This window comes from Hemitrygon akajei, chromosome 2 (assembly GCF_048418815.1).
Source record: "Hemitrygon akajei chromosome 2, sHemAka1.3, whole genome shotgun sequence".
Classification (NCBI taxonomy): Eukaryota; Metazoa; Chordata; class Chondrichthyes; order Myliobatiformes; family Dasyatidae; genus Hemitrygon; species Hemitrygon akajei.
Genome location: NC_133125.1, coordinates 173,152,420 through 173,224,508, shown reverse-complemented (window position 1 = coordinate 173,224,508; position 72,089 = coordinate 173,152,420). Strand labels below are relative to the sequence as shown.

At 43.0% G+C, this 72,089-nt stretch overlaps 2 protein-coding genes across 2 annotated transcripts; both read left to right on the top strand.

The window, feature by feature from the left end:
* The first annotated feature begins 30,758 nt into the window (after positions 1-30,758).
* On the top strand, positions 30,759-42,417 carry LOC140721433 (SLAM family member 9-like). The gene is made up of 5 exons (XM_073036258.1): positions 30,759-30,828; positions 35,308-35,637; positions 36,627-36,914; positions 38,797-38,917; positions 42,312-42,417. The coding sequence occupies exons 1-5, from the start codon at positions 30,759-30,761 to the stop codon at positions 42,415-42,417; spliced, it is 915 nt and encodes a 304-aa protein (XP_072892359.1).
* Positions 42,418-55,157: 12,740 nt separating this feature from the next.
* On the top strand, positions 55,158-65,310 carry LOC140718643 (SLAM family member 9-like). Its single transcript, XM_073032650.1, has 4 exons — positions 55,158-55,299; positions 62,935-63,264; positions 64,255-64,542; positions 65,072-65,310. Exons 1-4 carry the CDS (start codon positions 55,230-55,232, stop codon positions 65,098-65,100), a joined length of 717 nt encoding a protein of 238 aa, XP_072888751.1. The 5' UTR covers positions 55,158-55,229; the 3' UTR covers positions 65,101-65,310.
* Positions 65,311-72,089: the final 6,779 nt, after the last annotated feature.

Sequence of the window (72,089 nt, the reverse complement as noted above, 5' to 3'; positions counted from 1 at the left end):
GCGGAGATGAGAAGGAATTTTCTTTAGCCAGAGGGTGGTTAACCTGTGGAATTCATTGCTACAAACAGTTGTGGAGGACAAATCATTGTGTAGATTGAAAGCAGAGGTTGAGGTTTTCTTGATTAGTAAGGGTATCAAAGGTTTGGGGGAGAATGCAGGAGAATGGGGTTGAAAGGGGGTAATAAATCAGCCAGGATGCAATGGCAGAGCAGACTCTATGGGCTGAACAGCCCAATTCTGGTGAATATTCACAAGACTCCTCATAATATTCACATACAGTTGGGTCAAAATATTTTGCTTGGTTGGTAAACACTTGAGTTCACAAACCTAAGACTCTCAAAATTAGTGTTGTGTGGTTGACTCTAGGTACACAAATCCCAATTATTGATTGCATCACAGAACATATCTAATGCCTGTTTTGATGTAAGCCAATTTACACGGCCCTGATGTCTGTAATTTGGCAGTTGCACATGGGAATGAATCATGGTTGTCAGTATTAATGGCAATGCTTCTGTATCATAAACTTCATACTTGGCTAGCAGCTGCCTTGCCTTAACAGATCCCACTGTCAACACCCTGAACAGAAACCTGTCCCAAGAAGTTCGAACTGGGGGGTTCTGGTTACTAGGACTTCAAAGGCCCTTCACTATGGATCACTGTGTATACACAGCCTTGCATGAAGCATGGCTTTTCTGTCAGAATCCACTTTCCTGCTTCAATTGTCTTCCTCCTCGGTCATTAGATATGAAGCATGCCTATAACAATCATGTAGCTTGCATCAGTATGTGGCATTTGACAGGAAACTGACACAATAGATGAGAAAATGGTGAAAGTTTGATACAGGAAAATGGCACTGAAGTAAAGAAAAGCACCCCCTCTACATCTGGTGTTGTTCCCACGTGTCTCTTTCCCCTTGTCCCACGGGTGTGAGGTTGCCACACAATGAAACTATGGACACTAACATATTAAAACTAATGACTCTAATGGTTTGTCCTTCTGTTTCAGTTCTGGCAGAGACAGATGGGAATCTGGCTACTCATCGTGTGGTGAATGGGACACTGGGGCAGTCAATCACTTTGCCAGGATATGTGCCAGGAGAAAGCATTTCAATCACTACTTGGGATTACATATATCCATCTAATCAAAAAATAGTTCCATTATGTGAGAAATATCTAAACAATCCAATAAAATGTTACAGAGAGAGGATCACATTAAACCCGGAGGACTATAGCCTGGAAATACAGAACGTAACAGACAGTGATAAAGGTTTCTATGTAATTAATGCAAGGGTGGGTGGGGCTCTCCATGAAGAAGTGATGAAACTGGAAGTTCATGGTAATGTACTTCTAAATTTAATATAAATTCTGACCTAACTTTTTTTAAGCAGACAAAGATGAAAGTGGAGATGTTTGTGGTCTGAGCTGAAGCCTGTGGGACACACAAGTCAGAGGAAATACTAAAACACTGCTCAGATGCAGCACTTGCTTTTGTGAAGGACCTGGTCTGAAGCACCATCTGTTTAAATACTGATGGCAGAAAAATGGATGGGTCCTTTCATGGAGGGAACCCTAAGAACCTGACTTAGTGCAGATAATCTCTTACGGCAGGGATTCTCAACCTTTTTTTTATGCTATGGACAAATCCACGAAAGAGAGGTCCAAATTTCAGCACCACGTGTGTATTCATTCTTTTTTCCCAGAATCTAGGTTTGCTAGAGCTGTTGGGGAGGGTTTAAACTAGTTTGGCAGGGAGGTGGGAATCAGAATGTGAGTGCAGAGATTAGGGTAGAAGGACAAGGGCATGATGCTATGTGTTCTGAGTTGGTGAGGAAGGACAGGCAGAGGACAAAACATAAAGGTAGCCAGTTAGAGGGGTTGAAATATGTCTATTTCAACGCTAGGAGCATTAGGAATAAAGGGGATGAACTTAGGGCATGGATCAGTATGTGGAACTATGATGTTGTGACCGCTACTGAACCTTGGCTGGACGAAGGACAGGATTGGCTGATGCAGGTACTGGGGTTTAGGTGTTTTAAAAGGAGTAGGTTGAGAGGTAGAAAAGGCAGGGGGGGAGTAGCATCACAGCTATAGAAAGGGAGGACGCTGCATAAAGTGTGTCCACTGAGATGGTGTGGGTGGAACTCAGAAATAGGAAGGGATCAACCACTGTGCTGGGAGTAGTCTATAGGCCCCCAAATAGCCCTCGGGACACCAAGGAGCTAATAAGCAGGCAGATTTTAGAATGGTGCAGAAACTACAGGGTAGTAGTTATGAGTGATTTCAACTTCCCTCGTATTGACTGGCACCTCCCGACTGCAACGGGGATAGAGGGGGCTGAATTTGTCAGGTGTGTTTAAGAAGGATTCCTGACACAGTATGTGGACCGGCCGATGAGAGGAGAGGCTATACTGGATCTATTTCTGGGTAATGAACCTGGTCAGGTGGCAGACCTGTTGGTGGGGGAACATTTTGGTGAGAGTGACCACAACTCCCTTAGATTCAGCAAAGCTATGGAAAGGGATAAAATCAGATGAAATGGTAAAGTGCTTAACTGGGGAAGGGCTAACTATGAAGGGATGAGGCAGGAACTAGCGAGAGTAAACTGGAAAAAGGTGTTCAAAGGGGAACGCACAGAAATAATGTGGAGGAAGTTCAAGGACCACTTGTGCTTGGCTCAGGATAGGTTTGTCCCACTGAGACAAGGAAAAAGAGGTAGGAAAAAAGGAACTGTGGCAGACGAAACACGTGAGGCAACTTGGCAAGAGTAAGAAGGAAGCATATGTTAGATATAAGAAGCAGGAAGCAGGAGGGGCTTATGAGAAATATAGGGTAGCCAGGAAGGAGCTTAAGAAAGGACTTAAGAGAGCTCGAAGGAGACATGAGAAGGCCTTGGCATGTAGGATTAAGGAGAACCCCAAGGCGTCCTATGCGTATGTGCAGAATAGGAGGATGACGAGAACGAAGGTGGGACCACTAAAGGATAAAGAGGGGAACATGTGCCTGGAGGCAGAGGAGGTTGGGGAGGTCCTAAATGAATACTTTGCTTCAGTATTCACAAGTGTTGAGGGTGAGGTCGAAATAGAACAGTTGTGTGTGCTGGACAATGTGGAGATTAAGGAAGAAGAAGTGTTTGATCTTCTTAAAAACATCAAGATTGATAAGTCCCCAGGGCCGGATGTGATATACCCCAAGTTGCTGTGGGAAGTGAGAGAAGAGATTACTGGAGCAGTAGCTATAATCTTTGAATCCTCTTTGGCTGCAGGGGAGGTGCCAGAGGACTGGAGAATGACAAATATAGTTCCCTTGTTTAAAAAAGGTAATAGGGAGAATCCTGGGAACTATAGACAGGTAAGACTTACGTCAGTGGTCTGCAAACTATTGGACAGGATTCTTAAGGATAGGATCTACGAGCATTTGGAGAAGTACAGTCTATTCGAGGAAAGTCAACATGGCTTTGTGAAGGGAAGGTCGTGCCTCACAAGCCTAAGTGAGTTTTTGGAAGAGGTAACAAAAGAAATTGATGAGGGTAGGGCGGTAGATATGGTCTACGTGGATTTTATCAAGGCATTTGACAAGGTCCCCCACGAGAGATTCATCCAGAAAGTCATGAGGCATGGGATCAGTGGAACCTTGGCTGTCTGGATAAAAATTTGGCTTACAAGAAGAAAGCAGAGGGTAGTAGTGGAAGGAAAGTATTCTGCCTGGAGGTCAGTGAATAGTGGAGTGCCGCAAGGATCTGTCCTGGGACCCCTGCTCTTTGTGAGTTTTATAAATGACCTGGATGAAGAGACAGAAGGATGGGTGAGTAAGTTTGCAGCTGACACAAAGATTGGAGGAGTTGTGGATGGAGCTGTAGGTTGTCAAAGGTTACAAGAGGATATAGACAGGATTCAGAGTTGGGCAGAAAAGTGGCAGATGGAGTTCAATCTGGACAAGTGTGAGGTGATGCATTTTGGAAGGACAAACCAGAAGGCTGAGTACAGGATTAATGGTCAGTTACTTGAGGGTGTGGATGAACAGAGGGACCTTCGGGTTCAAATCCATACACCCCTCAAGGTCACTGCACAGGTTGATAAGATAGTTAAGAAGGCCTATGGGATGCCTGGCTTCATTAATAGGGGGACTGAGTTCAAAAGTAGAGAGGTCATGTTGCAACCCTACAAATCTCTGGTGAGACCACAATTGTGTTCAGTTCTGGTCACCTCATTATAGGAAGGATGTGGAAGCTATGGAGAAGATGCTGAGGAGATTTACCAGGATGTTGCCTGGATTGGAAAACAATTCTTATGAGGTAAGGTTAGCAGAGCTGGGACTTTTCTCTTTGGAGAATAGAAGGATGAGAGGGAACTTGATAGAAGTCTGCAAGATTATGAGAGGCATAGATAGGGTGGATAGCCAGTACCTGTTTCCCAGGGCACGAATAGCAAACACCAGAGGGCATATGTACAAAGTTATGGGAGGGAAGTTTAGGGGAGACATCAGGGTAACTTTTTGCATGCAGGGTTGTGGGTGCCTGGAATGACTTGCCAGGGATGGTGGTGGAGGTTGAAACATTAGAAGTATTTAAGAGCCTCTTAGACAGGCACATGGATGAAAGAGAAATAGAGGATTACGGGGGTGTGGGTTTAGTACTTTTTTTAAAGGAATATATGGGTCGGTACAACATCGAGGGCTGAAGGGCCTGTACTGTGCTGTAATATTCTAGTGTGTAGTGTCTAATCCACAATGTTCACTGGTGGTAGGTGGGGGAGGAAATATGTCAGCAGCATTAACCTCTCCTTCTGGAAACAGAATTGAACAGTGCAGAAGAGACGTGAAGGTGAAGGACAGGAGACAAAGGTGCTGGTCTATTCAGCTTGCTTTCTGACAATCCAGGTAGAACATAGATTACACGTGTAAGGAATGTTCCTGGCATTCACAAAGCTGTTTACACAAGTTCTGTTTTGGTTTTCTTGTCTAAAACTTGGCATACATAATCACAGGGATTCTAACCAAATTCTGGCAGTCTGGTTCTTGGGATGGACGGGATTTGAGTAGACCTGCATTCTTTCGAGCTTAGAAGAATGTGATGTAATTTCACTGAACTTAGGAACAAATCTAAGAGGTCTTACTGTTGTGGATACATAGTGCTATCTTCCCAGCGTAATAATGCTCGATTCAGAGTAAATGTTAGGTTATTTCGGAATGGTAAGCTTGAGGTTGATGAATATTTGGTATGTTCTACTCTAGAAGACAGAGGAGCCTGAATTATTTAGGTCATTCAATATGAAAGTAGATATATGTTTTGTATATTACAAGAATTTAGGATATTGTAAAAGTGTGACTGATGAATAGCAGAGCAGGTTTCTCCGAGCCCTGTATCAGAAGAGCTCATGAGAGGCTCATGGCTATTACATATTTGTTGACAAACCATTTTCTTTATTTGTGTTTTTCGTACAAATAGAAAGCGTGTCAAAACCTGTAATAAATACCATCCAATTCATCTCAGATGAAGTATGTAACATCAGTTTGCACTGTTCACCGGAGCGTGGCTCGGAGCCAGTTTACACTTGGTGGACAGGACATGATGAGGTCACGACCGATGAGATACATGTACTGACTGATGGAGGGAGAAGTCTGGAATTATTCTTAAGGCTGAATGATAACAACACAGTGTACAACTGCACAGTGAGGAACCCTGTCAGTAAGGCATCTTCAAGTGTGGATGTCGGAAGGCTCTGCCTAGTCACAGAAGGTGGGTCCGTTACCTTTACAAACCCCGTAATTTTTTCTTAAAGATTAACCACGATTTATTCCCTTTCTTTTCTAATCTCAATGCACTTACAATAGATCAGATCAGGTCTGAGACAGATCTATGATTTTTAGGAACATGCATTCTGAGCAGAATGCTCCAGACATATCCTTGGTGCCCTATTGGTTCTGGCCCCTCTATGGGTTCCTCAGAGCTTGACTGCAAAGAGTGAGAATCACTCAAGTCCTACACCACTGATACCACTCTAAAACTGAGACTTATGTTTGAGCTCATCTCTCCTTCACCTGCCTGTGCGATTGCATGTCTTATTAAACAGTCTGTCACAAATTCTCTGAGGTATAATTGAGACAATAAAGAATCTAAAAGGACGGTGGTGGTGAGAACACTAAATATGTTGAGTCACACGGCTTGGGAGTGGCCAATATGCCAGCAAGCCTTAACATAATAAAGGACCTTCTTTCCTCCCACATTGTCCTCTAGTTTTCATTCATCCGTGTGTCTATCTAAGAATCTTATTTGTGTCTCTAATGTATGTACCTGTACCATCACCTCAGACAGTGCATTCCATGCACGATCCACTTTCTGTGTAAAAAAACATATCTCTGATATCTGCTCTATAGTATGACCCAATCACAATACAATTATACCCTCTTATATTAGCCATTTCTGAATAGCCGTCCACTCTTTTTGTCTGGGAAAAGGTGCTGGCTACCCACGCTAATCCACCTTAATGTATCGTTGCTATTTTTCCATTAGCAGACGTTTTCATGGCTTTCAGCCACAGGTAAAAGGCGAAAGGCACAAGCAATAGAAGGGAACATATTTTTGAATGGAGCGGTTAAAGGTTAGTGAAAACAGAGTTAAATCTGCTCCTATGTCATATGATCTTATGGTCTTGCTGACTTTCCGCTTTTAAAATAGTGGCTTTATTTTTCTCTGGGCTCAATCCTGGGTTGAAATAAAATATTCTTAATTAACCTATAGACTCTTTCTATTACTTAAACCATCAGATTCAGCAATTTAGTTTTGATTGCCTTGAACTTGGCAGAAAAAAATTATCTGAAGTTAACTACTAATCATGGGGAAATTTTAAAATTTAGATCTATTTAGAAAAGTAGAATTCTGGTCCAAATGAGCTTGTGCTGCTCATTACACCCATGTAAGGAATTACCATACTCACACAAACATCTTTGGAATTCGGGAGGAAACCAAGGCACCAGGAGGAAACTCACACAGGCATGGGAAGAACATGCAAGCATTTCGCAGACAGCAGTAGGAAATAAACCTGGGTCACTGCCTCTTTAATAACCTTACACTGGCACTTTGGTATCATGCTGTTCCATAACCTCAGTAAATGAGGACAAGTAAGAAAAATTGTCAAAAATAAACTCAGCGATAGAGGTCATTTGCATGCTGAATGAGTGTGATGAATTTGTGAAATTCATTGCCACAGATGGCAATGGAAGCCAAGCCGTTGGGTATATTTAGAGTAGAGGCTGATAGGTCCTTGATTTGTAAGGGCATCAAAGGTTACAAGAGAATGCAGGAGAATGGAGTTGAGAGGGAAAATTTTAAAAACGCCATGATGGAAAGGTGCAGCATATCAATGGGCTGAATGGCTTCATTCAGCTCCTCTGTCATTTAGTCTAATCCTTGGTCAGAATCAATTGAGATGCTTGGCGTTATACGCCACCACCCATATTTTCTTCAACAGTACCATTTTTTTCTCTTTCAGGAAGAATTCCATTGATGATTAACTTGGTTTAATGATTTTTTTAATGTACCAGGACGATGAGGAAAGAATTGGCTAGATAATTCTTATTCAGATAGGCTCCTTCTGAGGACAGGGTCAAGATGTAGAATGTTCAGATCTGCTGTTTGTTCTTTTTAAGTGTTTTCGTCTTCGCTGTGCAGAACTTTACAGTGCAGAAGGAAGCCATTTTACTGCATGATTCTAATAGTATTATCAGGTGATCCAATTCTCCCCTTTCCTTCCTCAGTGGTGAATAACTTCTTTAAGTGGTAGCTTATTTCTGTTTTGTTCTTCATAGCTCTGATTGATTTTTGCATTAATCACTGCTCATACAGATAATGCGCTACAGATCACAGCCACTCTCTATCAATCTCATCTGCTAGCCCCTCCCTATTTTTACCCTTCCTTCCTGTAACCCCTGATCTAGTTATGGGAACAGCATCCCTCATTTTACCCTGCATAAACCAATTGTGATCTTACAAATCACAATCAGCTCTCACCTTCACCAATCTGATGTATTTCCTATTTTAAGCCAAGTTTAATTTAACTTCCCTGTGTAGTAACACGTTGACAAAATCACAATTCATGTCTATCCCTTTTCAGGTCAGAAGGATTTGAGGCCATTCCACATTCGTTTAATTTCTACCATTGCAATGATAGCTTTCATCACAATTATCCTCTTCGTGATGTATTGGAAGAGAGAACCAAAGTGCAATGAAGGCAGGTACTCTTGGATATTAAGTCACACAGTGTAGTCCCTGATAATATCCCATCACAATATTTGGTCTCATGCTTGTCTTTGTTAATGGTATCTCTGGCTTTTTTTTCCAATCAGGTATGGTCTCACTGCCTCTTGGCAATCATTAGTGGAGTGAGACTATACCACCTCCTGAGCAGGAATTCAAATCAAGTTCTTGAACTGAAGGGAAAGCTGCCTGCATTCCAATATGTGTGCTGTGTGCATCATGAAACTCAGTGACTATAAAATACAGTGCTTTGTAAAGTGTGTGACTCTTGTTCCAGCCCCTTTTGTGGCATGCCACAGAGTATCCCAAGAAGGCACTGTGGTGTTCACACACACACACACACACACACACACACACACACACACACACACACACACACACACACACACACACACACACACACACACACACACACACACACACACACACACACACACACACACACACACACACACACTCACTCACTCCCTGGGATATTCCTTCACTTCAGAACGGTGAGCACCATTTTTCAGCTTATGACTGTAGAAGAAAGCTTTTGCGATGCTTGTTGGTTCTTCTTATGAACAACTTAAAGGATACTATTCTGCATAAATTCAACAAAATGAGTCCCATTTCGGGTCTTGGCATTCTGGCCACTCTTCACACCTTGCACAACACAAACTTATTCCCATGGTTCCGACCCACAACACTGGGCACACTCTCTGCCTTTGCGTGACTGGCAATACCAACCTGACCTGACTATGCTTACCATCACCTTCTCAAGGGAAATTAAGGATGAGTAACATACACTGGCTTTCTCAGTGATACTCTGATCCAGAGAAAAGGAATAAAAATCTAAATTGATCATGGTGGGATCTAAATGAGGTCATTTAAGAGGCAACACGAGTGAATCTGCAGATGCTGGAAATAAATAAAAAACACAAAATGCTGGCAGAACTCAGCAGGCCAGACAGCATCTATGGGAGGAGGTAGTGACGACGTTTCGGGCTGAAACCCTTCATCAGGAGTGAAGTAACATTGGATGGTCGAGGGGGGATAAGAAGTGGGGGGAGGGATGAAGTAGAGAGCTGGGAAGTGATAGACTGGAGGGAAATGGCTAGGGTGAAGGTGGAGAATTATGGGAAATAAAAGAGAAAGAAAGGTAGGGCTGGGGGGAGATTATAGTGAGGGGGGAAAAAGAGAGAGAAAGAGAACCAGAGTAAAATTATAGATAGGGATGGGGTATCAACGGAGGTCTGTGAGTTGGATGTTCATGCCGGCAGGAAGGAGGCTACCTAGGCGGGAGATAAGGTATTGTTCCATCGACCTGCATGTGGCCTCATCTTGACGGTAGAGGAGGCCATGGACAGACATGTCGGAGTGGGAGTGGTCTGTGGAATTGAAGTGTGTGGCCACAGGGAGATCCCGCCACTGCTGGAGGACTGAGCGCCGGTGTTCGGCGAAACGGTCTCCCAGTCTGCGGCGGGTCTCCCCAATGTATAAATGGCCACATCGGGAGCACCGGATACAGTGTATCACCCCAGTTGACTCGCAGGGGATGTGGTGCCTCACCTGAAAGGACTGTCTGGGGCCTGGGATGGTGGTGAGGGAAGAAGTGTGGGGGCAGGTGTAGCACTTCTTCCGTTTGCAGGGATCAGTGCCTGGAGGGAGGTCAGTGAGGAGGGATGGGGGGGGGGGAATGGACAAGGGAGTCGTGTAGGGAGCGATCCCTGCGGAAAGCCGAGAGTGGGGGGGAGGGTTAGATGTGGCTGGTGGTGGGATCCCGTAAGAGGTGGCGGAAGTTATGGAGGATTATACGTTGGATCTGTAGGCTGGTAGGGTGATAGGTGAGGACCAGGGGGCCTCTATCCCTGGTGGGCTGGCGGGTGGATGGGGTGAGGGCAGAGGTGCGTGAAATACGGGAGATGCGATGGAGGGCAGAGTTGATAGTGGACGAAGGGAAGCCCCTTTCTTTAAAAAAGGAAGACATCTCCTTTGTCCTAGAATGAAAGGCCTCATCTTGAGAGCAGATGCGGCGGAGGCGTAGGAATTGAGAGAAAGGGATAGCATTTTTGCAGGAGACAGGGTTGGAGGAGGAATAGTCTAGGTAGCTGTGAGAGTCTGTAGGTTTGTAGTAGACATCGGCGGATAGGCTGTCTCCAGAGATAGAAACAGAAAGATCTAGAAAGGGGAGGGAGGTGTCGGAAATAGACCAGGTGAATTTGAGGGCGGGGTGAAAGTTGGAGGCGAACTTAATGAAGTCGACGAGCTCAGCATGTGTGCAGGAAGCAGCGCCGATGCAGTCGTCGATATAACGTAAGAAAAGAGAACAGATACCAGTGTAGGCTTGGAACATAGATTGCTTCATATGGCCGACAAAAAGGCAGGCATAGCTAGGACCCATGCGGGTGCCCATGGCTACACCTTTAGTTTGGAGGAAGTGGGAAGAGCCGAAGGAGAAACCGGTGTAGGCGTGGAACATAGATTGCTCCACATGAACTCATTTAAGAGTTCTTTTATCCTGTATGGGGTGTCTAGAGAGGGGTAGCACCTCTGGTGGGGGTCTGCCGTGCACTTTTCAGGGTAGCTCGTCCACCTTTGTTGCCACCTGGTGCTCAGCTCTCACCTGTGGCTCCAAGTAGCTGTAACACACGCAGTGGCCACACCCCGGTAAACCGTTTCGGCAGACGGGCCAAACCAGATGAGGGTAGCCGACGGGCTTTCGACCCTCAGTGAGGTAGGGGATCAGTCTATCCTCCCAGCGTGTGAAGTCTGGCCCTGGCAGACTGAGCGGCGGAGACAGATTAATGGTCCAACAGTCAAAAAAGCAGGTTCAGCAGGCATTGGTGGAGCGCTAAGAGCACGACAAGGCACTCCGACGTCCTGGTCATCCACTGCAGCAGGAGAGATCTCCAGCCATAATGATTGTCCGTGCCACTGGATGAAGGTGTCTTCTGCCGAGAGAGTGGGATTGCCCTGTGCAATTGCTGTTCCACTTAAAACTCCATCACGCACAGGTTTGTGTCCTCTTCAAATCCGAAGGACGACCACAATATCCTGATCTCATGAAGTCTGCTCTCAGGTGCTTTCATCACAGCCTGGATGTTAGATTGGATGGAATTGCAAGAACAGGATGACACCTCTGTCATAATTTCATGAGTTTCTCTGTAGTCTTTTTTCCAATTTATCGAGCTTGTCTCTGATCTTTGTTCTTGTGTGTTTTCTCTCACCCCCACATCTTGCACTTGTTGCTAGCAGCAAGGTATCTCTTTAAACAATCTCCTTCTGATTTCTGTTCCTTCATCACTGTGCATTTTTCTGATAAATGTTTCTCCCACCCTGTTTCATTCTGACTCCATGCTTTGTTGTTTCTGCTGCTTAAGACCATTAGAGAATAAGATATAGGAGTAGAAGTTGGCCATTCAGCCCATCGAGTCTACTCTGCCATTCAATCATGGGCTGATCCAATTCTTCCAGTCATCCCCACTCCTCTGCTTTCACCCCATACCGTTTGATGCCCTGGCGAATCAAGAACCTATCAATCACTGACTTAAATACATCCAATGACTTGGTCTCCACAGCTGCTTGTGGCAACAAATTTACCACCCTTTGACTAAAGTAATTTCTCCACATCTCAGTTCTAAAACGACGTCCTTCAATCCTGTAGTCGTGCCCTCTTATCCTAGAAGCACTTACCATGGGAAGTAACTTTGCCATATCTAATCTGTTCAGGCCTTTTAACGTTCGGAATGTTTCTATGAGATCCTCCCCTCGTTGTCCTAAACTCCAGGGAATACAGCTCAAAAACTGCCAGAGTTCCTCATATAGTAATTTCCATGACTTCATGGATCCAACAGAACCCCTTTCAATCTCTTCTAGCCATTTTAACATGACTAAGAGATGAAATGAAGGTTTTCCATCCAAACTTGGTGGGAGAGAGTTACTACAGGACATTTGAAACATGAGTAGAGTTTGAAAATTTTACAGAACCTGCATTTATGCATTGCCTTTATGTAGTAAAAAATTTCATGGGAACTTGATGGTGTTAATGATCTATTGGCACTGTGCCCATTAACAAAAACTGAAGCCCGCAGCCAGAGGCTCAACCAGTAAGTTTTACAGAGGTAGAGAAATATGACAGAATTCAGATGGATTTCATTGTTTTAGGATTTTACAACAGATTGGATGTAGCAATCTAATCAGTTTGTAGCTACCTCCAGAGATGGGAGAAAGATTTATAGAGGATTATAGAGCACAGAGCGATTACAGTCGAGAAGGGACAAGTCCACATGGGAGAACAAAAAAAAAAGATTTTTTTTATATTGCCAATAAGTTTTGTCCCATTGTCAAGGCAGTTGTAGAGATTATGCAGCTCAATGTGGTTTGAATGCTAACTTCAGAAACTGCAGCACCAACCAGTCACTGTGGTCCCACACCATGGGTCTGAATAAAAATAAAGGAGAGTAATCAGATAACAGGTAGGACTGGAACAAAAAATAGAAAAAACAAAACTGAGAGAGCAGTCAGTGCTAAAGGTACCATCCACATCATATTTAAAACAATCCTGATAAGGTGATAACCTTCATGGTTACATCCACTTATTACTCAGATTTGGATTTTTACAGATTGCTGGTGACCAGTAAGGAAAAATCAAACCTTCATCTACATCACACTGACATAATTCTTCCATAATACTGACGTTTTAGAAATCTGTCTGCACAAGACCACAGGACGTGCCTCTGTACCTGGAGATATTCCAGCAATATTCCACAAGTCCTCCCTCCCCACGTTATAAAGGTCCATAAAAATTAGAAAATACTTTTCATATTACTTTATAATACAAAGGCTCCCTGTTTTACCCTATGCTTTAAAAATTACACAGAGCTTTTCAGTTCCTTAATATCTAGTGCTAAAATGTGTCTCCATGTCCGAAAGCTATCCCTACTTCATTATCTACAATGCCACCTACCTTAGTATCATCTGCATACTTACTAATAGATAGGGTCGTAAAGAGAGCTTTTTTACTGTTATGAGTGATGAACAGACCTGATGGATAATGGGGTGTAGAGTTAACCATCCCCCCCCCCCCCGAGAACCATGAACTATTACTGTTGCTATGCTGCTCATGGGAGAGAGAGAGACGAAACACAGGCAAGAACATCTGCTACAGTTAAGAGAGAGACTTAACTGTTGATTTATTGTATTGTGACTCTTCCTGGATTACTTACCTTTTCGCTGCAAGGACATTATTTTGCTCGTTAACGTTCCTCAGGAGACAGCAGGAGTGGCCTGATTTGATGGACACAGTGATTCAGAATTGATTGATAGCTGAGGCCCCGTTAGTAGGGATAAAAGACAGGTCTGGAGAGACACACTTCAGACACACCAGCGGACAATGACTGAGTGTTGTAGAACCCACCGTAAGGTGGGGGCTTCGGAGACTGAACCAGGAGATCAGTCAGTAAAGTTCTCAGTGTAACGGCAGGACCGGTGGGGACTTGTGTGTGTGTCTACTCATGCCAGAGTGACGAGTCCACCACAGAAGAACGGTCTAGCTGAAGGACGGAGGGGTCATAGCCAAATGACCACAATGGTGCAACGGAATCAAAAAGCCACGGAAAGGTTTGTCTGCTGCAGCTGTTACATCTCTCTCTCTCTCTCTCTCTCTCTCTCTCTCTCTCTCTCTCTCTCTCTCTCTCTCTCTCTCTCTCTCTCCAACGATTACCATACAACAACTATACCTACCTCAGCACGCATGAACTGAACTGAACTTTATACTTTGCTATGACAACTCATTTACCCCTAGACATCGATAGAGCTTGTTTATTATTGCTTATTATTATTCCTACACTTTTAGGTTTATTATTGCTAACTTGTGTTATATGTATATTTGCATTATTGGTATTGTTTTGCTTACTTTACTAATAAACACTTTTGCATATAGTACTAACAGACTCCAACGGATACTTCTATCTTTGCTGGTCTGACACCCAGTTAAGGGGTACGTAACATTACATTGGCCTTTATAAATCAAAGTATTGAGTCTAAGAGTTGGAATGTTATGATAAGGTTGTAGGAGACATTGGTGAGGCCGAATTTGGAGTATTGTGAGCAGTTTTGGTCACCTAATTACAGGAAGGATATTAATAAGGTTGAAACAGTGCAGAGAAGGTTTACAAGGATGTTGCCGGGACTTGAGAAACTGAGTTACAGAGGAAGGTTGAATAGGTTAGGACTTTATTCACTGATGTGTAGAAGAATGAGGGGCGATTTGATAGAGGTATATAGAATTATGATGGGTATAGATAGAGTGAATGCAAGCAGGCTTTTTCCACTGAGGCTAGGGAGTACATGGGTTAAGGGTGAAGGGGGAAAAGTTTAAAGGGAACATTGGGGGGGGGAGCTTCTTCACACAGAGAGTGCTGAGAGCGTGGAATGAGCTGTCAGATGAAGTGGTAAATGTGGGCTCACTTTTAATATTTAAGAAAGCTTGGACAGGTACATGGATGAGAGGGGTATGAAGGAATATGGTCCAGTTGCAGGTAAGTGGGACTAGGCAGAAAAGTGGTTTGGCATAGCCAAGAAGGGCCGAAGGGTCTGTTTCTGTGCTATAATGTTGTATGCTTCTATGGTTCTTTGGAAACGGTACTGCAGTATAAAGAAGCTAGGACCAACAGGCTCCGGGACAGCTTTTTCCACGAGGCCAACAGACTGATTAATTCATACTGATACAATTGTATTTCTATGTTATTATGATTGTCCTGTTGTAATACTATTTATTATTAATTATTATGAATTGCAGATTGCACATTTATATGGAGACATAACATAAAGATTTTTACTCCTCATGTATATGAAGGATGCAAGAAATAAAGTCAGTTCAATTGAATTCCTCCAGCGATTTATGTTTTGCTTCAGATTCCAGCATCTGCAGTCTCATTACAAAGGGTGGGCACTGATAGACTCAGACGAGGAAAGGCGAGATATATGCGGCGGAAGTGCTGGCATGGATATATCCGGCCCGCACTGGATATCGAAGGGCTAGGTCGTGTGTTACAGACCCTCAAGTGTTTTATGGGCTTACTGGATAAAGACTAGTCATGATCTGAGTTGTAAGAATGTGTGCTGAATCGAATGTATAAAAGGACATGTCACAAGTTCATGAGCAGTGAATATTGGTTTTAAAGTTGCAACCCATCTGCGAAGATTCGTCCTATCGTGGGGATGAGGTCTCTGGGGTTTTATTTGACGTTTCTGTGGGCTCTGGGCTTTTACGGGATGGTACCATGCCCACTCTTCTCATTTCGCAGCCGAGCTTGGGCCCGTCCACGGTGGAGTTACAAAGTGTAAAACATGTCATAAAAATTAGCTTTCTGTAGCCGTAGCACGCCACTTTACAAGACATGGACAACATCAACCGTAAAATAATATAAATTATAAACAGGCAACACAATAATTCATTATTTTGCTTCTTTATATTTCTCGAATGTTGTGTTTCTGTTGCATTTCGCACCCACACGCCGCAGTCATTTCCGGAGACATGTTAATGCATAAGACGAATGGTTGATTTTTGAACGTTCGTCCTCTATAGATAACGCAACCAGTGGATATTCTGCATCTGCTGAATGTTTTGTGTTTACTAATTCCACCCAACTCCACCCTGTTAAATGCAACGCTCCCTGACGTCTATGTTCGTCTAATTATGGACTATCCGTGTTGGAAAATCTTCCCGTGAAGGGGCTGTCCCAAAGAGGGGAATCTGCGAGAAAAAATGATTAATTGATTCGATCTTGATCCAGCACGGATCCTGTGGGCTAAATGGCCGCCTCCTTGGCTACAATAATCTGTGTAGAAAGCCCCTGACGCTTCACCCAGAAACGAAATTGAAGTGAGGGGACTGATGGGAAGTAAGGTATTGACAGACCGAATTAACCCCACCCCCCCCCCACCCCGACGCTGCCAGCCGTGTTTCTTTGTCTCAGACCAGAGCCCTCATGTTCAAGATAAGCTCGGTGTCTGTGGGAACGACCTCATTTGGAATCCCTGTTTGAGAGCTTTACTAGGCGTAGCGGTTTCTTGGCTTCGCTGCAGTTTTCAGACAAATACCGCAGCCCATAGTCTCTTTCTCCGCTCCAAAAATAAGAACTCGCCCCCCCCCCCCACCCCACGCTGCTCTGCATTTCCGAACCTCAGCCTTCCACTCTGAACAAACTTCCCTCCCTCAACCTCAGATATTAATCCACCCACCACGATGGTGGAAATCTGCGGGACTGACATTTAACCCCATTGGCCCGGAGACTCAGTGGGGGTGGGGGGGGGGGAATCGGGAACTTGGTGTAGTGGTTGTCTCACAAAGTGCCGAAACACCCCACGGTCCAGGCACGTCGCAGCAACCCCTCCCCCCATTCATGGACACAAGATTAAATCCAGATAAACAAACACATGCGTACTTTAAATTCACTTTTCATTTTTTGTCATATTCTTTGGTGAAAGCATCAGTCAGCAGAATGTACAGAAAATGTTGGAAGCATTCAGCAGGTCAGGTGGAAATGGGTTTAATATTTCAGTCAGCCTAACGGAAAGGGTTAATGTTGTTTCTCTCCGCACAGGCGCAACCTGACGTGTTGAGTTTTTTCAATGTTATATTTGTTTTAATTGTAGATTTGCAGTACCTGCCATTTCCGTCCAAACCCTGGGCATGTTTCACTGTACATAAGTCCCTGATAATGATGGTAGAGGTTTACAGGCGGGGCGCTTTATTCATCCTTTCTAACAGAGGAGCGAGGTGCCACTTGCTGCCTGGAAGAGAAATTTTGATCGGTGTTAACCTCAGTTTTTTGTTCGGGATCGTCGCGATATCCTGCCTGCACCTGGGTAAAGGTCGAATCGGTAAGTGATTCCACCCACGCAGTTGAGACAATTCCACAGATGTCAGGCATGTTGCTTGCCAAAAGATGTCGGAGTGATTCGTAACACATTGGACAGGTATGCATCGCACCAGCTGGAATTTTGGGAAAACCTGTGTCCCATAAAAACAAGTCAGTCTGTAAGATTTTATCGGTGTCAAGATCACAAGTTTGTGACAAATCTAAACGCTATTACAAGCTGTCTGATTTGCATTATTACAAACGACGCTCATTGACCCTTTTATTACATACACCTGAACACCTGCTCGTTAATAGAGATAACGCATTTGGCAGCAGTTCAATGCATAAAAACATACATACATGATCAAGAGGTTTAATTGTTGTTCACACCAGGCTTCAGAATGGGAAAGGAATGTGTTCTAAGTGATTTGACCGTGGAATGGTTGTTGGTGCATGGCGGGATGGGTTGACTATCTCAGGAACTGTCGATCCCCTGAGATGTTCACGCGCAGGTGTAAAGAGTTCACAGAGAATGTTGCAAAAAGCCAACAATAGAAGGAAATCATTAAGTTAAAGACAGTTCTGTGGGCAAAAATGTCTTGTTAGTGAAAGAGGTCAGAGGAGATTGGCCAGACTGATTCAAGCTGATAGAAAGGCAATATAAACTAATCGCCACAGTGCTGTGTAGAAGAGGATATCTGATCTCACAACCTGTCGAATCTTGAAGTGGATGGACTACAGCAGAATGCATTCAGTGGCCACTTTCTGGTACCTCCTGCCCCTAATAAATTGGCCACTGTGAAAAGCAAAAGAAGCGTCTAACTGTAACACAAAACAATTTGTTATCATTTATGTGTTTGAATGCCGTTTTACTTCGCCAATCACAGTCTGAATTCTATTTAAATGCAGTACTGTAACTCAACCTGACCTCTGATTTTAATATAAAATCCCCGATTGCATTCTAATCGGATTTATTGCAACCCGCATTCATCGAACATATTCGAAACTTCTCAATTAAAATCTAAAATCGTTGATCGGAGTCTAATCACATTTAGTTACAATGTAAAGTAGTTAATTTCAATATGAACTCGTTAATTGTAATGTGATCTGTTATTTGCGTTCCAAAATAATTGGCCATAAATTAGTCCTTGTCGGTTGTATTTTTATAACTTTTATCTTGCAAATGCTTCATTGGTTTTGTCTCTTTCTGTATTTTCACCCAGACTGATAAAACCTAATCTGCGCTATCACTTTGGTTTCCATTAATAGATTATCATCGTCTATAATTAAAACCCTGAAACCTTTTTGTGAAATGTACGTGGCAATTAAATAGCTAAACCTGTAATGTATCAAGTATTTATAAAGAATGTTAAAGGAGCAGCAGGGGCTATGCCTCTCAATGCCATTTCAACTTTCCATTTTCAGAGGCCTGTAGAGATTCGATCCGCATTGTTGGGTTTCCTGACTTTACCGCAGCTCAGAGCAGTGAGGAACCAGTGTTTTGCCAGTGATCTGGTTACAGTCACATTGTACATTCTCATTTTACTTCGCTCATCAGTTTCCTGATGCAACCTCTGTCAGTTTGCTCTCAGCTGGATCTTGATCTGTGCTATGTTCTCTACTCAAGCCAACCTATTGCTGTCTACTCCATGAGACTATTTTGTATCGAATCAACTTTGATGTGGCACCTTAGCAAACACCTTCGGAAGATCTAAGGCTAATACATTCACTTAACTCTTTATTCACAGCAGATGTTCAGCATTCAAAAACTGGAACAAATTAATCAAACGCGATTTCCCTTTCATAATGCTGGGCTGACATTGCCCGATGGCTTTCTTCTCTTCCAAATGTCTTCAACCTCTTCCTGGTGGTATATGTAGTGGCTTGAAGTTTCCTGCTTTCTCTTGCTCTTTCTTTAAAAAATAACATTGACAGAACCTGCGAATTTTCGAAAAATAAGGCATGTTTAACAGCAGTGAAATAAGGACCCGAGGTCGAAGCACATCAGACACGGCGTTAGTCATCTCATAGCACAAACACAAAATCACATAGCTCAGGGTAACAGTTCTGGTGGTTGTAAAATTCCTGAATACTCTCACCCCCCCCCCCCCACGTTTCAATTAATAAATTTAACATATTTTCTAGAATGCCAATTTTATATTAGAGGACATGCAGAATGCAAATTCATTCACTTGCCATCTTTTTACTTTCCTTTATTTGTTCCAACGTACACTTTCTAGAGGGCAATGACTACTTTATTATTTTAAATTGTTTTTTATATATCTCTCAGCATGGCGGGTGGAGATACTTTTCTACCAACGGTGATTTCAGTGTTGTCAGGCGCTCATTCTCTCCGCTAGCCAGCAGGTCACCATTCGGCAAGGTGTAGCACCTTCATAGCGACCCCTCCTCCCTATCAGGCACACGCGAAGTCATGGAGAGCAGGTGGTGGCTAATCATAAGAGCGGCTGGTACATACATGGCAGTGTGGAGAATATGAGAAACCTTGGGGTCCGTGTCCATAAGACACTCAAACCTGTTGCGCGAGTTGACAGTGTTGTTAAGAAGGCGCTGGCACTCATCTACCCTGGGGCTGAGTTCAACAGCCGTGAGGTAATGTTACAGCTATTTAAAACCTTGGTCAGACCCCACTTGGAGTACCGTGTTCAGTTCTGGTCATCTCACTACAGGAAGGATGTGGATACAATAGAGAGAGTGCAGAGGAGATTTACAAGGCTGTTGCCTGGATTGGAGGGCGTACCTTATGAGAATAGGTTGAGTGAATTTACTCCTTGGAGGGACGGAGGATGAGAGGTGACCTGATAGAGGTGTACAAGATGATGAGGGGTATTGATCGTGTTGATAGCCAGAAGCTTTTCCCCAACGCTGAAATGGCTGACACGAGGGGGCATAGTTTTAAGGTGCTTGAAAGCAGGTAAAGAGGGGATGTCAGGGGTAAGTTTTTCACACAGAGAGTGGTGGGTGTGTGGAATGTACTGCCGGTAGCGGCAGTGCAAGCTGATACAACAGGGTCTTTTAAGAGTCTATGGATCTTAGGAAACTAGAGGACTATGCGCTAGGGAAATTCTAGGCAGTTTCTAGAATAGGTTACATGATAGGCACAACATTGTGGGCCAAAGGGCCTGTAATATACTGGAAACAAGAAAGAAATATCACAACGGTTGGTCAAGCGACTGCCGCCGACGGGGACACAATCTCGGAAGAGTATTGGTGTCTTGAAGGACACTGCCCAGAAGAAGGCAATGGAAAACCACTTGTGTCGAAAAACTTGCAAATAACATTCATGGTCAAGCCATTATCGGCCACATCCTGATGATGGCAACTGAATTTCTCACTATTTGTTTTTTTTTACATTTCTTGCAAGCTTTATAATAATTTGTACATTTTGTTCTACCTAGCCCTTCGTTGCTATCGCTTATCAGCTGTGCAGCAGTCACAGTCGTCTTTTGTCTTTACACAGCCACAACATGAGATCTTTTTGCTTAACTTTTTTTTAGCGTTTTCAAAACTCTTTTCGTTATCCAAAGATGGTTGGTCTTACCCATGGAATGTTCTCTTCTCTTTAGAAGGTAGTCATTTTATATATTCCTAAGGATCACCTCAAGTATTTGTCACTGTATATCAACTAATGGACCGTTTAGTCAAACTTCCAAGATCCACTTTTTGTGGCCTCTTTATTTCTCCTACTTAGTTTAAAATATTTGAGTCAGTTCTTCTATTCTGCAAAATGACCGTAAATTTCAATGATGTTGTGATTATTGTGACTGAGAGGCAACTCCATGATGAGATCATTGTTTAAACGTATCTCGTTGCACAATACCAACATTTTATACAGGACCCTATCATGTGGTTGCTGTCTGGAATCTGTAGAAGCGAATGGAGACAACTAGTGTATTCAAAGCTGAGGAAAACTTGCTGATAAATGCGCAAAAACTCAGTGCAGTCACACCAGTGCCTTTGTGAAGAAGTTCCTCAGTCTAGCGTTCTAACACCGGCAGACTCTGAGGAGATGTGCGCCGTTTTACAGCCTGCTAAACATTTCAAATGTGCATTGTTTAAGATGAAACCTCAGTGCTGTTGACGTATTTCAATAGAGTGTATCGAACTAATGGTAGACAAAAAGGACGGCATATTTTTATTTACTATATGCATTTTGAATAAGTTATATATTTTTGGGGAGAACAAAGTTTGTACACCATTCCTACGAGCGATTTTATACCTTTATTATAGCTCAACCCCATATAGAACGTGTCTACATCCAGCTTCCTGAACATCTTTCATCTCAGACCCTAATACTGACATTAGCATTCATCAACTGAGCCAAATCCCTTCAACTTTTCCGACTTCCTGGTATTTTTATTTGCATAGCTCCTTCAACATTCAGGTCCCAGTAAATGTCATTTTGCAGCAATGCCTCCATAATTGCTCTTACGCCATGTTTTCATTGCACCCTGAGTTAGCCGTTGTTTAGCAAGGTACGTGCATTCAAGTGACAGAGTCGTTCAGATTCGATTCGCCTGTTCCCCTAACTTTTATCCCTCGCCCCTACTACTTAGTTTAAAGTCTGCTCGGGATTTGTAATAATGCAGAGTAATATTAATTTATAGAAACATGGAAACAGAGGAAAGATACAGCACAATACAGGCCCTTCGGCCCACAGAGTTGTGTCAAACATGTCCCTACCATAGAAAAAACTAGGCTTACCAATAACCCTCTATTTTTCTAAGCTCCATGCACCTATCTAAAAGTCTTTTAAAAGGCCTTATCGTATCCGCCTGCACTACCGTTGCCGGCAGCCCATCCCACGTACTCACCACTGTCTGCGTAAAAAATTTACCCCTGTCATCTCCTCTGTACCTACTCCCCAGCACCTTAAACCTGTGTCCTCTTGTGGCAACCATTTCAGCCCTGGGAAAGAGCCTCTGACTATCCACACGATCAATGCCTCTCATCATCTTGTACACCTCTATCAGGTCACCTCTCATCCTCCGTCGTCCACTCAATCTATCCTCATTAGGCATGCTCCCCAATCCAGGCAACATCCTTGTAAATCTCCTCTGCACCCTTCCCACATCCTTTCTGTAGTGAGGCGACAAGAATTGAGCACAGTACTCCAAGTGGGTTCTGACCAGGGCCCTATATAGCTGCAACATTACCTCTTGGCTCCTAAATTCAATTCCACGATTGATGAAGGCCAATACACCGTACGCTTGCTTATTACAATTTATCATTGTAATGGTGATGTAAAGTTAATGCAAATTAAAAATCGTAAAATTATTCTGTGGCCCTAACAAGGCTGTCTGATAATTGTGCAGCACTGTAACAGAATTCTATATAGTCAGGAGTATAATATTGATTACAGTAGTAATATGTTAAATGATATTGATATGAGGTAGTAATTGTGTTGTCTGATATTAATACAGTGCAATATGATATTCAGTTTTGTAACACTGCTGTGTGACATTTTGCGTACTGAAATTAACATTGATTAAAATTAATACAAGTTTAAAAATGAGTTTAAAGTTTAAAGGTCGTAATGGTGTTGTTTGATATTAATGCAGGTTATATGAATTATGATTAATCATAAATATAATTAATTATGTTAATTATGTTAACGATTATAATCCATTATCTGGATTGTAATACAAGTATAATACAGTGTTGTAAGGGCTATGATATTAATATACAAGGTGAAAATAGGTTGATATCGATGCGACGAGGCAGTGTTGCTCTCTAATGTTAATGCAGTTTTGCAATAGTGCTAAACAACACAAGAATGGATTATGGAGGCGGTTTGTTGCTTTACCACACAGCGCTGCTGAAGGACAGAGAGAAAGGGGAACGATTAAGCTCGCGAAGCTGTTTCGACGGTATTTTAATTCTGATGTGGCACGGTGGCGCTCCCAACTCGTCAATCGCAGGGGCATGGGTTTGATCCTGTCCTCCGGCGCTGTATGTGTGGCGTTTGCCCGTTCTCCCTGGAACCAGTGTTCTTCCAGTGCTCTGGTTATATTCACATTGTGAGCTGGCCGTTGCAAATCGACCCTAGTGTGTAAATGAGAAGTAGAATAGATGGGTATATAGGAAGGCTAGACTAGAAGGAACTTTAGTGGCGGAGAAAGATTGCGTGAAACTAAAGACCAGTTTAAAGTGTGAAAATGTCGATCACTCCCCTATGGAGTGTCCGAGGAATCCTTCCCTAACGCGGCCGGTCATCAGGGTAGAGGTGTGTATGTTTGGAGACATGAGATACTGCAGATGCTCGAATCTGGATTGAAGGGGTTGGTAGAATTCAACACAATGTGCCTGTAATGAACACAAGGTATTCTGCAGATCCTGGAAATCCGGAGTAAGACAAAGAAACTGCTGGAGGATCTCAGCAGGTCAGTCAGTATCTATGGGAAGGAATCTATGGAACATTCTGTCCGATACTCTTCACAGCTATTTATTCCTTTTCCGTAGATGCTTCCTGACTTGCTGAGTCCCTTCAGTGTTTTTGTTACTCTACATTGCTGTACATTTGATTTGTGAAGTCCTTTGTGACTCTTCCCGAATATCTGCGCTCTTATTTTTACATACGGTAAGTTATGATCAGCATAGGTTATTGCTATGATCAAACTAATTGCGAAGTGAGCAAGGGGAACATTTTCTGCAGGTTGGACCATCGTTTCAATTTCTGCTTAACTGCGGATGTCCAATAAAGAAGTGACTTTCGACGTTGGTCTGTAGCCATAATGTACACTCAGAGAGACCCTGGAAAACCTAGTGCAGACAGCTGGGGAATTCCCGGGAGACCCTGTGCGGACATGCGGGAAGTTCATTTCCCGGCGCAGAGACAGGGAATGTTGCCGCGAGATCTGACACAAACGTTCCCAGAGCCCTCAGATGAAACTCCGTTGACATACGCTTCAATCGGATTGTGGAGAATGCGCTCCAGATTCCATTTAGCTTCGAGAAAGTGTGCATATTGTGAAAACGGTTTTAAGATTGACTTACCTCCGGGAATTCGGTACGGCGTTTATTATGCCTATTTTACCCTGTGTATTGACGTGTCATTGTCGGATTCTGGTCAATCTCATCTCCACGGGATTCCAATGGGGGCGGTATTTTTGTTGTTTTTGTTCTATATGTTGGAATATTATGCTTCATTTGCAATGCATCTAAATTACGTTTCTAATTTCCAAAACTCGCGTCACCTTCCTCTTTGCTTGCAAACGTTATTTAACTGGAGGCCGAGGTGGCTCGGGAGGCATAAATCCAATTAATTCAGGGAGTAAGATTTATTAATACACGGAAATGTGCATAACGACAGTACTCCTACTGAAAGAGAAACAAGAAAAAAACTGCGCTGCTATTTATTTATTTTTAGATTTAGGGACTCGACCGGAACCTTCTGGCCCAAAGAGGCTGTGTTGTACAATTACACCAATGCGACCAATTAACTTAGAAACCCGTACGTCTTTGGAATGTGGCAGAAATCAGGATCACCCGGAGGAAACGCACGCGATCACGGGAAGATCGTACAAACTCTTTACAAACATTAAAAACGTGTCGCTGACGCTATAATAGTGTTGTACTAACTGTTAGGCTACCGAGCCATCTCCGGTTCGGAGAAGATAGATTTCGTCACATCACTGTCTCTGGCTTCAGTGACATAACCCTGGAATAAAATGTTGGTAGCGGTAAATATGTTACTTTCATTAAAAAAGGCAGAGGTGGGATTCAGTCAGCATAGCTCCGGCCTGTCCACCTGCAAAGTCAAACTCTCTGATGTGGTTAAATAAACACTGCGTGGTTTGGAATCTGCGACAAAGCCAGAAAATACTGGATACAGCGAGTCACGTAGCACACGTGGAAAGAGAAATTAAGTTAATGTTGCAGGTCAGTCGAGTCTTCGACATGAAACATTGACCCCGTTTCTCTCTCCATCACGGCTTTTGTGGTTATGTTTGTGACTAAAAACTCTTACAGCTACTACAGGCTCTGAACTTGAATTTAAATTCTGCAAACACCTAGAATAGAACTCGAATTTACTGATCACTGGTCTCCTAAATGATTCAGCTTCAAGGCCGGGTTCATATCCAGCCACTTGTATTCAAAACCTCTTGAAATAAAAGCTAACATTGCATTTGCCTTCCTCACCACCGACTCAACCGGCAAGTTAACCTTCAGGGTGTTCTGTCCAAGGACGCCCAAGTCCTTTTGCATCGCATATTTTTGGATTTTCTCCCCATTTAGAAAATAGACTGCACATTTATTTTTACTACCAAAGTCCAAGACCATGCATTTTCCAACATTGTATTTCTTTTGCCACTTTCTTGCCCATTCTCCTAATCTGTCTCAGTCCTTCTGCAGCCTACCTGCTTTCTCCACCTTACTCTCCAGCAATTGCGTATCATCTGCAACCTTGGCAACAAAGCCATTTATTCCATCATCTAAATCATTAATATACAGCATAAAAAAGAAACGGTCCCAGCACCGTCCCCGCAGAACACCACTAGTGACTGGCAGCTAACCAGAAAAGGATCCAGTCTTTCCCACTCACTGTATCTTACCATTCAGCCAATACTCTAACCATGCCCGTAACTTTCCTGTAATACCATGGGCTCTTAGCTTGGTAAGCAGCCTCATGTGTGGCATCTTGTCAAAGACCTTTCGAAAGTCCAACTGTAAAACATCCACTGCATCGCCTTTATCTATCCGACTTGTAATCGCCTCAAAGGATTCTATCAGGTTCATTAGGAAGGATTTTCCCTTAATGAAACCATGCTGACTTTGTCCTATCTTGCCCCGTGTCACCAAGTACTCCATAACGTTATCCTCAGCAATTGATTCCAACATCTTCCCAACCACTGAGGTCAGGCTAACTGACCTGTAATTTCCTTTCTGCTGCCTTCGAACTTTCTTAAAGAGTGGTGTAACATTTACAATGTTCCAGTCCCTGGCACCATGCCAGAGACCAATGCGTTCTGAAAGATCATTGCTCATGCCTCCGCAATCTATAGTACTACCTGTTTCAGAATCCCAGGCTGCAGTTCATTTGGTCTGGTGACTTACATACACTTAGGGCTATCATCTTCTTGAGCTCCTGCTCCCTGGTAATAGTAACTGCATTCATTTCTCATCTTTCACACACTACAACATCTGGCACACTGCTAGTGTCTTCTACAGTGAAGACTGATGCAAAATACTCAGTTAATTCATCTGCCATCTCCTTATCCTCGTTATTATTTCCCTGTCCTCTTGTTATAGCGGTTGTACATCCATTCTCATCTCTTTTACTATCCACTTTAATAGTGTTTGCTAGCTTCCTTTCATATTTCATTTGTCCCTCCGAATGACTCTTGTAGTTACTCTCTGTAAGTTTTTAAAAGCTTCTCAATCTTCTATATTCCTGCTAATATTTGCTTTGTTGTATGCCCTCTCTTTTGCTTTTTCATTAGCTTTGACTCCCCTTGTCAGCCACTGCTTTGCCATTTGAGTATTTCTTCATTTTTTGAATACACATGTCCTGCACCTTCCTCATTCTTCCCAGAAAGTCACACCATCACTACACTGCTGTCATCCCCGCCAGCAGGTCTTGACAATTTACTTTGACCAACTCCTCTCTCACGCCACTGTAATTTCCTTTACTCCACTGAAATAGTGCTAGGTTAGACTTTACTTCCTCCACGTCAGATTTCAAGTTGAAGTTACTCATATTGTGATCACTGGCTTCTGAGGTCTCTTTAGGTCATTCACCCCCCCCCCCACCAATAATACTCAAGCAGGAGGACTTATTGTTAACGGGGACAGTCATTGAGGTACTCTCTAGTATCTGACTCTTGCCCTTCCCTCTCCTGACTGTTACCTGTCTCCCGAGGACCGGTGTGATTACTTGCCTATAGCTCCTCTCTGTCACTTCCTCACTTTCCCTGACTTGGCGAAAGTAATCGAGCTGCATCTCCAGTTCCCTAACCAGGTCCCTAAGGAGCCGCAGCTCGACGCATCTGGCGTACATGTGTCAGTCGGGGAGGTTGAAGGTCTCCTGGACAGCCCACATCTGACACCCAAAACAAAACACCGGCCTCACAGGCATACTTCCTATTCCTGTTCTTCACGAGTAACTTACTTCACCTCGACCCGTTGAGCCAAAGTCCTCCTACTCTAACTCCCTCTACTACGACACCCACACCTCGGGCGCACGCTCTATAAAGCTGCCTTCTTTTTAAATTCTTCCTGCCGGTCTAACTCGCTGACGTCCACACGCCTGCACAGTCGTGCCTCGATCCTCGTGCCCAGATGAATAAACCCGACACACACTTTCTTCACTTCTCACATGCCCGCTCTCACCCTGCCTCTGCCGAGACATGACAGAGATAGAGTTCCTCGGGTCCTTAAATTTCAACCCCCTGGTCAACCACGCCAAGCACACAGCCTTGGCTACTTCTACAAGCCAATTCTTCCTTTGTCCCTCCTTTTAAACACTAGTATCCAATGCCGCCCTGATCATCTCATCACTTCCCCTGCAAGTGCAGGATGTATAACATCTGCCAGTACAATGACCCCTTCACCTCCACTCAGGGACCTGATCAGCACTTCCAGGTAAGGAAAAGATTCATTTGCACATCCTCTATCTTGGTCAATTAAATTTGGCGCTCACGATGTGGCTTCCTCAGCATCCGTGCATAGATGGCCAATTTGCAGAGCACGTGAATTCTTTCACAATGCTCATCTTGAGCGTTCGTGTGCACATGACTTTATAACTTCTCTGCCCATTCCCAGGCCGAACTATCATCCCAGTCCTTCTTCCCTACCACCATGAGGCCAAATGCAAACTAGAAGAACGGCACCTCATATTCAACTTCAACCCAATGAAAGGAACATTGAATTTTTAATTTTTAGGAAACTCACTTCTGCTGTATTCTCTTCCCACTTTCCCAGCACATGGGGATTCTCTCCCTCATATCCTGTGTAGGCATTGTTTTAGCCAAAGAATCGTGAACCTGTGGAATGCTGTGGCACAGACTGGAGTGGAGGGCAAGTCCGTGGGTATATTTAAAGTGGACATGGAAAGTTTCCTGATCAGCCAGGGTAACAATGGATATGGTAAGAAGACAGGAGTATGGGGTTGAGTGGGATCTAGGATCAGCCATGATGCAATGGCAGAGCAGACTCAATGGGCTGAATGGCCTACATCTGCTGCTATGTCTTATGGTCTTACAGTCTTTCACGTTTTCCTCATCTCTCCTCCTTATCACCCCGTCACCTTGTTCCATCAGGCCATTATCTACACACAGATGGTCCCATATTCCTTGCTTCACCTTTCCTACTCGCTGTTTGCCCAGTTTCACATTCCCACCATTGGCGAGCTACTAAAATACAAATACTCCAAGTGCAGCCTGACTAGTGTCTTATAAAGGCTCAACATCATCTCCTTGCTTTTATATTCTATTCCCCTTGAAATAAATGCTAACTTTGCACTTGTCTTCAGCCCCCACAGTAACCTCCTCCAATCCATTTGGCCCAGTTCTCTCTCATACCTTTGTAATTCTCTTTATTCATTTGTGATTATGATACATGTGAGTTATGCTTCAACCTCTCAAATTGCAGTGGGAATTCAATCACATTATGATCACTGCATGCTGGGTTCCTTTACATTAAGCTCCCTAATAAGATTGGGGTTATTACCAAAAAACCCAATCTAATATATCCTTTCCCCAACTAAGCTCAAGCACAAGCTGCTCTAAAAAGCCATTTTTAGGCAGTCAACAAATTCCGTCTTGTGATCTGACACCAACCTGATTTTCCCAATCCCCTTGCATATTGACATCCCCCCGTTACCTTTACTACATGCCTTCCCAGCTCCCTGTGCAATCTCAACCCCACATTTTGGCTACTATTTAGGGTGGAAAACTGAACAGGAGCATGTTATGGGATAAAGCGGTAACCAGTGAGAACTAATTTAGTAACCAGTATAGGCAAGGGCATAGTAAGCAAATGGAAATAAATAAACACTTAAATTCAATTTCTTTCAATGCACGAGGCTTCATAGATAAGGTGGAGAACCTCAGAGAATGATTGGCTCTGAGGACTGGGATTTTACAATCATAATTGAAATATGTGAATCAAGAACAGGATAGAGGCTAAGCAGATGTATGGGTGCATGAAAAGGGGATGTTGCCTTTTTGTTTCTTGAGTCACTATTGAGAGGGCCCTACTTGGGCTGATACAATAGTGTGGACCTCCTCTAAGGAAAAGAAGCAGGGTAAGATGTTGCAGTGGAAATCAGGGGATTTTGACTCAAAGGCCATAATTGTATTACTTTTAAGATAGTAATCTGAAAAGACAGGACAGTCCACAGTTTAAGTTGCTAAACTGTAGTAGGCCTAATTTTGTGGGAATTTAGACAAGATCTAACAGAGAAGGATCTGCTGAACCTAATTGAAAGGAAAGGAATGAACTGCAAGGTGCCTTAAAGATTATGATATTAAGAGTCCAGGAGGAACATGTTCCTGTTGAGATAGAACAAAGAAACACAGAAAACCTACAGCACAATACAGGCCTTTCCACCCACAAAGCTGTGCTGAACATGCCCTTACCTTAGAAATTACCTAGGGTTACCCACAACACTCTATTTTTCTAAGCTCCATGTACCTATCCAGGAGTCTCTTCAAAGACCCTATTGTATCTGCCTCCACCATCTTCACTAGCAGCCCATTCCAAGCACTCACCACTCCTCTCTGTGTAAAATACTTACCACTGACATCTCCTCTGTACCTACTTCCAAGCACCTTAAAACTGTGCCTTCTCATGTGAGCCATTTCAACCTTGGGAAAAGGCCTCTGACTATCCACACGATCAATTCCTCTCATCATCTTATACACCTCTCATCCTCCATTGCTCCAATGAGAAAAGGCCGAGTTCACTCAACCTATTCTCATGAGGCATGCTCCCCAATCCAGGCAAAATTGTTGTAAATCTCTTCTGCACCATTTCTATGGTTTCCACGTCCTTCCTGCAATGAGGTGACCAGAACTGAGCAAAGTACTCCAGATGGGGTCTAACCAGGGTACTATATAGCTCCAAAATTACCTCAGCTCCTAAACTCAATCCAACGATTGATGAGGCCAATGCACCTGTGAATAAACCTGTGCAGCAGCTTTGAGTGCCCTATGAACTCGGACCCCAAGATCCCTCTGATCGTCCACACTGCCAAGCGTCTTACCATTAATTAGTCGTGAGAAGCTAAACGGAGCGTATCGATGAGTGTCAGGGTGTGAGGCAGTTGATGGGGATACGAAGGAATTAAAAATGGGCTCATGTAGCTTTGATGAAAATGGGCAGACAAAGATCGGTGTGGATTCCATTGTTCCGTTCGGGTGCTGTCTGTCTGAATTATATGGATAAAAGGAAGTCGATGGGGAGTAGAGGAAAATTAGGTTGTAGGGGTACAGGTGGAAGGGCGGGGACCGATTAGATCACTCAGCTAAGAGCTGACATCGTCCCCGACGAACTGAACGTCTCCTCTTCACTCTCGCATCTCCCTTTTAAACTGTTTACAACTTCCCCGCCCCTTTCTGTGCTGACCTGCCTGGAGGATATGACCAAAGCCAGTGCAGTACTACCACAATTAATGACAATCTTCTCATCACAGAGAAGATGGCAAAGACAGGCTCTGAGATCGTCTCCGGCGTCACGATTACTTACCTGCTGTTGAGCGATTCGGGAGGTGGGTTCACGGCTTTACGCCTTAAACTGGTGGGCGAAGGTGGTGGAGGGGTTAAACGCTGAGCCCCAGGTAGGGGACTGCAACGAGTGCTTCTGTTGCAGTGGCTTTGCCTGTGCATTGAATTTCAGATCTCGGTAAACTTTTGCAGCCGTTTTCTGCCCAGTTCCCTTTAGCCAGCCAATCATCTTTTGGAGTGAGTTTTTTTTCCCTCCGTCAGCCATAGTTGCCGTTGCAGATCGGGGAGGGGGCAGACTTTCCGTACAGAGCCTCAGTACCTGTCTTAGGCAAAATACCTGCCTCTCACGCCGTCGAGAGCACACTTGGAATAAACTGTGAAACCGATTAATGATCGAAATCTGTAGAATTATAAACCCGAGGTTCTGTTACCCAGTAGGGGCACTAATTACCAGGTTTATACTTGTTCTGGAAATTATGGAAATAACCGTCCAGAACTGAGTTACAATCTGCGTGACTAGAATCTACTTAATTTCAAAGTAAGTCATTTTCTTAAAGCATGTAATGGTGAGGATTGAAATTAGTGTTACATAAAACGTTAGCAGGATATCAGTTCAATAGCAGCTTTTTCTTTTTCTGCTATCACGGCAGAAACTTAGAACAGTACTGCGCAACACCGGCCCTCGGCCCACTATACCGCGCAGAATTTTTAACCTACTCCAAGATCAATACAAATACAATTGTATTTCTATGTTATATTGACTGTCCTGTTATACATAATATTTATTATAAATTACTATAAATTGCACATTGTGCTGTTACGTACCCCATAACTGGGTGTCTAACCAGCAGAGAAAGAAGAATCCGTTGGAGTCTGGTGGTACCAAACTAAAGGTGTTTATTAATAAAAATAAGCAAAACCATATCAATAATGCAAATATACATATAAAACAAGGTAGCAGTAATTAACCTAAAAGTGTAGGAATAATAATAATCAACAATAAAGCTCTATCGATGTCTAGGGGTAAATGAATTGTCATAGAAAAGTATAAAGTTCAGTTCAGTTCAGTTCATGAGTGCTGATGTAGTTATGATTGTTGTATTGTAATCGTTGGAGAGAGAGAGAGAGAGAGAGAGAGAGAGAGAGAGAGAGAGAGAGAGAGAGAGAGAGAGAGAGAGAGAGAGAGAGAGAGAGAGAGAGAGAGAGAGAGAGAGAGAGAGAGAGAGAGAGAGAGAGAGAGAGAGAGAGAGAGAGAGAGAGAGAGAGAGAGATATGTAACAGTTACTGCAGCTAAACCTTCCTTTGCTTTCTTAATCTGTCGTATCGTTGTGGTCACTCAGTTAAACCTCTCCGTCCTTCTGCCAGGGGTGTCAAACTCATTTTAGGTCATGGGCCGGATTGAGCAAAATGCAGCTTCATGCGGGCCCGATCAGTCGGACGCGTGCGAACGCAGCTTTCGTTGCCTCCGTTTTTTTCAGCCTGCTCTCATGTGTCTCAGTCTCTGCTATAACTACAAAGTGTTTCACTTTACAAATTCCGTTTCTTATGAAGACTGCCGAGCAAGACTGCCGAATAAACACTAAAAACCCTGAAAACCTGGTACCTGAATAAACTCAGCATTAGCCATATCATACGCCATAGGTGCTTCGATTACTGGGGCCAGCTTTAATAGTAATTAGATATTATCTCGCGGGCCAAAGATAATTCCACCGCGGGCCGGATTTGGCCCGCGGGCCTTGAGTTTGACATATATGTGCTAGACCGTTCTTCTGTGGTGGACTCGTCACTCTGGCATGAGTGGACACACACACAAGTCCCCACCGGCCCTGCTTTTACACTGATAGCCTTACTGACCGACCTGCTGGTTCGGTCTCCGAAACCCCCACCTTTCTTGTGGGTTCCAACACTCAATCAGTGTCCACTGACGTGTCTGGAGGGTGTCTCTCCAGACCTTTCTTTTTATCCCTACTAATGGGGTCTCAGCTATCCATCAATTCTGAATGACTGTGTCCATCAAATCAGGCCACTCCTTCAGTCCATTGAGGAATGTTTATTGAGCAAACTATTGTTCTTGCAGCGAAACAGTAAATAATTCAAAAAGGAGTCAAATACAGTTAATCATCAATTTCCCCCTCTCTCTTATCTGTCGCAGATGTACTTGCTTGTTTTTCGTCTCTCTTTCTCATGGTCGACACAACAACAGTAATAGTTCGTGGTTCTCGGGGGGGGGGGGGGGGATGGTTAACTCTTTACCCCATTGTCCATCAGGACTGTTCATCACTCATAACAGTACATTTAGACGGAGACGTAACGTAAAGATTTTTAGTCCTCATGTGTATGAAGGAAATAAGTAAAATAAACAATTCAATTTAATGCCTTCCTCCCGCATAGCCCTCCATATTTCTTTCATTTATGTATCTATCTAACAATCTTTTAACTATCTCTATTCTATCTGTCTCTACCCTACATGCCCCCCCCCCGAGCACATTCCATGCACCCACCACTCTCTGCAAAAGACCTACCTCTGACAACCACCCCCCCCCCATACTTTCTTTCAAACTTCTTAAAATTATGCCTTCCCACATTTGGAATTTCCATTCTGAAGAAGGTGCTCTGCCCATTTACTCTATCAATGTCTCTTATCATTATACATTTCTCTTATCAAGGCAGCTTCATTCCAAAGACAAAAGCCCTAGTTCACTCAATTTTTCTCATGAGACATGCTCTCTATTCCTGCCAGTAGCCTGGTAAATCTCCTCTGCACATTTCCTTCCTATAATTAGGAGACCAGAGCTGAATACAATACTCCAAGTGTGGTCTAATCTGAGTTTGATAGGGTTACCACATGGCTCTTTAACTCAATTCCTCGACAGATAAAGGGCAACAAAAAATTACGCCATTTTAACCCCTTATCAACGTGCAGAATCTTTGAGGGATCTATGGATGTGGACCCCTTGATCTCTCTGTTCCTCCTCACTGATAAGAATTAACTGTGTATTCTGCTTTCAAATTCAACCTTTCAAAGTGAATCACTTCACAATTTTTTGGACTGAATTCTGCCACTCTAATAGCATTAACACTAATCACTTTGGTAATCTGCCCCAAAATTTCAATTAAGGAGGTTATTAGAAAAATTATCAATAATAAAATCAGTGATGGACTGAATGCTGAATGAGGGTGGTGAATCTTTGTTAGGAACATAAAGCCTTTGGGTATATTTAAAATGGATGTCAATAGGTCCTTGATTAGTAAGGGCCACACAAGAATGCAGAGTTGAAAGGGAGAAACTTTTTAAAGCCCTGATGGAATGGTGGAGCAGACTCGATGGGCCAAATGGCCTATTCCTGCCCCTCACAGAGTGCTGGAGGAACTCAGCAGGTCAGGCAGCATCTATGCAAAGGAGTACAGTCGACATTTAGGGCCGACATCCTTCAACAGGCAATCATAGATGATGACTGGCCTGCAAAATTCCTCCAACATTTTCTGTGTGTTGCTTGGATTTCCATCATCTTCAGATTTTCTCCTGTTTACTTCTGCCCCTCTGTCATTTGATCTATTCCTCAGTATGAATGAATCGATATGAATATGCCACCCCCCACGTGATCTTTGAACAGTACAATTTTCCTTCTTTCAGGAAGAATTTCATTGATGGTTAATCTGGTTTACTGATTATTTTGAATGTATCAGTGGGATAAGGAAGGAATTGGCTGGATAATTCTTATTCTGAAAGGATCCTTCTTGGGACAGGATCAATATATAGAATGCTCAGACCTGGTGTTTGTTCTTTTGATGTGTTTTCATCTTCCATTCAATGACAAAATTTTGCTGCACAAAAGACAGTCATTTTGCTTAATGATTCTGGTAGTATTATCAGCTCAGACCAATTTTCCCCTCTCCTTCCTCAGTGTTGGATAATTTTTTAAATGGTAGGTTATTTCTATTTTTCTCCTTCTGGAACATTTGCAGTCCCTCTGGGGAAGGTGCTCCCATGATGGTGTTGGGGAGGGGGTTCCAGGATTTAGAGCCAGCAATGATGAATGCTGAGCCAAGGGAATGAAACTGTGGTAAAAACACACAAATTGCTGGAGGAACTCAGTGGGTCAAGCAGCATCGGTGAGGGTAAGTAATGATGTATGGTTTCTACTCAAAACGTTAATAGCAGCCCACCCCAGCAATAGAAGCTGTTTGAAATGCTGATCTCCTCCAGCAGATTATTGTTGCTCTATGTATCAGTAACTGCAGTCTCACATGTCACCAACAAAAATGCATTGTGTATTCACAGCCTTGCGTGGAGCAGAGCTGTTCTATCAGAAATGCACTTTTGTGTTTTAATTCTTTTCCTCCAGGGTCATTAGGTACCATGTGTGCCACTGAGGTAAAAGAGCATCATGTGCTGGTGTTCTCATGTGCCTGCTTCCCCTTGCCCCTCAGATTTGGGACCGAGCTTGAGTTGCCATGCTGTGGAAATGTGGACACCAACACACTGGGACTAATGACTCTAATGATTTGTCCTTCTGTTTCAGTTCTGGCAGAGTCCGATGTGAATCCGGCTACTCATCGTGTGGTGAATGGGGCACTGGGACAGTTAGTCACTTTGCCAGGAAATGTGCCAGGAGAAAGTATTTCAGTCATTACTTGGGACTACATAAATTCATCCAATCAAAAAAAGGTTCAATTATGTGTGAAATATATAAACAGCCCAACAACTTGTATCAGAGAGAGGATGACGTTAAACCCGAAGGACTATAGCCTGGAAATACAGAACCTAACAGACAGTGATGAAGGTCTGTATGAAATAAATGCAAGGACCGATACAGATGTCCATGAAGAAGTGGTGGAACTGCAAATTTATGGTAATATTACTTTAATTATAATATATATTCTGGTCTGACATTTTTAGAGTAATGAGAGATGAAAGGGGAGATGTTTGTGGTCTGAGCTGAAGCCTGTGGGACACACAAGTCAGAGGGAATACTGAAACACTGCTCAGATGCAGCACTTGCTTTTGTGAAGGACCCGGTCTGAAGCACCGTCTGTTTACTGTACAAACTGCTGGCAAAAACATTGGATGGTTCCTTTCTGGGAGGGAACACTAAGCCATCTGACAGTATGATCTCTTAAAATAAATACTTGCTGCCACCTGTGTACTCATCCTTTTGTCCCAGAAACCACATTGCTCAGTGGTGAGAGGGGACGTCAGCAGCATTTACTATTTGGAAGGAGAATTGTACAGTGCAGGAGAGATGTGAAAGTGAAGGACAGGAGAGAAAGGTGCTGGTCTATTGAGCTTGCTAACTGAACATCCAGGTGGACCAGAGACAACATGAACAAGAAATGTTTCTAGTTCTCACAAAGCTGTTCATACAAGTTCCACTTTGATCTCTTAATTTCAATTGTGACATACATGGGAGTTCTAACTAATTGTCAGCAGTACAGTTCCTGGGATGGATGGGTTTCTATACAACAGACTGAGTAGAGTACACCTGTATTCCTAAAAGTTCAGAAGAATGAAAGGTAATCTCACCAAAACTTAAGAAACAAATCTCATAGGTCTCAATAGAGTGGATGCTTGGGGGACATCTGCCCAACCTGAGAAGTCTAGAGTCAGAGTAAGAGGTAGGTCTACTCCAGAACACTGAGGAGACTTAATTATTAAGGTCAATCAATATAAAGTAGATAGATCTTTTGTATAATAAAGGAATTTAGGATACGTTAAAAATTAGATTGATGAATGGCAGAGCAGGCTTTTCCTAGAACTATATCAAAGTTCTTGTGAGAGGCTCATAACTAATATCTGTTGTTGACAAACCATTATCTTTATTTGTGTTTTTCTTATAAACAGAACCTATATCAACACCAGTAATAAGTATCAGCAAGTTCATCTCAGATGAAGTATGTAACATCAGTTTGCACTGTTTACTGGAGCGTGGCTCGGAGCCAGTTTACACTTGGTGGACAGAAGGTGATGAGGTCACGACCGATGAGTCACATGTACTGACTGACGGAGGGAGAAGACAGGAATTGTCCTTAAGGCCGAGTGATAACAGAGTGTACAACTGCACAGTGAGGAACCCTGTCAGCGAGGCAACTACGAGTGTGGATCTCAGAAAGCTCTGTCCAGTCACTGAAGGTTGGTGTATTACTTCTTCAACACCCGTAAACCTTTCTCAAATAGTGACAGTTATTTATTTCCTTTTTGTTCTAATATCAATACCCAAACAATGGATCAGGTCAGGTCTGAGATAGATCACTGATTTTTAGGAATGTGAAGCTTGAGCATAAACCCCAGACTAAATTTTCCTGTCCTATTCATTCTGGCCTCATCTATGGGTCAGCCAGAGCTTGACAGCAGCGTGTCTCCATTCTTGGAGCTTGCCAATCGGCCGTGTTTTCAATTTCTTGGGAGTGGCTTGTAAGGAAGCACCTCCAGGTTGTGACCTTGCGTGGCCTTGTTAACCTTTCTCACCAGTTTCACAAACTGAAGCATCATCATGGGGAACCAAAACATTGAGACAACTGTCAGAGATGTCTGCACTTGGGTGATCTCTCTCTCTTTCTCTCTCTCGGTGGCGAGTGTGAGGCTGAGGAAATGATTAAAACAAAGTATTGAAACAATACCTTGGTTGAAACAAAGTATTTACAATTAACCGCCTGACACTTTCTGATGCTTAAGCTTTTAGATTCAGCAATTTAGTTTTGATTGCCTTTAACTTGGCAGAAAAAAATTATGTGAGGTTAATTACGAATGAATGGAATCATTTAAGGTTTAGATCTATTTGTAGATGCAGCATTCAGGTCCAATGAGTTTGTACTGGACATTACAGCCAGATGGACAAGTACCCTACTCACCCATACATCCTTGGAATATGGGAGGAATCCAGGGCACCTGGAGGACACCCACTACAGCTTTTGGGGAACATACAAATGCCTCACAGACAGCAGTTGGGTTTGCTGCTCTGTAATAGTCTAACACTAACCACTTTGGTATTGTGCTACCCCATAAACTCGGCAAATGAGGGAAAGATAGAAAAATTGTCAAAATAAAAGCAGTGGTAGATATCATCTGAATACTGAATGAGAGTGGTGAATTTGTGAAATTCATTGCCACAGACGGCAGTGAAAGCCTAGCCACTGAGTATATTTAAAGCAAAAGTTGATAAGTCCAAAATTAGTAAGGCCATCAAAGGTTATGTGAGAATGTGGGAGAACGGAGTTTAGAAGGGAAAAAAAGCCATGAGAAGTGGCAGCACAGACTCAATGGGCCAAATGGCCTCACTCAGCTCCTTTGTCATTTGGTCTAATCCTTGCTAGGAATCTATTGATATGAATGGTGTTATGTGCCACCACCCACATGTTCTTGAACAGTACAATTTTCTTTCTTTCAGGAAGAAATTCATTGATGATTAATCATGTTTAAAATTATTTTGAGTTTATCGATGGGATGAAGAAAGAATTGGCTAGATAAATCTTATTCTGACAGGCTCCTTCTGATGACAGGGCAAAAGTGTAGAATGCTGAGACTTGGTGTTTGTTCTTTTTATATGTTTTCATCTTCCCTGCAATGACAAAACTTTACTGTGCAGAAGGCAGCCGTTTTGCTCAATGATTCTGGTAGGACAATCAGGTCAGTCCATTCTCCCCTCTCTTTCCTCAGGATGGACAACTATTTTGTAATGCTAGGATATTTCTGTTTTTCCCTTGAAACCTCTGATTAATTCTGGTATCAGTCACCATTCATACAGACAACAAGATGTAGGTACAGTCACTCCTGATCAATCCCATCTGCCACCTCTCCAGCTTCACCTTTTGCCCTGGTAACCTCTGATCCTTGAACTATCTGCTCATGGGGACAGCGTCCTTCCCTTTACCATGCTTAAAACAGTTATCACCTTGCAAACCTGCATCAGCTCTTCTCTTTATGTCAGCTTCACCAGTATGTTGTATTTCCTATTTTATGCAAAGTTTAATTAATATGTTGAGATAATCACAGATGATTGTCTATCCCTTTCCAGGTGAGAAGGTACTGAGGCCACTCCACATTCGTTTGATTACTACCATTGTTCTGATAGTTTTCATCACGGCTGTGTTTTTCACTTTGTGTTGGAAGAGAGAACTCAAGTTCAATAAAGGCAGGTACTCTTGGAATATTCTTATTGTCACAATGTGTAGCCCATGGTAATGCCCCATCAAAATATTTGGGCTCAAGTTAGTCTTTGTGAATGGAATCTCTGGCATTAAATCCTATCAGTACGGTTTCATTAAACTAGTGATCACCACCTGGCAATCATTAGTGGAGGAAATCATACCATCTCCTTGGCAGGAGTTCTGTCCTTCTTCTGAACGACTTAAAGGGTACCTTCCTGCATAACTTCCAACACAGTGGGTATCATTTCAGGTATTTGTATTCAAGCCCTTCATCAGGCCTTGCACTCTACATGCTTCCAATCTACGACACTGGACAATTTCTCTGCATTCAGCTGATTGGAGGTACCAGCCCTGACTAGACAACCTCTCCCCCAGCTACAAAACTCAAAACCCTCTCCACCACCAACACAATGGACCCCAGTTTCCTCTTCGCAGTGCAGGACATAATGGAATGGTCTTGTCTTGCATATTCTTCATTGCCTGGGGTGTGGATTTCCCTGCTGGTCAGCAACTCAGTCTAATGGGATCTAAGAATGTGCAAGGCCAAAGATTGAACTGCAATTGGGTGCTCAGATCAGAAGAACAAAGCTGAGCTGAAAGGATACAAGGTAACTCCTACCTAACAGCAATGCATTGCAGAAAAGCAATAGCTGTTGCTCTGAAGGGCCATGTAATGCAATCTGTTCTTAAAGGTTTAAGTGAATTTCATAGATTGCATTGCAATTAAGCTAGATCACAGATGATGCAACTTCTTGACTGAGCTGCATGGGTTTAATTACTAACTGCAAAATATTTATTGGATGCTGTACATCCAGGGAGGTGGTTGGGGTAACAATGAGAGCATAGCATTCAACAATTATTTTAGAATGTGCTGTGAGGACATAAAGAAACCATTCTCAGAATTTTTCAATTGAGATTAATTAATCAAAGAAACAGCCAGAATGGAATGAACAGTTTATTTTGCAAAAGTAAAATTCCAGTCTGTGAGTAAAGCAAAGATAATGGGAATAACCTACTTGGTTTCCTGCCCCCCACTCCATCTTGCCTATTCCTGTACAATCTGTAATTCTGCAGCTTCAACAAACTTGATTGTGTCTGAAAGAAAGGTTAAGGGAAAACAGGAACATCAAGCATTGGGGACATTGCTCATAAGATAAACTGGTCCAAACTATGTTCTGCTCCATCATGGCATTTTGGGCACAACGGTGCAAATCCAAAGCTCAGCATATTGTCGCTGAAATCATTCTTTACCAGTCTGAGAAACTCCTTCACGTTTCTTCTCGTCCTCTGGTATTTTACAATACTGGTGACATGAAGAGAATTTGTTTTTAGAACTGAACAAAACTGTTCTACTCTCCGTCTTTGTTGCTGTTGTACACAGCCTTTCTTTGCTACAATGCAGCGATAGATATTCCTCTACTTTGGGCACAGATAATTCACATTTACCTTCATAAAGTCTTTCTGAATGCATAGTTTTTATATCCATTATCATAGAGCGTTACTTGTATTGTAGAAATTGGATTGGTGATAATCGACAAATCCTTTAGAGAGAAGATTCAGGGGTGACCAACATCATAATGTAAATATCAATTCACTTCGATGGCACAGGCATTTTCTGAAACTGCATTGCTGTGAGGAGTACTCCCACTTCCTTTTACAATGAAGAACAGAATTCCACCATGGTTGTTTATTTTTCATCTGAGGATGAGTTTGCAATTTTCCCTGGTTTGAAGTCTACTGTACAGCTTTGATACCAGCAAGAAATAACTGGATACCTCATTGGCAGCTGGGTAGGTCAGTGAAAGGGAGTGTCCACAGTGTGTCCATTGAGGATAATGTCAGACTCTGAGATGTCCTTGTGGTTGTGCAGTCAGTCAGATTTTTGAATGGAGACGGTATGGCAGGTAACCTTTAAGGGGAAGGTTATTTGGAGAAAATATTTACTGAAAACAGAACAGAAGGGGCATCCGGGCATGGTTCTAACAGTAATTGTATTTTTTTATTTAATGCTTCTGATACTGAAAGGAGAAGTAATTCAGTGCTCAGTGCTGTGATCAGGAGAACAAACATTGCCATGGACCAGGTCAGTAGAAGCTGCAACATTTGTCAGATTTACTCTTTTTCCATTCTCTCCCTTTTCCACAGTACCAAATATTCACTGATACTTTTAAGAAGAGCAAAGTTATTCATACCCGGATCAGTCTCTCTCTTTCTGTGCACGAACGTTGTCTTTGTCTGATGGTGTGAGGAGGTTCCATTTGATAAAGGCTTCATGATTTGCACAAAGGAATTGCAATTTGATTAAGTCACAAAATGTTACAGCACATCTCATTCAGCCCATTGCATCTGCACCATTCAAACAATCCCAACTCCTCTCCAGCTCTGTCTGCACTATGTAGTATACAGCTCATCAGATGTGATGAAGGCTGCTGTCTCCTCCCCTTTCAGTAGGCAAGCTTCCACAGCCATCAAAATTTTCAATTTTCTTCCAACCTTATTTTTGTAGGATCACACCTTCTTTGATTTTCCAAGCCTAAAAATAGATGCAGTTCCTTCCACTTCATCAACACCACCGCTGAACTCTATCATCTATGACTGACAGCAAGCATTGCAGAACTGGGCAGAGCAGCTTCCTCCATTAGTTATTCTGTTGAGAAATACCTCAGCCATGTGGGAGTAACTGCACAGACCTACTACAAAGCCTTGTTCTTTAATTGTGAGATGTGGTGTGTCCTGGTAAGGCCAGCATTTATTACCTCCTCTTGAATGCCCTTGAGAAGGTGGTAGAGAGGTTCCTTTCACTGCTTTCACCGATATTCGGCAAAGGTTTCCTAGGGTTTAAATTCACCAAAGGTAAATAAACAGATATAAGCTCAGTAGACACTTTATTCATGACCTCCAGTGTGTAATAACATCTTATATTCCAGCAGGGTAGCCTCCACCTGATGGCATGAATATTGTTTTCTCCTTCCACTAAAAAGAAAATTTCCCTCACACTCCTCTCTACTTCTATTCCCCACTCTGGCCTCTTACAACTTCTCAGCTGCCAATCATTTCCCTCAGGTCCCCCCCCCCCCCCCTTTCACTTTCTTCCTATGGCCCACTTTCCTCCATCCAGTTCCTTCTCTTCCTTTCCTACAACCCCAGACTTCACCTGTCAGCTTCTGGCTAGCCCCATCCCCTCGCCCACCTTTTGATTCTGCCAGCATACACTTTCCTCTCCAGTCCTGAAAAAGGATCTTGCCCTGAAATGTCAGCTGTTTGCTCACTTCCATAGATTTTACCTGGCCTGATGAGTTCCTCCTACATTTTGTGTGTGTTTCCCTAGATTTTCAGCATCTGCTGAATTTCTCAAGTCTTTGCTTACGATTGCCTTCTCAAGGACAAACACTAGGTTTCTTAGTGATAACTTGATCCGGAAAAAGCAATTAAAACAAAATTATGACATGAACCAAAAACCAGTCATTGAGCGCAATGGGATTGGATGAGGAGCCTTTTTGAGAGATGAGGTAATTTAAGGGTTGTTTCATCCCTATCATGTGAACAGTCCCCTCTTGGGAGATTTCATCATAGCCCTAAGGTCATGTTAGATGGGATTGCAAGAACAGGGCTGATACCTCTGTCATGATCACGTACATTTCTCTGTGTCTTCCAATTTATTGAGGTTGTCAGTAATCTTTGTTCTTTGGTATTTTCTCTCAGTCCCTCATTTTGCATTTGCTGCTTGTCACAAAGTACCTCTTGCAACAATTCCTTCTGGTTTCTCTTCTTTCATCCCTGGGCATTTCTCCTTCAAAGTTTTCTCCATTCTGTTGCTTTGTTGCATTGTTGTTTCTGCTCTTCCATGATTTCATGAATCCAGCAGAAGCCCTTTCAAACTCTTCTAGCCATTTCAGCATGACAAAGTTATGAAAGTGGAGCTTTTCCATCAAGACTGTGTGGGATAGAGTTACACCAAACAGAGTTTGAAACATTTACAGAAATTGCATTAATGCAATACCTTTAAGGTTGTAAAATATCATGGGGACTTCACTGTGTTAATGATCTAAAACTGGCAATGTGCAGTTAACAAAAACTAGAGGCAGACAGACAGAAGTTCAAAAGTAATTGTAAAAAAATGCCAATAAGATTTGCTCATCAGTGAGATGATATAGAGATTATGCAGCTCAATGTGGCTTGAATGTTGACCGCAGATACTGAAGTACTAACCATCATTGCAGTCACACACCATGGGTTTGAATAAAGACACAGATGAGCAATCAGATAACAGATAGGACTGGAACAAGAAACAGCAGAGAGACAGCAGTGTGCTAAATGTACCAACCACAATGTATTTTAAACAATCCTGATAAGCTGATAACCTTCATGGTTACATCCACATATGGGTCAGTTTTGTATTTGTACAAAATTGCTCTTAGCAACTTTTCAAAGTCAAATGCCATGATGCCAACCAATAGGGGAAATGAAAGCTTTATCCAGATCGCACTGACAGTGCAGAGTTCCTTCCATAATGACATTTTAGAAACCTGCACATGTTCTGCACAAAACCCCTGGGGGTGACTCTGTACATTTTAGCAAGTCCTGCAATATTCCACAAAACATTGTTAATATCCCTCTGTAGCTGGACAACATAACCCTCCCTTTCCATGTCTCATAGCTTCCTACGTGGTCAACCCCTCCATGCTACTGTAAAGTACTCCCATGGCAAAGCTAGAGGGTCAGGTTATCATAGAAAAGCAGAAGTCTGTAGCCATTTCTCTGCATATCCCACAGCATAGAAATTGAAATTGAAATCTAGAAATCGAAAAGACTTTTGACTTTACTTTATAATACATAACCTCTCTGTTTCACCTTATACTTTAGAAATAATACAGATTTTTAAAGCATTTCCTTGATTTTCCAGTGCTAAATTCTGCTTCCAGGTCTGGAAAATATTTTGTATTTCATTCCCTTCAAACAATCTTCAGCATTATGTGTTTCAAAAATGACTCCGATAATCACACAGTCTAAACAGATGGATCATTAAAATTACTTTTTTTCAAGCCACAGAGACACTTACATCAACTGGATGCTAACGAAGGACAGCAAAATCCAAAGGCACAGTTCACAATGATATACGATGAGACAAAACACAATCCTGATGTGAACACATCCCTGGCAGCAACAACATGGGAAAGGAGTTCAACATTGATCATCCATTGCAGGAAATCTAAATGTGGCATTGAAGTGTGATTTAATCCCAGCACCACTGTTTATGCTCAGCTGCTTGCTGCACTGCCCACAGCAGACACTGCTGGCTTGCACATTGGGAGAGAGACCGGGTGTTGAGACAAGTTTGCAATGAGAATGTAATTTAGAAGGACTAGAACAAGCTGAAGAAACTCAAGTAAGAAATGTTGGAAATAGACAGCAAAACAATCAGTTCTAAGAAGGACAATTGGGTTGAACGAGAGACAGAGATGAGGGTGTGCCTTATATCTAGTAGATGAGTTATGGGGAAGTGTGATGGTAAAATATATTTTATTGGATACAGATCAGGGAAGGTTCAATAAGTTCTTTCATGGGATCAAAGGGTTACCTTATAAGGAAATATTGAGCAGCTGAGTCTATGCTGATTGGAGATTATATGGTCAGCTTCTGACAATACTGATGATTAAGATTCTGAGTATATTTTTCAAGGTTGATCCTAAAATAATGTTTCTCCTCATTGGGATTCTAGAATTGGAAGTGTAGTTTCAGAAAATGTATTCACAGTTTAAGATGGCAATGAAATAGAGTTTCTTCTCAGAGGAATGTAAACATTTGGAATTTGTGAAGGCTGTATTATTCTGTATTGCAAGGCTGCAAAGTCCTGATATTTAGTCTACTGCTAGTCCAAGGTTTTGCAGGAGAGTTGATCAAAACCAAAGTCAAATCAGATATGATCTTATCAAATTAAAGAGCAGGCTGGAGCATCTTGAAGTAATCCACTGTCCCTACCTATGTATAATCTGGTAAAAGTGTTGTGCATAAGCTGTCAACCACTGTGTACTTTGACCATTTCCTGTTTGTTACAATGATCATTCAGGCATGTAGTTCTGTATCTTTACTTACTAAATTAAACTTTTAACTATTTTTATACTAAACACACCTCTGTTTATGGTGATATGCTTACTCTTGCCAGCCACAAAAGTGTTCTCATTTTGTCAGCAAAGCATTTGGAAATGGTGTGGATTTCAACAAAAGGTGCCTCAGTGGTCTGCCACAGAAAGGGTCCAGTAACAACACTGACCTAGAATCTGCAGCGTACCTTAAGGGAGAAATGAAATGGAATGTTGAAAATGCAGTGGAACATGTACCAGCAAACACTCAATGGTTCAAGGAGTATCTGATTATAAGGAAGGGGGTGGGGGCAAAAGTATTGTCAAAACTCTGGGAGAATACCCTGCATAAGGCATGAGAGTGGGAAGGGAAGATAGCTGGGATGAAGAGGAAAGGAGAAGGAGCGGGACAGGGGTTGATGGGTGATGTATGTGGACCAGGGTGTTGAGGGATGATGGAATAACTACCATTTGGTCAAAAACACATTTGAGATTGAGACCAAAAGCCTTGCTGGCAAGTCACTGGTTTCAGGTTCAGTGAAAGAGGCTCTCAGAGAACTGCCTAAAATCCTGTTAAGTGCTTCAGACATTAGATTGGGATCATAATGGAAAATCATGAAAGGAAGGGCTCTGTTAAATTTAAGGATATGCATGAATAAGAATCAGGTTTATTAACACCAGCATGTGATGTGAAATTTGATAACTTAGCAGCAGAAGTTCAATGCAATACATAATATAAAAGAAAAAAAACAAAATAAAATAGTAACAATAACAATAAATAAATAAATAAATAAATAAATAAATACACTAAGTTTATTGAATAGATTAAAAATTTTGCAAAGAGACATTCTATGTATTAAAAAAGTGAGACAGTGTCAAGGTTTCAGTGTTCATTTAGGAATCAGGTAGCAGAGGGGAAGAAGCCGTTCCTTAATCACTGACTGTGCGCCTTTAGGCTTCTGTACTTCCTATCTGATGGTAACAGTGAGGAAAGGCCTTGCCCTGGGTGCTTTAGTTCCTTAATAATGGATGCTGCCTTTCTGAAACTGTTCCTTGAATTTGTCCTGTGTACTTTGTAGGCTAGCACCCAAGATGAAGGTGACTAAACTTACAACACTCTGCAGCTTTTTCAGTCCTGTACAGTATTATTTAACGTTAATAAAAGTTGGAAATGTTCAGCTTTCCAACTTAGATTAACCTTTTATCACATAGCTTGAGGGGAAAGTATATAGCATGGCAGTACTGATATTTTTGACAACTGACATACTGATGACCACATTTAATTTTTTGTTATATTTTCTCGCATAAAGGAAAATTAGAAAATGAAAGCGGAAAGGGTTTCTACCACAGGCAGAGTGGAGAATTTTTAATATAAACATGAAAATTGCATTAGTCATCAACTGACAGAAATACTAAAGAAGTGGGAAAGAGAACTCTTTTTGGAAATAAAGTAAGTTATTTAAGGAACAGTCTCAGAAAGGCAGCATCTATTATTAAGGAACTAAAGCACCCAGGGCAAGGCCTTTCCTCACTGTTACCATCAGAAAGAAAGAACTCTGTCTCTTATGGGAAAGAGAACTGAAGGAGATTAAGTGGGGAAGCTGGAGGTAAATCCTGAGAATATGTACCAGACTTTTAAAACCAGCTGTGGTAGTTAGGAAATGTTCTCTTCGTGTCTTCCAAAATTCTATAGATCCTGGAGTTGTTCTGCAGAGTGAAATCCTACAGAATGCAAACCACTATTTAGAAAAGGAGGGAGAGATGAAGCAGAGATCTACTGACATGTTCATCTTACATGTGATAACAGAACAGCAGAAAATAGAACTTGGTACAGTAAACATGGATGTATGAAACAAAAATGATCCTTGACTATCCTGAGAATGTAATCAACAGAAAAGATAAAAGGAACCAGGGAATGTGCCCTGTAGGTTTCTCAGAAGGCTTCAAATGAGGCTCGATGTTGGTAGTTGGTCACTAATGTCTGAATATATGCAAATGAGGGTAATATATTGATATGGCTGGCATAGCATAGAAAGCAGAGTGTCAAAATGAAATTGTTCTTTCTCAGACCAGCATACTGTGACCAGAGGGATATGTATAGATCAGTGTTATGTAGAGAAACTTCACAAAGCTTGTTTCGGTTTGTAGTATAACGTGAGACTGAGTAGCCTACATAGTATGCTTCAGAATGTAGAAGAATGGGCAGCAATCTCATTAAGTTCGCAAAATTCTCACAGTGCTCCACAGTGTGCATATACAGCTGACTGTTTCCACCAAATAAGGAAGATTAAAGCAGGTGGCAGTTGTGGAATAAGCAACATGCCATTTAGTACTGAGATTAGGAAAAATTTAATCACTCAGATGTTAGGATTATCTACTTTGGTCATCTGTAGGATCTCAATCCTTGAGTTCAATTCTGAGAAAGGTGAATTGATTTCTGTGTATTGAAGAAATCACCGGAACTGGAATGACTGCAATAAAAGTAGATAATCAGCAACAATTGTATTGAATACCAGAGAAGGGTCGAGGTGTTTATTTCTACAGTATTCCTTAGTCACAAAACTGTTGAAGATGTCTTTGATTTTAGCACGATGACAGAAGAAATTTGTCACTTGGGCTGAACCCATTCATACATTCTTGGCTGCACTGCAGTTCTAAAATTCACTTCCATTCTCCTCATTCATTGTCTACTTTGTGGAAGTTTGTATGAGGAATGTGAATCCTAGCCAACGTATTTCCTCCCAAATTGAAGACCACCAAAGAAGATAAACTAGTGTAACCTAGTGAATGAATGAGATATGTACTCTAGTTTGATAGCCAATATTAAGGTACAGTGAAACTGGCAAAATCTTGCAGTAATAGTGTAGGCATCATCCCTGGAGCCTGCTTTGAAGCACAATAAAGTTAGGGAATAATCTAACTGTAACCTCAACACATATGTTCTTGTTTACACCAAAACCCTTCATATCCTTGCTCCTCAAGATCCTAGCTATCTCACCTTTAAAAATATTTAAAGACTACTTGATGAACAGAGTTCCAAAAACCCAAAGAAAAGAATAATCTAATCTTTGCGTGAAATGTGACATCCTATTACTTTAAAACAACAGTCACGAACATAGCAAATAGAAATTAGGCAGTTTTAGTGAGGTTGGTTGAATGATGTCTCTCAGCCAGAAAGGAGTCCAATAATTTCCGTTGAAATACTGTAATTAGCAATCTTATCAAAGATGGAACAGGCACCTATTTAACACATATAAGAGTGTAAGAGTTACACAAATTCAGAGGACATTCAGCAGGTAAGGCAGTGTTATATTAGAGTCTAGATTGCTATGCAAAGTGTTATTTTTCTTATAGCTCAACTTTCTTTATGCATACTTATGTGTTTGTTCAATCATCTGTTTGTAGGTTGGCAGGGGACTGACAGTAATTTTTGTTTTGTTGGTTCTTTACTTTGTTTTGTTATTTCTTGATCTGCAAGTCTGAGATGTCATGCTGGTACCAATCAAGCCTGTCAGTTAGATTGCCCTATCTAACCAGGTTAAACTAGTCTGAAGTACAGGGAGGGACCATAAAGTCTCCAGTCGTTTGTTACTTGCTGGTACTTACGGTTTTCCTGTTTTTCTTACCTGCTGCTTCAAGCTGATACTGCATGGCCTACACTGTAATGAGCATCTAATAGAATAGCTGTAACCTTAAGATTGCGCCTCATTGTTAACTTCTGAAGAACATTCTTGACTTGATAACCTGCAGCTTGAACAGCAGCATTTGTGGAAAGGGAAACAGGTATTGTTGCAGATGAAGGTTCCTTTTTATTTTCAGTTACAGAGGGGAAAGAGCTGAGATGAAGGGGATGTAAGGAAAATCTAACAGTGTGAAGCCAAGGTTTCTGTGCAGAAGCTCAGGTTGACTATCTGGAGGTCTGATTGATCGCTGAGCTTGGCAAAATTTTTGCAGACTTTCCACTCCAATCGAGAAGGCATCATCAATGCGCAGTTGAGAGTGTTGGCTCCCCAGCTCCGGGGTTGAAATGGATATTAATAGACATTGTGATCTGGTTTCTCGGTTCTGCAAACAGTTTGGCTAGTGTCGAGGGAGGTCCACTGGAAGTGTTTTCTTCGCTGTCCAGACACTGTGGTTATTGCCGATTCATCAATTGTTGACGTTGTTGTTTCTCTTTTCTCCATAGGGATTTACATTGATATGTTTGTTGATGGATCCCTCTGTAGAGAATCACACTTCAAGAAATTCTCTTTTTTTTTTCTTGCTTGATTAAAGTTTCTGGTTGTCATCCATCTGAAATGGTGTCCTTTACCTTCATGAGCAGATACTAGTGAGAGAGGGTCATGCTTTCTGCTCGCTCGCTGATGCTTGTGTAGCCAGATTGATCGTTTTCTTCCTGTAGGACCAATGTAGTACTTGTCAAACCAGTCAACCAGATTACGAAGTCTAATCAATATCCATTCAGACCCCAGAGGAACCCGGCAGTCTGAGGAGCCAACACCCTCAGCTGCACATTGATGATGGCTTCTTGATTAGAGTCAAACATCAGCAAACATTTATCGAGCTCATCAATTATAGAACATAGAACAATACAGCACAGTACAGGACCTTTGGCCCACAATGTTGTGCCGACCCTGTAAACCCTGTCCCCCATATAACCCTCCACCTTAAATTCCTACATATACCTGTCCAGTAGTCTCTTAAACTTCACTAGTGTATCTGCCTCCACCACTGACTCAGGCAGTGCATTCCACGCACCAACCAATCTCTGAGCGAAAAACCTTCCTCTAATATCCCCCTTGAACTTCCCTCCCCTTACCTTAAAGCCACATCCTCTTGTATTGAGCAGTGGTGTCCTGGGGAAGAGGTGCTGGCTGTCCACTCTATCTATTCCTCTTAATATCTTTTATACCCCTGTCATGTCTCCTCTCATCCTCCTTCTCTCCAGAGAGTAATCTCCCCTAATCTCTGATCATAATGCATACTCTCTTAAATCAGGCAGCATCCTGGTAAATCACCTCTGTACCTTTTCCAATGCTTCCACATCCTTCCTATAGTGAGGCGACCAGAACTGAACTCAATACTCCAAGTGTGGCCTAACCAGAGTTTTATACAGCTGCATCATTACCCCGCGACTCTTAAACTCTATCCCTCAACTTATGAAAGCTAACACCCCATTAGTTTTCTTATCTATCCTACCTTCCTGTGAGGCAACTTTCAGGATCTGTGGACATGTACGCCCAGATCCCTCGGCTCCTCCACACTACCAAGTATCCTACCATTTACTTTGTACTCTGCCTTGGAGTTTGTCCTTCCAAAGTGTACCACCTCACACTTCTCCAGGTTGAACTCCATCTGCCACTTCTCAGCCCAATTCTGCACCCTATCAATGTCTTTCTGCAATCTTCGACAATCCTCTACACTGTCTACAACACCACCAACATTTGTGTCATCTGCAAATTTGCCAACCCACACTTCTACCCCCACATCCAGGTCGTTAATAAATATCACGAAAAGTAGAGGTCCCAGAACCGATCCTTGTGGGACACCACTAGTCACAATCCTCCAATCTGAATATACTCCCTCTACCACGACCCTCTGCTTTCTGTAGGCAAGCCAATTCTGAATCCACCTGGCCAAACCTCCCTGGATCCCATGCCTTCTGACTTTCTGAATAAGCCTTCCGTGTGGTACCTTGTCGAATGCCTTACTAAAATCCATGTAGATCACACCCACTGCACTATCCTCATCTATATGCATGGTCACCTCCCCAAAGAACTCTATCAGGCTTGTTAGACATGATCTGCACTTCACAAAGCTATGATGACTGTCCCTGATTAGACCATGATTCTCTAAATTCCCATAGATTCTATCTCTAAGAATCTTTTCCAACAGCTTTCCCACCACAGACATAAGGTTCACTGGTCTATAATTACCCAGACTATCCCTTCTACCTTTTTTGAACAAGGGGACAACATTCACCTCCCTCCAGTCCTCTGGTGCCATTCCTGTGAACGAGGACATAACAATCCCAGCCAGAGGCTCAGCAATCTCTTCCCTCAATTTGTGGAGCAGCCTGGGGAATATTCATCAGGCCTTGGGGACTTATTCATCCTGATGTATTTTAACAACTCCAACACCTCTTCTGCCTTAATATCAACATGCTCCAGAACATCAACCTCACTCATCAAGTTCCCTCTCATCAAGTTGCCTCTCATTGGTGAATACCAAAGAGAAGTATTCATTGAGGACCTCGCTCACTTCCACAGCCTCCAGGCACATCTTCCCACCTTTATCTCTAATCATTTCTATCTTCACTCCTGTCAACTTTTTGTTCTTCACATAATTGAAGAATGCCTTGGGCTTTTCCTTTACCCTACTCACCAAGACCTTCTCATGCCCCCTTCTTGCTCTCCTCAGCCCCTTCTTAAGCTCCTTTCTTGCTACCCTATATTCCTCAATAAAATCATCTGATCCTTGCTTCCTAAACCTCACGTATGCTGCCTTCTTCCATCTGACTAGATTTTCCACCTCACTTGTCACCCATGGTTCCTTCATCCTTCCATTCTTTATCTGCCTCACTGGGACAAATTTATCCCTAACATCCTGCAAGAGATCCCTAAACATCAACCACATGTCCATAGTACATTTCCCTGCAAAAGCATCATCCCAATTCACATCCGCATGTTCTACTTATATCCTCATAATTTGCCCTTCCCCAATTAAAATTTTTCCTGCCCTCTCTGATTCTATCCTTTTCCATGATAATACTAAAGGCCAGAGAGCAGTGGTCACTGTCCCCCAGATGCTCACCCACTGAGACATCTGTGACCTGACCCAGTTCATTACCTAATAATATCTAGTATAGCAATCCCCCTAGTTGGCCTGTCAGCATACTGTGAGAGGAATCCATCCTGGACACACTTAACAAAAGCTGCCTGTTTAAACCATTGGAACTAATCAGGTGCCAATCAATATTAGGGAAGTTAAAGTCACCCATGGTAACAACACTGTTATTTTTTCACCTTTTCAAAATCTGCCTCCCAATCTGCTCCTCAGTATCTCTGCTGCTACCAGGGGGCCTGTAGAATACTCCCATTAGAGCAACTGCTCCCTTCCTGTTCCTGACTTCCACCCATACTGACTCAAAAGAGGATCCTGCTACATTACCCACCCTTTCTGTAGCTGTAATAGTATACCTGACCAGTAATGCCACCCTCGTCCCCTTTCCACTCCCCCTCTATCCCTTTTAAAGCACTGAAATCCAGGAATATTGAGAATCTATTCATGCCCTGGTGCCAGCCAAGTCTCCGTAATGGCCACTACATCATAATTCCATGTACGTATCCAAGCTCTCAGTTCATCACCTTTGTTCCTGATGCTTCTTGCATTGAAGTACATACACTTTAACCCTTATACCTTACTACCTTTAAAACCTTTATTCTGCTTCTCTTTCCTCAAAGCCTCTCTATATGTTAGATCTGGCTTTACTCCATGCACTTCTTCCACTGCTCTATCGCTCTGGGATATGCAGCATCTCTGGAAATGATTGATGTTTTTGGCCGAGACCCTTCTTCAGGAATGGAAAGGAAAGGGGAAGATACCGGAACGAAAAGGTGGAGTAAGGGAATGAGAATAGCTAGAAGATGATAGGTGGTCAGGTGGGTGGGAAAAGTAAATGGCCGGAGAAGCAGGAATCTGGTAGGAAAGGAGAGTGGACTAACGGAAAAGGGAAGAAGGAAGGGCACCAGGGGTGCATGATAGGCAGGTGAGGAGATAAGGTAAGAGACCAGAGAGGGAAATAGAAAAAGGGGGAAGGGGAGGTAAAAATACTGGATGGATATACCAAAGGTGGGAGGGTGGTACAGATGCCTGACGTCACTCACTCAACCATTCAGGAGTAGTTACTCCCTGACGCTGTGGATAATGTATCATATTGATTTACTTCATTCTCAAACAAGATAAAATCTGCAGATGCTGGAAATGCAAGCAACACACATTTGTTGTCTCTTTCTATCTTGATTTTGCTCTCTTTTTACACAACTTATTTTATTTGTTTATGGGTCTTTGTAATTTTTAGTTCTAAATGTATCGTATTGTAATGCGTTGCTATCGCAAAACAACAGATTTCACGACATGTGCCAGTGATATTAAAGTTGATTCTGATTCTGGCACCATCAGTACTCCCATCTGTTTGCTGTCCTCAGCCAAGCCACAGGGTAGAGCTCCACCCGGATGAGGAGCAGCCTGACAGTAGCTGGTAGGAAATGAAAGGCGGACGCTGAGCAGACTACAGTATGTCGTTCCACGGGGTGAGACATGTACGAACACGCAGGGTTTAAACAAGATACTAGATGGGCGTTGGGGGTGGGGGGTGGTGTGCAGGAGGTAAGGGTGAGGACGGAACACTGAGCAGGAGCACGCTATTGGATCCGGATAGGCAGACATTTTAAGCGGAGGGAAATAAATATTGAATTAAATTCCATCTACTTCGAGGCTTAATGGGTAAAATGGAGAATCTCAGGGAACGATTGCCTCGTGTACTGGGATTTCACAGTCATTATTGAAACAGGCTGAGTTAAGGGCAGGACTGGTAACTCAATGCTCCTGGATAGAGGCAAAGCAGGCGTATGGGTGAGCGAAAAGGGGATGTTTCTAGGGTCAGTACTTAGAGGCCCCTACTTGGGCTGGTGCAATAGTGTGGACCTTCTCTAAAGGAAAGAAGCATCACATGTTGTTAAAGTGGCAATCAGAGCATTTTAGCCCTCGTACCATAACTGTATTACTTTTAAGACAGTGACGGGAACAGGTAGGGCAGCTCACAGGTTAGGTTGTTAAACTGGAGAATGACCCGCTGAACCTATTTGAAAGGAAAGGAATGAATTGCAAGCGGGAGGTTTTTAAAAGTATGATATCAAGAGTCCTGGAACAGCATGTTCCTCTTAGGATGAATGAGAAGACCGGTATATACGGGATCTAAGCGTGATGACTTACTGAGGTGGTGGTCAAGAAAAAAGGAAGTTTAGGAACCAGTTCTGTGGCTCAGGCTTGCGGATGTGTTCCGTGCTTTCATTCCGCATATTATTACTGTACCCTGTTACGGTCAGATCCTCTGTAATTGCTGCTCTTATATCAGACCCTTACATTTCCTGAATATATTCGTGGCTGTCTAGACTCCGTATTTTGAAATAAGAGTCTGCAGATGCTGGAATCTGTAGAAACACACTAAACGCTAGAGGCATATGAGGGGCGTGGGGAAATGGACAGATGAAGGGTCCAGACACGAAACGCCGACTGTGCATTTCCCGCCATAGCTGTTGCTGGAGCTGTTAAGCGGTTTCTCACAGAGTCAGCGTTTTGACACAATCATAGAGAACAACAGCACGGCAACAGGCCGTTTGGCCCATCTAGTCTGCGATCTTCTGCCTAGTCCCATCGATCCACAAACGGACCATAGATCTCAGTACCCCTCCCATCCATTCACTCATCCAATCTTCTCTTAGACATTGCAATCGAACCCCCATCCACCCACTCTGCTGCTGTTTTATACCTAGTTTGTTCCTCACTTTGTCCCTGGTTGTTGCGTTCCGTCCCTTAACTAAAGTTGCTGTAACCAGTCGTAACCTGTCCGCAACTTGTGACGGTGGCGGAACTACTGCCTCACAGCTCCAGGATCCCGGTTCGATCCGACCGTTCCGGTGCTGTCCGTGTGGAGTTTGGAGGCTGTGCCGGTGATCGCTTAGGTTTCCCCGGATGCCCCGGTTTCCTAGCACCGTCTGGGGACGGTAGGTTAATTAGTCGTGAGAAGCTAATTAGCGTGTTGATGAGTGTCAGGGTGTGAGGCAGTTGATGGGGATACGAAGGGAATTAAAAATGGGCTCATGTAGTATTGGTGAAAATGGGCAGATAAAGATCGATGTGGATTCTATCGCTCCGTTCGGGTGCTGTTTGTCTGGATTATATGGATAAAAGGAAGTCGATGGAAAGTAGAGGAAAATTAGGCTGTGGGGTACAGGTGGAAGGGCGGGGACCGATTAGATCACTCAGCTAAGAGCTGACATCGTCCCCGACGAACTGAACGTCTCCTCTTCACTCTCGCCTCTCCCTTTCAAACTGTTTTCAACTTCCCCGCCCCTTTCTGTGCTCACCCGGCCGGAGGATATAACCAAAGCCAGTGCAGCACTACCGCATTTAATGACAATCTTCTCTTCACAGAGCAAATGGCAAAGATAGGTTCTGAGATCGTCGCCGGCTTCACGATTCTTTACCTGCTGTTGAGCGATTCGGGAGGTGGGTTCACAGCTTTCCGCTTTAAACTGGTGGGCGAGGGTGGTGGAGGGGTTAAACGCTGAGCCCCAGGTAGGGGACTGCAACGAGTGCTTCTGTTGCAGTGGCTTTGCCTGTGCATTGAATTTCAGATCTCGGTAAACTTTCGCAGCCGTTTTCTGCCCAGTTCCCTTTAGACAGCCAATCATCTTTTGAAGTGAGTTTTTTCCCTCCGTCAGCCATAGTTGCCGTTGCAGATCGGGGAGGGGGGAGACTTTCCGTACAGAGCCTCAGTACCTGTCTTAGGCAAAGTACCTGCCTCTCACGCCGTCGAGAGCACGCTTGGAATAAAGTGTGAAACTGATCAATGACCGAAATGTGTAGAATTATAAACCCGAGGTTCGGTTACCAAGTCAGGGCATAAATTACCAGGTTTATATTTGTTCTGGAAATTATGGAAATAACCGTCCAGAACTGAGCTACAAACTGCGTGACTAGAATCTACTTAATTTCAAAGTAAGTCGTTTTCTTAAAGCATGTAACGGCGAAGATTGAAATTAGTGTTACATAAAACGTTAGCAGGTTATCAGTTCAATAGCAGCTTTTTCCTTTTCTGCTATCACGTCAGAAACTTAGAACAGTACTGCGCAACACAGGCCCTTCGGCCCACTATACCGTGCCGAATTTTTAATCTACTCCAAGATCAATACTGATACAATTGTATTTCTATGTTAAATTACCTGTTCTGTTGTACATACTGTTTATTATAAATTACTATAAATTGCACATTGTGCATTTAGTCGGAGACGTAACGTAGAGATTTTTAATCCTCATGTCTATGAAGGATACAAGTAAAAAAGACAATTCAGTTTAATGCTTTCCTCCCGCATAGCCCTGACATAAGATGGCGTTGGGAGCGGACCCAAATGCAAGACACAGACACTGAACTACCAGAAACAGGACTAGACGTGAGAAGGAAGCAAGGGAAGTGGGGAAGAAAGCACGCTGGACATGACACAGACAAGGATTCCAGGCCTGGGCTAGGACTTGGCTAGGATAGTGGAACCAGGACATGGAACTGGGAACTAGGAGCCTGGGCTTGGACTCCAAGCCAGAGACTGGACAAGGACCCAGAACCTGGTTCTTGACTCGGGCTCGGACTCCAGAATTAGGCGGGGACAAGACGTGGGTTCAGGACGAGGAGAGGCAACAGGACTGGACGTGAGACTCTTGGACAAGACAAGGGAACCCCAGCACAGGACGAGACAACCCCAGCACCGGGCTGGACAAGGTACTCCTGGGCTGGGCGAGGCACATGGACAAGACGAGAACACAAAGCCATGGCTTGGACAGGACAAGGTTCTTGGATGTGGCTAGAACTGGACGAGACCCAGAAGCTTTGACTTGGTCAAGCAAGAGACAGGAACACAGAGCCTTGGTCGAGTAAGAGACAGGAACATGGAACACAGAGCCGGGACCCCTCCTTGGAAATAGGACATAGGGCTAGGACTCATACACAGAACACAGAGCCAGGAGCCCTCCTTGGGTACAGGATATATGGCCAGAACTCATACACAGAATGCAGAATATGATGAGACGGTTCCCAACACAGAGTAGCAGTAGCTGGCTGGACCTACCTAGCAAAGACGTGGACACAGACAGTTTCCAACACTAGGTAGTGGCAGACGGCCGGACCTACCTAGCGAAGGCGTGGACATAGAGACAGTTCAAAACAACAAAAGATAGTTCCTTATCTTGCTCCAGTGGTAGAAATTGACAGCAGTGAAGGCAAGGCTTCAGGCGAGGTAAAGCTCCAGGAGAAAGGTGAAGGGAAGGGCTACAGAAAGGGGATTTGGACAGGAACAATCCAGCAGCCAAAGGCTGAATCCTGAAGCTATTTATGAAGCCAGCCCAAACAAGAATCAGCTGCCCCAACAGAAACTGGGGAAAACCAGAAAACCTGGAATAAGTAGCATGGACCGGACCATGAACCGGAATGTGGATTTCATGCACCGGACCATGACAAGCCCTCCATATTTCTTTCATTTAACTATCTATCTAACAATCTTTTAAATATCTCTATTCTTGTTGTTGTCCAGTCCGGGGCCCACCTTCCGGGTCTTGCTCCAGTCCGCCGACTCCGAATTCTGGGCCTTGCAGCCAGCCCTCCTGTCACACGGAGCCATTGGATCACCTTGGCTTAAGGAGGTACACCTGTTGCCTATTAGGGGGCAGGTGTTTATAAGGGGCTCGGGGAATGAGCCTAATTGTGGGGTTAACCTGCTCTGTACCTGGACTGCCAGCTCTGAATCCTGGTCTGCCCTGGTTGCCGCCCTGCTTGGAATCTTGTTCTGCCCTGGTTGCCGGCCTGTTCTGTATATGCTCTTTCTGGTTGGTCTTGTTCTTGTGCTGGTCCCGCTGTTCTGCTTTATTCGTCTTGCTCGCGCTGCCATGCTGTCGGTTGCCTTTCCCAATTTACCAGTGTATCACGGTAGTCCTGCTGCTCACCCTGGACTCAGCTTTCTTTTGATCCCTTGCCTCCGTCGGGCGGTTCCGGCTGGACTGCCGCTGCCCGGCGGGGGTTCTACCCCTTCCTACTCGTGGCCTCCGTCGGGTAGATCCAGCCAGAATGCCGCTGGTCGACGGGGGTTTCCGCCCTTTCCACCTATTGCTCCCTAAGTGTTGTTCCCCGCACCAGCCCAGGTGTCCGCGACTGGCACAGGCCTCTGTTTCCGCCTGGGAGGCGGCCCTGCCCGAGATCCATGCGGCCCTGCCCGAGATCCATGCGGCCCGCCATGAAGAATCCCCTTGCCTAGTCCGAACTCTGGGACCCAGCCCCGCCTGCCTCACCCTTTACATGCCATTGCATCCCCATCCTGTCCTACCCCTAGTACTTCAGTGTCTGCATCCTGCAGTTGGGTCCAATGCTGCCCCTGTTCTTGACAATTCTATCTGTCTCTACTCCTACCCCCGGGAGCACATTCCATGCACCCACCACTCTCTGCAAAAGGCCTACCTCTGACAACCCCCCATACTTTCTTCCAAACTTCTTAAAATTATGCCTTCTCACATTAGTGTACAATGTCCTGTGTATGTTACTCAAAATGGCTTCTTTGGTTTGTTACGAGTAGGAATGCTTCTTTGTCTGATAAATGTTTCTCTCGCCGTTGTTTTGCTTTAGAATGGCTGATATGGTAATTGTATTCATTTGTTAATCAATGGGGAATGTTATTGTGTTTTGTGAGGCTGGGAACTTGGGGGAGGGGTTGCGCGGGCTGGGAGTGTGGAGAGAGTCGTGAGGAAGACGGACGAGGAAGGTGGATGGGCGCTAGACTGCTCGTAAGACCACCGGGTGGTCCCAGCTGCGACGACGTGGCTGTCGGATGATTCGTTGATTGAGCTCCTACGATGTGCACTACACTGACTGAACATTGATAAGTTGGCGCCTTTTGTTTTTTTTTTCTTTCCTTGTATATACATGTGTGTATATATATATATAGTACTGCCTAATACTTCATTAGTTAATGTTAGTAAACTCTATAAAGTGTATTTCATAATGGTATTTGGTGTGAAGTTGATACGGTGGGCGGCGCGAGGCATAAACTCGATTCTCACAGCACCTGCGTGTACGGGAGGTGGGTTGGTGTGTGGCTGGATCTCCTTTTCCCCTAGACATATACCAGCCTTTTGGGTAAGTGTTACATTAGTAATTTCCAATCTGGAAAAGACGCTCTGCCCATTTGCTCTATCAATGTCTCTTATCATTGTACATTTCTCTTATCAAGGCAGTTTCATTCCAAAGACAAAAACCCTAGTTCACTCAAGCTTTTCTCATGAGACATGCTCTCTCTTCCAGCCAGTAGCCTGGTAAATCTCCTCTGCACATTTCCTTCCTATAATGAGGAGACCAGAGCTGAATACAACACTCTAAGTGTGGTCTAATCTGAGTTTGATGGGGTCAGCTCATGGCTCTTTAACTCAGTTCCTCGACAGATAAAGGGCAAAAAAAAATTACGCAATTTGAACCCCTTATCAACGTGCAGAATCTTTGAGGGATCTACAGAGTAGACTCCAAGATCTCTCTGTTCCTTCTCACTGATAAGAATTAACTCTGTATTCCGCCTTCAAGTTCGACCTTCCAAAGTGAATCACTTCACAATTTTCTGAATTGAATTCTACCTGCCATTTCTCAGCCCAATTTTCTACATCCTATCTTTGTCCAATTTCGAACTCCATCTACCACTTCTCTGCATACCAATATCGAATTTGTATTGTTATGAAGGATGAACAACTTTGATGGGCAGAAGGGTGCAGAGTTGCCCATGCACCCCTTTTGGAGAATCGCAAACCGTTACTATTTCGATGCTGTTAACAGGAGAGTAAGAGAGACAAAAGAAAACGGCAGGTCAGCTGTTACTGATAACAGCTCATGAGAGAGAGACACAGATAAGAGGTAAACAAGTTGGAACATCTGCTACTGATGAGAGAGGAGAGGAGCCATTGAGTTACCTGTATTGTCTTTTGGAGAAGGATTGTTTACTTGGTACCATTCTGTTCATTGAAATTCCTCAGTGGACAGCTGGAATGGGCTGGTTTGATGGGCGGAGCCATTCAAAACTGATTGACACCTGAGACCCTGTGAGTGGGGATAAAAGTGAGGTCTGGGGTGACACCCCTCAGACGCACCGGGAGACACACCAGTGAGCATCAGACACCCACGAGAAAGTGTGGGGCATCGGAGACCGAATGAAGGATCGGTAAATTTTAACTCACAGTGTTTATAGTGAGGCCGGTGGGGGCTTGTGTGTGTGTCCACCCTTGCCTGGGTGACGAGTCCACCACGGAAGAACGGTCTAGCTAAAGGACAGAGGGGTCATACCTGAATGGCCACAAAAACACATCAACGGATCAAGATCGTAAAGGAAGGTTTGCAAGGACAATGGCTGTCACTGTTTGATCGCTCTCTCTCTCTCTCTCTCTCTCTGGCTCTCTCTCCAACAATTACAACACATCGACCAACAACTACCTCAGCCTGCATGAACTGAACTGAACTTTATATTTCCATGTGACAATTCATTATCCCCTAGACAACGATAGAGCTGGTTTATTATTGATTACTATTATACCCACACTTTTAGGTTTAGTATTGCTAACGTATATTATCTATATATTTGCATTGATATTGTTTTGTATATTTTTACTAATAAACACTGTTGAAAATAGTACCACCAGACTCCAACAGACACTTCTATCTTTGCTGGTAAGACACCCAGTTACAGGGTACGTAACAGTATCTACAAGAACTTTTCACACTATCCACAACAGCACTAAACTTTGGGTCATCTGCAAACACAGTAAGCACCTTACCACTCCCTCATCCAAGTCATTTATAAAAATCACAGTAGTTATGATTCCCAGAACAGATCATTGTGGAACATCACTGGTCATAGACATCTAGGTAGGCTCTGCTCTATCTACTACTGTCCTCTGCCTTCCATGAGAAACCAATACTGACTCCACACAGACAAGGTTCTCTGGATCCCACGTCTTCTGACTTTCTGAATGAGCATTATCCTCACTGAAATCCATGTACGTAATATCCACTGCTCTACATTCTTCTGTGTTTAGCAATTTTACCAGAATTTGGGTTAGCAACACAACCTGCGGGGATCGATCAATAGCAGAGATGAAGGGTACTGTAGCTGTATTGTGGGAAGCTGAACTTATTCAAATGGTACACAGTCACTCTCCGTGTTTGTCACATTCACATCTATTTGCAGCCTTAAATAATTAGTCACAGAGACTCCCTAACATCAGGATCTTTTATAGTAGAGTGGATGATAGTGTACTGAGAGACAGGCTTGTATTATGAGTGTTACATTAAGTGCCTGAGCGAGGCGGGTCTATGGGGAGTGGGAGAGGGAGAGGGAGAGAGAGAGACAGAGAAAAAAAGAAAAACTGAAAAGGCTTTTGGAATTTCAACTTGTCACTGATATGGCTTGAAACACTCCCATGCCCAAAAGATTGGGTTGATCATCGGCACACAGTAGATAGATAGATAGATAGATACTTTATTCATCCCCATGGGGAAATTCAACTTTTTTCCAATATCCCATACACTTGTTGTAGCAAAACTAATTACATACAATACTTAACTCAGTAAAAAATATGATATGCATCTAATAACAGTACACAATCGATGTGTGACTGGCACTTCGTATAATCCAGATGTGTGGATTTGTAGGAGTCTCCTGTGGTATCACTTTTGTTGGCCCTTACCTGGAATGTCACCTGGTGATTTTTCTAAGTAGATTTCGGAACGACTCGACGGACAAGATCTGCAACGATTGTTATTTTGTTTTACCAGCATGGAACCCTCTCGCTACGTACTTCTATGTGGATTACAAATCTCTCTCCCATCATTTATTCCATGGATTACAGATCCTTATTAACTTGCCATTTTAAAACTTTAAGAACTGTTCCTAAACTTGATAGTTTGGAACACACACACACACACACACACACACACACACACACACACACACACACACACACACACACACACACACACACACACACACACACACACACACACACACACACACACACACACACACACACACACACACACACACACACACACACCACTGTTAACTTTGTTTATCTTGCTTAAGTTACTATATTATAAGTAGATACTAATAAAGATAGTGGTTTTAAGTTTAAAACCCGACTCAGTATATAATCTCTTGCTGCTGGTACATTATGAAATCGTAACAATACTTAATTAAGACGCATTAGGACCAGCACATTTTAGCCTAATTAAGCAGCTGCATTTTAATTGCACTCTCAGCCGTTTCTGGCATCTCTCCCCCACCTCACCCCCACCCCCCTTGCTTGAAAATGCAGAGAGCAAAACAGTATAATTGTCTTACTGGTTTATTTCTCACCAATGATCAGTGACAAAAATACTGCTTCTTGAAAACAAACATACACAACTCACATTATTTATAAACTGTACACTCTAAGCATGGTGTAGTGTCTAATGTCATGCAAGTGCAAGCGTCTACAATAGTCAGAAAATGTACGACAGCAGTCTCCTGCCCCAACTGAGCAGCATGGGGTCCCAAATCAATGAAGGCAATCCCTGCTATTTTCTTGATTAGTAGTCCCAAATAAGTGGCCAATTAACCAAGATTCAAAGATTCAATATTCAATGTGCATTTATTATCAAAAATGTATAAATTATACAACCGTGAGAGTTGGCTTCTTATAGACGGCTACAAAGCAAGAAACCTGAAAGTGTTACACCTTGCATTCAACATGCTGTAGGGTGGGGGGCACCAGATGATTATCTGATTATCCCTGTGCTTTTGATGTAATAACTACTGAAGTGTAGTCACATGTAGTCACCTACTGGTTTATTTCTCAGCAATGATCAGTGACAAAAATACTGCTTCTTGAACACAAACATACACAACTAGTATTATTTAAAAACTGCACACTCTAAGCATGGTGTAGTGTCTAATGTGGTGGTGTTCTGATGTGCCTGCTTCCCCTTGCCCCTCAGATTTGGGACCAAGCTAGAGTTGCCATGCTGTGGAAATGTGGACGCCAACACGCTGGGACTAATCACTCTAACGATTTCTCCTTCTGTTTCAGTTCTGGCAGAGTCTGATGGGAATCTGGCTACTCGTCGTGTGGTGAATGGGGCGCTGGGACAGTCAATCACTTTGCCAGTATATGTGCCAGGAGAAAGCATTTCAGTCATTATTTGGGATAACATAAATTCAACTAATCAAAAAAAGGTTAAATTATGTGAGAAATATCTAAACAATCCAATAAAATGTTACAGAGAGAGGATGACATTAAACCCGTTGGACTATAGCCTGGAAATACAGAACCTAACAGACAGTGACGAAGGTCTGTATGCAATATATGCAAGGACCGATACAGATGTCCATGAAGAAGTGATGGAACTGCGAATTTATGGTAATATTATTTTAATTATAATATATATTCTGGTCTGACATTTTTAGAGTAATGAGAGATGAAAGGGGAGATGTTTGTGGTCTGAGCTGAAGCCTGTGGGACACACAAGTCAGAGGGAATACTGAAACTCTGCTCAGATGCAGCACTTGCTTTTGTGAAGGACCCGGTGTGAAGCATCGTCTGTTTACTGTACAAACTGCTGGCAAAAACATTGGAAGGTGGCTTTCTGGGAGGGAACACTAAGTCATCTGACAGTATGATCTCTTAAAATAAATTCTTGCTGCCACCTGTGTACTCATCCTTTTGTCCCAGAAACCACATTGCTCAGTGGTGGGAGGGGACGTCAGCAGCATTTACTATTTGGAAGGAGAATTGTACAGTGCAGGAGAGATGTGAAAGTGAAGAACAGGAGAGAAAGGTGCTGGTCTATTGAGCTTGCTAACTGAACATCCACATGGAACAGAGATAACATGGACAAGAAATGTTCCTAGTTCTCACAAAGCTGTTCATACAAATTCCATTTTAACCTCCTTATTTAAAACGTGATATACATGGGAGTTCTAACACATTGTCAGCAGTATAGTTCCTGGGATGGATGGGTTTCCCTACAAGAGATTGAATAGAGTATATCTGTATTCTTAAAAGTTCAGAAGAATGAAAGGTAATCTCACCAAAACTTATGAAACAAATCTCATAGGTCTTAATAGAGTGAATGTTTGGGGGACATCTGCCCAACCTGAGAAGGCTAGAGTCAGACTAAGAGGTAGAACTACTCTAGAAGACTGGGGAGACTTAATTATTAGGGTCAATCAATACTAAAGTAGATAGATCTTTTGTATATAAAAGGAATTTAGGATGCGTTAAAAATGAGATTGATGAATTGCAGAGCAGGCTTCTCCTAGCCCTATATCAAAGTTCTTGTGAGAGGCTCATAACTAATATCTGTTGTTGACAAATCATTATCTTTATTTGTCTTTTTCTTATAAACAGAACGTGTATCAACACCCGTAATAAATAGCAGCCAATTTGACCCAGATGAAGTATGTAACATCAGTTTGCACTGTTTACTGGAACGTGGCTCGGAGCCAGTTTACACTTGGTGGACAGGAGGTGATGAGGTCACGGCCGATGAGTCACATGTACTGACTGATGGAGGGAGAAGACTGGAATTGTCCTTAAGTCCGAGTGATAACAGAGTGTACAACTGCACAGTGAGGAACCCTGTCAGCGAGGCAACTACGAGTGTGGATCTCAGAAAGCTCTGTCCAGTCACTGAAGGTTGGTGCATTACTTCTTCAACACCTGTAAACCTTTCTCAAATAGTGACAGTTATTTATTTCCTTTCTATTCTAATATCAATACCCATACAATGGATCAGGTCAGGTCTGAGATAGATCAGTGATTTTTAGGAATGTGCAGCCTGAGCATAAAACTCCAGACTTAACTTTGCTGCTCTATTCATTCTGGCCTGATCTATGGGTCAGTCAGAGCTTGACGGCAGCCTGTTCCTGTTCTTGGAGCTCGCCAATCGGCTGCATTTCAATATCTCCAGGAGAGGCTTGGAAGATAGCGCCTTCAGGTTGTGACCTTGCGCGGCCTTGTTGACCTGATTTCTCGCCAATGTCAAAAACTGAAGCATCATGGGGGACCGAAGCATCTAAATAATGGGTGCGACTGTCAGAGATGTCTGCACTTGGGTGATCACTCTATCTCTGTCTCAATTGTGAGTGAGAGGCTGAGGAAACAAAAAAATGCTGTGCTACTGACTGTAACATCAAAACAGCAACTGTTTGTCTCTCTATTACAGTGGAAGATGTGATATCTGCCTCTGCCTAGGTGAGAGAGAGAGCTTGAGGGATGTTGAACGGTATTCTTTTATGGACAGTATACCATGGTCTTTCTTTGGGGCTGTGGTGAACTACATATACCTGTCTGGACTGCTCCTGTGGCTCCTCCCACAGACCCCTGTATAAAGGCGATTGAGGCCTGAGCCCGGCCTCATTCTCCAGGATGTAGTGTTGTTCATTCTTCCAGTCAATAAAAGCCGATATCTCACTTCTTACGTCTCAGAGTGAGTTATTGATGGTGCATCAGGGGCTTTGCTGTTTCTTGCATGATGGCTTGTGGGAGTGCTGATACTGTCTGCTAGAAAAAAATGGGGAGAGGCTTGATGCTGCTTGACGTTGGTTGTGTGCAAGGGGACAAGGGGCTTTGGGGTTAGAAAACATAGAACAGAAAACCTACAGCACAATACAGCCCTTCGGCCCACAAGGTTGAGCTGAACATGTCCCTACCCTAGAAGTTACTGGGCTTACCTATAGCCCTCTATTTTTCTAAACTCCATTTACCTATTCAAAAGTCTCTGAAAAGACCCTATCGTATCTGCCTCCACCACGTTTGCCAGCATCCCATTCCACGCACTCACCACTCTCTGAGTAAAAAAAACTTACCCCTGACATCTCCTCTCTACCTACTCCCCCGCACCTTAAACCTGTGCCCTCTTGTGGCAACCATTTCAGCCCTGGGAAAAAGCCTCTGACTGTCGAGATGATCAATGCCTCTCATCATCTTATACAACTCTATCAGGTCATCTCCCATACTCTGTCGCTCCAAGGAGAAAAGGCCGAGTTCACTCAACCTATCCTCATAAGACATGCTCCCCAATCCAGACAACATCCTTGTAAATCCCCTCTGCACCCTTTCTATGGCTTCCACATCCCTCTTGTAGTGAGGTGACCAGAACTGAGCACAGTACTCCAAGTGGGGTCTGACCAGGGTCCTATATAGTTGCAACATTACCTCTTGGCTCCTAAATTCAATTCCACAATTGATGAAGGCCAATACACTGTATGCCTTCTTAACCACAGAGTCAACCTGTGCAGCTGCTTTGAGCGTCCTATGGACTTGGACCTCAAGATACCGCTGATCCTCCACACTGCCAAGAGTCTTACCATTAATACTTATTTTGCCAACATAATTGATCTACCAAAATGAACCACTTCACACTTATCTGGGTTGAACTCCATCTGCCACTTCTCAGACCAGTTTTGCATCCTATCAATGTCTGGCTGTAACCTTTGACAGCTCTTCACATTATCCACAACACCGCTAACCTTAGTATCATCAGCAAACTTACTAACCCATCCCTACACTTCCTCATCCAGGTCATTTTTAAAAATCATGAAGAGTAAGGGTCCCAGAACAGATCCCTGAGGCACTCCACTGGTGACCAACCTCCATGCAGAATATGACCCATCTAGAACCATTCTATTCCTTCTGTGAGCAAGCCATTTCTGGATCCACAAAGCAATGTGCCCTTGGATCCCATGCCTCCTTACTTTCTCAATAAGCCCTGCATGGGGTACGTTATCAAATGCCTTGCTGAAATCCATATACACTACATCTACTGCTCTTTCTTCATCAATATGTTTAGTCACATCCTCAAAACATTCAATTAGGCTTGTAAGGCAGGACCTGCCCTTGACAAAGCCATGCTGACTATACCTAAGGTTCATAAATCCTGCCTCTCAGGATCTTCTCCATCAACTTATCAATCCCCGAGGTAAGACTCACTGATCTATAATTTTCTGCTCTATCTCTACTCCCTTTCTTGAATAAAGGAACAACATTCACAACCCTCCAATCCTCCGGAATCTCTCTCATCTCCAGTTTTTCTGTCATTCATTATTTGGGATTTTCTTCTGTTTCGAGGTTGTCTGCAGAGAGTAAGATTTTCAGGTTGTATACTGCAGACATTCTTTGGAACCATTGAACCTTTGAACTGTTGAACCCTCTATACTATTATCCAATCACTGTATAATTATGCCCTTTATATGTCATCACAGGCATGTTACAGGAAATAAATGACATGTAAAATCTTTTTGTTCCTTCACTAAGTGTAAATGTCACACCCTGTATCAGCTCTCCTCTTGATCTCAGCTTCACCAGTCTGTTGTATTTCCTATTTTAAGGCAAGTTTAACTCATATGTTGAGAAAATCACAGATGAATGTCCATCCCTTTTCAGGTCAGATGCTACTGAAGACATTCCACATTCGTTTAATTATTACCATTGCTCTGATAGCTTTCATCACAACTATGGTTTTCATTTTGTATTGGAAGAGAGAACTCAAGTTCAATAAAGGCAAGTACTCTTGAGTATTCTTATTAAGTCAGAATGTATACCCCTGGTAATGCCCATCAGAATAATTGTCCGCAAGTTAGTCTTTGTTAATGGGATCTCTCGCTTTAGTTCTTATCACGTATGACCTCACTAAACCAGTGATTATCAACGTGCAATTATTAGTGGAGTGAGGCTATACCACCTCCTGAGTAGGAAAACAAATAAATCCCTGAACTGAGGGGATAACTATCCACAAGTTCCACCATGTGTGCTTCGTGTTTAATGAAATTTGGTGACTACAAAATGTGGTGCTTTGCAAAGCGTGTGACTTCAGTTCTGTGGTAAACTATGTATACCTGTCTGGACACACCCCTCTGCTGACTGCTCCTGTGGCTCCTCCCACGGACCCCTGTATAAAGGCGATTGGAGGCACTGCTCCTCCCTCAGTCTCCATGATGTTGTGGTCCCTTTTGCTGCTAATAAAAGCCTATTGTTCACCTCCCATCTCCGAGAGTTATTGATGGTGCATCAAGTTCTGATCCCTTTTGCAGCTTGCCAAAGAGCATCCCAAGAAAGTGCAGTGGCTCTCAACGCACGCTATCCATGGGAGCTTCCTTCACTTCAGAATGGCCATCACCATTTCTCGGCCTGCCACTGCAGAAGAAAGCTTTTACAGTGCCTGTCAGTCAGGCCTTGCTCCACACACTGTTTTTTACCCCATGGTTCCAACCCATAACACTGGACACGCACTCTGCCATCACCTGATTGGAGCTACCTACCTGACTAGATAACCTCTCCCCCAGCTACAAATCTCAAACGTCTCTCCACCCCCAACACAACAGACCCCAGTTTCCTCTTTGTAATGCAACACATAAAGGAACAGTCTTGCTTTGCATATTCTCCATTGCCGGGGGTGTGGATTTCCCTGCTGTTCAGCAACCATCAGTGTACCCCTTATGGGATCTAAGAATATGCAGGGCCAAGGTGTGAACCACAATTGGGAGCTAGCTCAGTTCACAAAAGCAAGATCAGTATTGAACGGGTCCAAGGTATCTCATTCCTAACAGTGGTGCATTGCAGAAAAGCAATGCCTGTTGCTCTGAAGTGTAATGCAATCTGCTCTTAAAGGTTTTAGTGATGTTTATATATCTGCATTCTATTTAAACTAAATCACAGACAATGTAACTTCTTAATGGTGCTGCAAGGGTTTCATTAGCTGCAAATGTTTCTTGAAGGTTGTACACTGAGGGTGGGGGCTGAGGAAACAAAGAGAGCACAGCACACAATCATTGGTTTAGAAGGTGCTGTAGAGAAGTAAGTAAACCAATCTGGGAATTTTTCAATGGAGATTAAAGGTGATTAAAATGGTTATGAATTGGACAGTCTGAGGAACATCTAGACAGCCAGAATGGAAGGAATGGTTCATGTTGCAAAAGTGAAATTCCAGTCTGTGAGTAAAGCAAAGATAATGGAAGTATCCTCCTTGGTTTCCTGCTCCTGTCCCTATACTATCTGCAATTCAGTGGCTGAAGCAAAAGATGAGGGAAAGCAGGGACAGCTAAGCATTGGGAACATTGCCCATAGGATTCACCATTAACTTCATAAAGTCTGCCTGATTAGGCAGTTTTTATATCCATTAGCACAGAACACTGTTCGTATTGTGGAAACTGGAGACAATTAGGGATGATCAACAAATCCTTTGGGCGGAAGTTTCAGGGGTGACCAACATCATGATGTAAATGTCAATTCACATAGATTGGGCACAGGTGTATTCGTAAATTGTATTGGCTGTGAAAAGTACTCCTAATTCATTTGACAATGAAGAACAGAATTCGAGCATGGTTATTTATTTTTTCCTCTGAGGATAAGAGTTTATGATTTTCCCTGGTCCAAAGTCTACTGTACAACTTTAATACCAATGCGAAATAACTGGATACTTCATTCCTAGTGGAAGTTCCTAATGCAGCTGGATGGCAGCTGGGTAGATCAGTGAAAGGGAATGCCCACAGTGTACCCAGTAAGGATAAGGTCGGACTTCTCTGAGATGCCCTTGTGGTTGTGTAGTCAGTCATGTTTTAGAATGGAGAGGTTATGGCTGGTGGAAAGATTGAGCACTGGTAACCTTTAAGGGGAAAGATATTTAGAGAAAATATTTTCTGAAAGCAAAACAGAAGGGGTATCCAGACATGGTTCCAACAGCAATTTTTTTTTTAATTTAAAGCTTCTGACACTGAAAGGAGAAATAAATCAGTGCTTACATTGTGATCAGGAGAACAAGCATTGTCAGGGACCAGGATAGTACAAGCTGCAAATGTTTATTGGATTTATGCTCTCATATTCTCTCCACTTTTGTCAGTTTCAGTATGAAATAACCAGTGATAACTTTCAACGTGAACAAAGTTGTTCACACCCTGATCAGTTTCCTTCTTTGTCTGCCTGAACTTCTGTCTTCTGTCTGATGGTGTGGGTAGGTTCCATTTGATAAAGGCTTCTTGCTTTGCACAAGTGAATTGCAATTTCATTATGTCATAATGTTACAGTACATCTCACTCAGCACATTGCATCCACACCAGCCAAACAAATCCTCTCCAGCTTGGTCTGCAAGATTTTAGAATACACCACCTCAAATGTTAATGATCTAGAATTGGCACTGTACAGTTAACAAAAACTGAAGCTCAGTCAGAAGCTCAGTCAGTTAGTATTAGAGGCAGAAAAATACAATATAACGGAATTTAGCTTTAATGGTAAGACTCTTGGCAGCGTGGATCAGAGGGATCTTGGGGTCCGAGTCCATAAGACACTCAAAGCTGCTGCACAGACTGACTCTGTGGATACGAAGGCATACAGTGCTCTGGCCTTCATCAATCGTGGGATTGAGTTTAAGAGCTGACAGGTAATGAATAAAGTATCTATCTATCTATCTATCTATTGCAGCTATATAGGACCCTGGTCAGACCCCACTTAGAGTACTGTGCTTAATTCTGGTCGCCTCACTACAGGAAGGATGTGGAAACCACAGAAAGGATGCACAGGGGATTTACAAGGATATTGCCTGGATTGGGGAGCATGCCTTATGAGAATAGGTTGAGTGAACTCGGCCTTTTCTCCTTGGAGTGACGGAGAATGAGAAGTGACCTGATAGAGGTGTATAAGATGATGAGAGGCATTGATCGTGTGGATAGTCAAAGGCATTTTCCCAGGGCTGAAATGGCAAGTGGTGGTGGAGGCGGATATGATAGGGTCTTTTAAGGGATGCCTGGATAGGTACATGAAGCTTAGAGAAATAGAGGGCTATTTGTAATCCTAGGTAATGTCTAAGGTAAGGACATGTTCGGCACAGCTTTATGGGCAGAAGGGCCTGTATTGTGCTGTAGGTTTTCTATGTTTCTATGATACAATGAGGGAGGGGTTTTATTGTTACAGAATTTTACAACTGGTTGGATGCAGTTATCCAATCAGTTTGTTGCATTCCTTCAGTGACAAGGTGAAGTATTTCAGAGGATTATATTACTCAGAGATTGCTGTTGGGAAGGGGCAAGTCTATGTGAGAACATAAAAATAATGTTTTTTTACATTATCAATAAGATCTGTCCTATTGGCAAGGCAATGTAGAAGTTACGCAGCGAATGTGGTGTGGATGCTGACTGCAGAAACTGCAGCACTAACCCATCACTCCAGTCACACTCCATGGGTCTGAATAAAAATACAGATGCATAATCCAATCACAGGTAGGACTGGAACAAGAAACAGGAGAGAGGGAGATGCAGATGGAGATGGAAATGGAGAGGGTGAGAGAAAGGTTAGTGCTAAAGTTGGCACATTATATTTAAACAATCCTGATATGGTTTCATCTGCTTATGACTCAGTTTTGTGTTTTTACAAACAGCTGCCCTGGTGGTGACCAAAAAGAAATAATCAGACCTTCATCTGATCACACTGACAGTACAGACTGCCTTCCATAACACTGCCATTTTTGAAATCGGTCTCCACAAGTACAGTACAAAACTCTTTTACTTTTGAAGTGGAAGAGTATGTGACTCTTTACTTTAGAGCTGTCCATTCAATATTCCACAAGGCATTGGGGAAGTTACTCCACAGCTAGGTAACGTCTCCATCACCAACCATGTCTTATAGCATGAAGCTTTCTCCACAGTTAAAACCTCCACATTACTGTAAAGTACTCCCTTTGCAGAGATAGAGGGATGGAAATTATCATAGAAAGCAGAAATCTGCAACCAGTTCTCTGCAGCCCACAGTGTAAAGATCCCTAACAATTAGAAAACGCTTTTTACATTACGTTATAATACAAAATCTCTCTATTCTACCCTATATTTAAAAAATTATACCGATTCTTTTCAATTCTTTGATTTTCCTGTGCTAAAGTATGAAAACTATCTTATATTCAATTCCCTTTAAACAATCTTCTGCGTTCTTTCCGTGGACATTGTGTTTCCAGAACAAGTCAGATAATCACGAGGTCTAAACACATGGATGATTGAAATTACTTTTTTTCAAGCCACAGAGACATTTACATCAACTGGATGCCAACAAAGGACAGCAAAATCCAAGGGCAGAGCTCACAACGAAATACGATGACACAATCCTGATGTGAATACAACATTGGCAGCAACAAACATGGAAGAGAGCAGTTCAACATTCAGAGTTGATCACCCACCATAGGAAATATAAGCTTGACATTGAAG

Bases quoted from the DNA above. Each gene is read 5' to 3' on its own strand.
- LOC140721433 (XM_073036258.1), top strand. From the start codon at position 30,759: ATGGCAAAGACAGGCTCTGAGATCGTCTCCGGCGTCACGATTACTTAC. The intron at 36,915-38,796 runs GTTGGTGTATTA...ATCCCTTTCCAG, and splicing joins GCTCTGTCCAGTCACTGAAG to GTGAGAAGGTACTGAGGCCA. The intron at 38,918-42,311 runs GTACTCTTGGAA...TGCCTTCTCAAG, and splicing joins CTCAAGTTCAATAAAGGCAG to GACAAACACTAGGTTTCTTA.
- LOC140718643 (XM_073032650.1), top strand. From the start codon at position 55,230: ATGGCAAAGATAGGTTCTGAGATCGTCGCCGGCTTCACGATTCTTTAC. The intron at 63,265-64,254 runs GTAATATTATTT...TCTTATAAACAG, and splicing joins GATGGAACTGCGAATTTATG to AACGTGTATCAACACCCGTA. The intron at 64,543-65,071 runs GTTGGTGCATTA...TCTCTATTACAG, and splicing joins GCTCTGTCCAGTCACTGAAG to TGGAAGATGTGATATCTGCC.